Below are 72,089 nucleotides of genomic sequence, written 5' to 3'. Positions count from 1 at the left end.
AATATACCCGTGCGAAGCCGGGTCCTCCCTCTAGTATATTATATATCTCTCTATATTATAAAAATGAATTTCTGTCTGTCTGTCTGTTCTCTAATGCGAACCAAACGGCTGGACCGATCTTCACCAAATTTGGTACAGAGATACTTCAGGTATCCAGGAAGGTTTAAGACGAGACTCCAACTCATTCGGACGTACCGTTGCTGAGATACAGCATTCCAAACACAATGCCCCCCCTTAGCTAATACAAACCTGCAAGTCTTTCACTTATATTTCAACTGCAATACACACGGTTACTCCACATGAACAATACAACATGTATCAGAGGATTAGATACACAGATCAGCACACAGTATCACACGCCAGAAGATTAGATACACGCGTCTGCACACAGTCCCACAAATCAGGGGATTAAATACGCGCTTCTGCACACAGTTCCACACACTGAAGGATTTGATACTTGCGTCTGCACACAGTTCCACACACTGAAGGATTTGATACGTGCGTCTGCACACAGTTCCACATGCCGAAGGATTAGATAGACGCGTCTTCCCAAAGTACCACACGCTGGGGGATTGGATACACGCGTCTGCACACAGTACCACATGCCAAAGGATTGGATACATGCATCTTCACACAGTACCACACCCTGGGGAATTGGATACATGCGTCTGCAAACAGTACCACATGCCAAAGGATTGGATACATGCATCGGCACACAGTTCCACACACAGAGCATAAGATATGCACGTCTGCACACAGTACCACATGCTGTCGGATTAAATACATGCGTCTGCACACAGTTCCACACTCCAGAGGATTAAATACGCGCTTCTGCACACAGTTCCACACACTGAAGGATTAGATACGTGTGTCTGCACACGGTTCCACATGCCGAAGGATTAGATACACACGTCTGCACACAGTACCACACGCTGGGGGATTGGATAAATGCGTCTGCACACAGTACCACATGCCAAAGGATTGCATACACGCATCTGCACACAGTACCACACACCAGAGCATAAGATATGCACGTATGCACTTAGTACCACACGCCGTAGGATTAGATACGCGCCTCTTCACACAATACCACACAGGGGAGGATTAGATACACGTGTCTTCACACAGTTGTACACGCCATAGGATTAGATACACGCGTCTGCACACGGTACCACATGCCGTAGGATTAGATACGCGCATCTGCACACAGTACCACCCGCCAGAGTCATTAGATACGCGCGTCTGCACACAGTTTCAATTACTGGAGGATTAGTTACACGCCTCTTCACACAATACCACACGGGGAGGATTAGATATGTGCATCTGCACAAAGTACCACACCAACAAGGATTGGATACTTGCATCTAAACACAGTACTACACGGGGAAGGATTAGATACAGATTTACTCCAGGTATTCATAACAACTGATCACAGGTTTTTCACTGACATTCAAAATGAGATACACATAATCACATGACACTTATGGACATACACACAAACAACATACAAAATACACCAGTGCAAAACTGGACAATTCTTATGGGGCTACTACACAAACATAAAATGTAATATACCCGTGCGAAGCCGGGTCCTCCCTCTAGTCTCCCTATCTTATAAAAATGAATTCTTGTCTGTCCGTCTGTCTGTCTGTCTGTGCTCTAATGCGAACCAAACGACTGGACCGATCTTCACCAAATTTGGTACAGAGATACTTCAGGTATCCGGGAAGGTTTAAGACGAGACTCCAACTCGCTCGGATGTACCGTTGCTGAGATGCAGCATTCCAAACACAGTGCCCCCCCCCTTAGCTAATACAAACCTGCAAGTCTTTCACTCATATTCCAACTGCAATACACACGGTCACTCCACATGCACAATACAACACTGATATCCAAACTGAGATACACAGATCAGCACACAGTATCACACGCCACAGGATTAGATACACGGGTCTGCACACAGTCCCACACACCAGAGGATTAAATACGCATTTCTGCACACAGTTCCACACACTGAAGGATTTGATACGTGCATTTGCATACGGTTTCACATGCCAAAGGATTAGATACAGGCATCTACACACAGTTCCACACTCCAGAGGATTAGATACGTGCGTCTGCACACATTTGTACACGCCATAGGATTAGATACACGCGTCTGCACACAGTTCCACATTCCAGAGGATTAGATACGCGCATCTGCACACAGCTGTACATGCCATAGGATTAGATACACGTGTCTGCACACAGTACCACATGCAGTAGGATTAGATATGCGCGTCTACACATAGTTCCACACGCCAAAGGATTAGATATGCACGTCTGCACACAGTACCACACTGGGGAGGATTAGATACACGCGTCTACACACAGTACCACATGCCATAGGATTAGATACGCGCATCTGCACACAGTACCACATGCCGGGGGATTGGATACGCGCGTCTACACACAGTTCCACACGCCGTAGGATTAGATACGCGCCTCTTCACACAATACCATACAGGGGAGGATTAGATACACGTGTCTTCACACAGTTGTACACGCCATAGGATTAGATACACGGGTCTGCACACAGTCCCACACACCAGAGGATTAAATACGCATTTCTGCACACAGTACCACATGCCATAGGATTAGATATGTGCGCCTGCACACGGTTCCACATGCCGAAGCATTAGATACAGGCGTCTACACACAGTTCCACACTCCAGAGGATTAGATACACAGATCAGCACACAGTATCACACGCCAGAGGATTAGATACACGGGTCTCCACACAGTCCCACACACCAGAGGATTAAATACGCATTTCTGCACACAGTTCCACACACTGAAGGATTTGATACAAGCGTCTGCACACGGTTCCACATGCCGAAGGATTAGATACAGGCGTCTACACACAGTTCCACACTCCAGAGCATTAGATACGTGCGTCTGCACACATTTGTACACGCCATAGGATTAGATACACACGTCTGCACAGAGTACCACATGCCGTAGGATTAGATACACGCGTCTACACACAGTTCCACATTCCAGAGGATTAGATACGCGCGTCTGCACACAGTTGTACACGCCATAGGATTAGATACACGCGTCTGCAGACAGCACCACATGCAGTAGGATTAGATACGCGCGTCTACACATAGTTCCACACGCCAAAGGATTAGATACGCGCCTCTTCACACAATACCACACGTTGGAGGATTAGATACGTGTCTCTGCACACAGTACCACAAGCCAGAGAATTAGATACGCGTCTCAGCAAACAGTACCACACGGGGGAGTATTATATACGCGTTTCTGCACACAGTACTACATGCCGTAGGATTAGATACGTGCGTCTACACACAGCTCCACATGCCGTAGGATTAGATACATGCCTCTTCACACAATACCACACAGGGGAGGATTAGATATGTGTGTATGCACACAGTACCACACAGGGGAGGATTAGATACATGCTTCTGCACACAGTACCACAAACCAGAGAATTAGATACGCATCTCAGCACACAGTACCTCACGGGGAGGATTAGATACGTGCGTCTGCACACAGTACCACATACCGTAGGATTAGATACGCGCGTCTACACACAGTTCCACATGCTGTAAAATTAGATACGAGCCTCTTCACACAATACCACATAGGGGAGGATTAGATATGTGCATCTGCACACAGTACCACACGACCAAGGGTTAGATATGTGCGTCTGCACACAGTTCCACACGCTAAAGGATTAGATACATTTGTCTGCACAAAGTACCACACGGGGGAGGATTAGATATGCACCTTTTCACACAATACCACACAGGGGAGGATTAGATACGCACATCTGCACACAGTTCAACACGCTGGAGGATTATATATGCATGTTTTCACATAGCACCACCGCCAGAGGATTAGATACGCGCATCTACACACAATACCACACGGGGAGGATTAGATACGCGAAACTGCACACAGTACCACATGCCAGAGGATTGGATATGCACGTCTGCACACAGTTCCATACGCCAGAGGATTAGAAACGCACGTCTGCACACAGTACCACATGCCGTAGGATTAGATACGTGCGTCTGCATACAGTATCGCATGCTGTAGGATTAGATACGCGCGTCTACACACAGTTCCACATGCCGTAGGATTAGATACGTGCTTGTTCACACAATACCACACAGGGGAGGATTAGATACATGCGTCTGAACACAGTACCACATGCCAAAAGATTAGATACACGCGTCTGCACACAGTACCACACGCCGTTTTTCACTGATATCCAAAATGAGATACACATAATCACATGACGCTTATGGACATACACACAAACCACATACAAAATACGCCAGTGCAAAACTGGACAATTCTTATGGGGCCTCTACACAAACATAAAATATAATATAACCGTGCGAAGCCGGGTCCTCCCTCTAGTACCTTATCAAATGAAAATGAGACTCCCTACACAAAAAGAAGAGGTCAAAATCCCATATATCAGAAAATACAACCTCAGCTCTGCTCTGGGGTCTTTGTTAGCTTAGGAGTCTGGTTTGAGATCTAAATTAATTTTTCACAGTTTCAATTTTTTTTTTCTAAATCTTACAATGAGTGTAAATAGTGACATATCCGACTGTATGACACAAAATTGCATCGGACTAAGCTCAAACTGTGGAGGAAAGTGGAAGGGAACTAGGTATACTGAGGGGGCAATTGAATGGTAACAGGATATACTGAGGATGACAAGAGACTGCAGAAATTTAGCGGGACTATGTATGAACTGTTGGGGTAACTGTAAGGACAATATATACTGAGGGGGACAAGAAACTGGATAGTAGACAGTATATACTGTGGGGACAACTGTAAGGGCATTATAATTATGGGGCCACTAAGGAGGCATTGTACTATATGAGGGCCACTGAGGGGGCTTTATAATTTGGGCGGTCAGCTCTTCCATCCCTTGAGCAGTTGCCTTCCTCTAACTTTGTCGTCCTCCTGTCTCAAATATGGTCAACTTCTAGCTTTCCTTTGAAAATCCTTCCTGATCCCATTGCTTTCCTCTAGTCCAACAGATCTGGAAAGTGCCCTCTTGAACTCCTACGTGCGCAGTCTCTGTACTCTGTGGTTTCCTCCTTAGGGCAGTGATGCTGGGTAGCCTTTCTTACACCAGTTCAGATAAGAATCTCTAGCTGCGACTCTTCCCTGCTGACTGGGATAGGTCTTATTTGCCAACAAGCTCCTGCAGTGCGCAAGAGAAGACCTTTAAGATTCTGACCCAATGGTATCATTGTCCTGTTCTCCGCCACAGATTATACCCTGGCATTTCTGATCGGTGTTTGCACTGTGGTTCTGACAAGGAAACACTCTTTCATGTTTGGTGGGATTTAGGACTGATTAAACCCTTTTTGGAATTAGTGTTTGATATATATGCTAAGGTCAGTGGCCGCTCCCTTACACCTTCCCCTCAGTTGGCTCTTTTCTGTTATGCCTGACAAGATCTCGGCGGTGAAGAAGGACCTTTTGCTACACTTCCTCATGGCTTCCAGAACTGTTATATAACAGTTATAACTGTTGTTCATGTTATTTGATGTTACACCAAGTCACCTTGTACACTTTATAGGTACAGGTACACTACTTATTTGTCGCTGCATATGTATTTCACGAGCAGCCATGTTTTGGTAGTCTTTTTTTGTATCATTTCAATACACTTTTGGACTCGCGCATGCGCAGTTGGGTATACTTTTATATAGATCCTTTCAGCCCTGGAGTTACGCGAGTTTGCAATATCCTGCGCATGCGCGCTATTAGAGAATGCGCAGCGATATATTCGCTTTATGTAGTATTGTTACAATGATATTCCGGCCGTCTTTTGGGGTTTTGGATCTGTTTTAACGTATGTGGTGTCTACTTCACCGCCTAGTATTGTATATGGGTTACATCTCATACAAATCTGCAATTTTTCTCCTGATTCTGGGATTGTCTCTAAGGCTGCTTTCACACGGAGTAACGCTCCGCTCATTCTGACATGTAAACACGTGTTAGAGTGAGCGCGGTAAAACAAAATCCCATTGACTTCAATGGGTGCCGTCTACACATTGAAATCAATGGATTAAAAAGCCTCCCATTGATTTCAATGGGTAGCGCGTGTAAGACGGCCCCCATTGAAGTCAATGGGATTAAGTTTTACAGCGCTAACTCTGACACGTGTTTACGTGTTAGAATGAGCGGAGCGTTACTCCGTGTGAAAGCAGCCTAAGACTCCGCTCCAGGATATCTACTCACTGAAGACGCAGTGCCCTTCCCGCTCATCTGCCCTTGTGTCCTCACCTTTTGTGTCTCCAACTCCTTTGTTCTATGGCTACTTGTTCCACTGTTACCCCCTCTGATTTGTCAGTGTTAGTAGTTTTTCTGTCTAAGTTGTGATGATATAGGGGAAGGAGGCTACTTATGGAAACTTGGCACAGGGCCCGCCATTGTGTTAAAACAGCCCTGGTTGGAGTGCCCTTGATCTTGGTGCAAGTTTGAGGAATCAGGAGACACATAAACAATGCAAAAATACGGGGCTGAGGCTTCTACACGGTTCTCCTGGAGTTTGGTCATTGTCTCTCTCTAGTTTTAGACAGTCTTCGCAAAAAGTGTGGTCTTTTCTCTTCCATAAAATCACATACCTACTATTACCCAAGGTGGAGGGTAAAGATTGTTCATCTGTCCTGGTTGTAGCTGTGATTTACAGACAAAAATTCTCTTCATAGCAAAATGGCTCCTCTCCTTCATGATTGTGGTATTGACGCTAGTCCTGATTTGTCCTGAATCTAGTCCTGACTTGTAACTGCCAGGCTGGATCTGTTTCATACCTCCACTCTCTAGCTGGAAAGGTAAGGAACTGAAGACTGACGAGTTCTTCCTCCAGACTAGAATAATCTAAGGTCTGGAGATGAACCGTCTACCTAGCATCAGCCACGTTGGTTTAATCCACTAAAAGTTACATCAGATAAAAACAGCATAATACATGTCCTTTGGTGATGTTCACACTGGGACTCTACAATACTGTATGGTCTGGATGGAAACACGAGATTATAATCTGGGACCTATGTAGTCAGCACTGTCATTAGTTATTTATTATCTCTGGTCCTTCATCACTCTTATATATATTATAGATATTCAGTGGGACATACACTATATATATTATATAAGTATATATCACTAAAGCTTCATTGGTTAATAAAATATCTATTATTTTTGTTTGAAGACAATCTTGTATCTTTTTGCAGGTGAAAATGGGATGAGAGGCTCCGGTGGACATCTCCATTTATCTCCCTACCATGAAGTAGAAGATAACAATATCACACAAGATAATTCAGTAATTCCTAATGTACCCCCAGTCCTTCAGAGCAGCGCTCCATCCACTGATACTGCTGGTCACAAGAAACCTTCATCCAATCAATTCAGGACTGGCAAAGCAAGAACTGGACATAAGCTGGGGGAAATAGTCCGGAAGCATTCTGATAAGACATATGAGAAGATTCAGGGAGATGAGAATTCATTTTCATGTTCAGAATGTGGGAAACATTTCAGGAAAAAATCTAAATTTCTGAAGCATTTGAGAACTCACACAAGAGAGAAGCCATTTTCATGTTCAGAATGTGATAAATGTTTTAATTGCAAATCACAACTTATGCGTCACCTAAGAATTCACACAGGAGAGAAGCCATTCTCATGTTCAGAATGTGAGAAATGTTTTTCTAGCAAACCAGGTCTTGAGGACCATCTAAGAATTCACACAGGAGAGAAGCCATTCTCATGTCCTGAATGTGAGCAATGTTTTGCTTGGAAATCAGGACTTGAGAGGCATCTGATCAGTCACACAGGGAAGAAGCCATATTCATGTTCTGAATGTGAGAAATGTTTTAATCAAAAATCGGAACTTGTGAGGCATCAGCGAAATCACACAGGAGAGAAGCCATTCTCATGTCCTGAATGTGATAAATGTTTTACTTGGGAAACACAACTTGTGAGGCATCTGAGAAGTCACACAGGAGAGAAGCCATATTCATGTTCAGAATGTGACAAACATTTTAGTTTGCAAAATGATCTTGTCAATCATCAGAGAATTCACAGAGGAGAGAAGCCATTTTCATGTCCTGAATGTGCGAAATGTTATTTTACCAAATCAGGTCTTGAGGACCATATAAGAATTCACACTGGGGAGAAGATATATCCGTGTCCTGAATGTGATAAAAGTTTTAATTGGAAATCAGTTCTTGTGAGGCATCTAAGAAGTCACACAGGAGAGAAGCCATATTCATGTCCTGAATGCGAGATATGTTTTAATCGAAAATCGGGACTTGTGAGGCATCAGCGAATTCACACAGGAGAGAAGCCATTTTCATGTCCTGAATGTGAGAAATGTTTTAATCGGAAATCATATCTTGTGCATCACCAGAGAATTCACACAGGAGAGAAGCCATTCTCATGTTCTGAATGTGATAAATGTTTTGCTTGGAAATCAGAACTTGTGAGGCATCTGAACAGTCACACAGGAGAGAAGCCATATTCATGTTCTGAATGTGAGAAATGTTTTAATCGGAAATCACATCTTGTGCATCACCAGAGAACTCACACAGGGGTGAAGCCATTTGCATGCCCTGAATGTGAGAAATGTTTTAGTTGGAAAAAGGATCTTTTGGATCATCAGAGAATTCACACAGGAGAGAAGCCATTCTCATGTTCTGAATGTGATAAATGTTTTGCTTGGAAATCACATCTTGTGCATCACCAGAGAATTCACACAGGAGAGAAGCCATTCTCATGTTCAGAATGTAACAAATGTTTTAATTGTAAATCACGTCTTAGGTGTCACCTAAGAATTCACACAGGAGAGAAGCAATTTTCATGTCCTGAATGTGAGAAATGTTTTAATCAGAAATCACATCTTGTGCAGCACCAGAGAATTCACACAGGAGAGAAGCCATTCTCATGTCCTGAATGTGAGAAATGTTTTGATTGGAAGTCAAACCTTGTGAAACATCTAAGAGATCACACAGGGGAGAAGCCATATTCATGTTCAGAATGTGACCAATGTTTCAGTCAGAGAGAAAATCTTATGAAGCATCTAAAAAGTCACACAGGAGAGAAGCCATTGTAACACTGAAGCGTACTTACACATTTGGACAACTTTTTTTCTATCTTAATTTTTATTAAAATTTTATATTAAACTCTACAAAGAACAATATACCGTATATACTCGAGTATAAGCTGACCCGAGTATAAGCCGACCCCCCTAATTTTACCACAAAAAACTGGGAAAACTTATTGACTCGAGTATAAGCCTAAGGGGGGAATGCAGCAGCTACTGGAAAATTTAAAAAATTAAAATGGTCGGAGTTTTTGGGTGCAGTAGTTGCTGGGTGATGGGGAATGGGAGGGGGGTGTTTTGGTTGTCTGTCTGCCCCTTCCCTGAGCTTGAGGACTGTTTTTTCCCCCCCCACTTGGAATTCAGTCTGGCTGAATATAGGGTATATGCAGTGCTCCTATTAACCCCTTCCCGACAGAACAGAAGTACTGCAGATACCCTATATTCAGTAGACCGGGCACTTTCAGACACAGGGATACCTAATGTGTATGCGTTTCTGTAATGACCAACCGTTAGCTCGGAGTACAGTTGCAGCAGCCTCATTCATGGATAACATCAGTGGGACGTCTATGTAAACTAAGGAGGGTTAAAAGCAATGTACCATGGGATATTATGCAAATTTGAAGGGATCTGTTGTCATCATGTTCCAAAAGTCTGTGCTGGTCTCTTTTCCATTCTATAGAGTGGGGGAGGAGTACATGGCGACTTTATTCGCAACTCCCATTGTATGATCAAAACTTGGTATACCGCCCTGTGACTCCTTTACTAATATAAGTGAATGGAATCACATTGTGACCACAAAACTGTTGCAACTTCTAGTCTCCAAAAATTTGTCAGGGCTCTACTTTTTGCAGCCAGAAGTTGAAGTACCCCTGGAGTGGCAATGTGGCCCCATTCACTTACAGTAGTCACAAGGTGGCCCAAACCTTATATTACCACAGCTATGAACAGTCTCTTTACCACGGGGATTTATGAGCCGTTGTCACAACCCCTCCCATTTATTAGGGCCTTATTCACACTCCCTGTTCTTAGCAGCTGTTATATACTGTATCTGCCGGACATGTGCACCTTGTACGTCTCTTTTTGATGGCCGATTGTTATCTCTAATACCTCTGATACCTCTAATGAATTCTCCTTATATTTCCCCCTCTTGACAACCCATTATTCTAATAAAACCATACGGCTGCTTACTGTCCCCTGACAACTGAGCCCACTGATCTAGTCCACCCTGCACTGTACAATGGACAAACTATTGGGGCCTTCAGCATACATGGTGAAACAATAGAAGTGGGCGTGGTTAAGTCCCTGTTCCATAGTGTGATTATAGGGAGAGATGTTCCTCTATTTTGGGATATGTGGAAAAAGCAGAGTTTACCGTGTCCTAAAACTATGAATGTTGGTAATATCTTGCCTAAGGTTTATCCTGATCCTTTTGATCCTGGCAGGGAAACACCAGCTGTAGGGGTGACCCAAGATGGTAATGATTTTCCCCTGTCTGTGTTATCTGGTGATGCTGAAGGTCAGGAGGGAGTTCCCGAGATGCCGAAGCTCGACGTGTCCCGTGACAATTTTAGGACTGCTCAAATGAGAGATCCTAATCTTGCTCGTGCCAGAGGAAACGTAAATGTAATAAATGGTGAACCCCAGTATCCAGATGCTGATAAGGAGTTTCTGTTTGTCCATGAATCAGGAACTACTGTATAGGGTGAACTAAATACGGGAAGAAATTGTTGAACAATTCCGTTCCTTAGTTATCCCGGTTTTCGTCCATATGCTAATTTGACGTCTACACCTCTTCTTTCCTGCTCGGCCATAGTAAAATGGGCGACTGCGCCTGCTACGCATGTCCTTTGGCCATTTTCCTGTGGTCTCTCACGTTCGGCCCTGGAAAAATGGTGATGGACATGTGCAGTCGGAGTTTTTTTAAGAAAATGTGATGGGACAAAGCAGAAGAAGCAGAGGAGGTGAACAAGAAGAAGGCGGCACTGGATAGTTTTCTCACAGCACAGGGATGCCTCCAATGCTGTTCTAAGGAACGGTGGCGCAGAGAAGACATCGAAAGGCAGGGGAAGAATAGCCTTTTTTAAGGCTATTCCGATGTGGGTTTGGCTTAAAACTGGATTCCAATGATAGAATCTCTTTAAACACCTGCGACCCTCTGTATATCACCCCCAGACAGATGGCCTAGAGGAGAGGTTCAATAAAACCCTTAAGGGCATGTTAAAGAGGGTGGTTAGCAAGGACGGCAAAGACTGGGTTTGCTTACTACCCTATTTAATGTTTGCAAATCGGGAGGTAACCTAGGTGTTTCCCCATTTCAGTTGGTGTATGGTAGACACCCATTTGGTCTCCTAGACATAGCTAAGGAAACCTGGGAACAAGAGCAAATTCCTTACAGGAATGTAATTGAACATATTACCCTGATGCAGGACAGAATTGCAGCAGTCATGCCCATTGTAAAGGAACATATGGAACAGGCCCAAATGTCCCAGAGCTGTGTCTATAACAGAACGGCTAAACTTAGAACCTTTAGTCCAGGTGATCGGGTGTTGGTATTGGTTCCAACAGCAGAAAGAAAATGGCAAGGGCCATATGAAATTATTGAAAGAGTCGGGGAAGTAAATTATAAGGTCCACCAGCAGGGCAAGAGAAAGCCCAAAAAAATATACCATATAAATTTACTAAAACCCTGGAAAAACAGGGAAGTGTTGGCATCAGTAGGTACCCCTAGCAAGGTTACTACTGAAGGGCATATAAAAAAGATGAGAAAAAGGGGGGCACTCACCAGGGCGTATGTTTCATAAAAACAGATTGCACAAAATTGTCCACATAAGGCTTGAAGAAGTGCACATAGCATGAAATGGTCGTTGCCTGGCTAATGTTGTGCAATCTCTCTCTCTCCCCAAACACTGTCAGTTGTTTTATTTGAAGATGGAATAAAGGACTGTTTTTACACAAAAATATGCCCTGGTGAGTTCCCCCCTTTTCTCATCTTTTTTATATGCTATTTATTGTCTTTATACGGGGTGTTGTGCACCACTATAGGGGGCAGTTTCATATTTGCCATGCTCCTGTTTTTGATTGACTAGTTATATGATCGGCAGTATGTCCTATAGGTCCTAGCTGTGCCACCTATCACTTTTCTTTGTTTTACTACTGAAGGGGTAAATACTCCTGGCAAGGCTTCACCCAAGGAGCACATAGCAAAGACCCTGTCTAAGGCACAGAAACAGGAGTCAAAAGAGTTGGTACAGAAAAATAATGATGTGTTTTCTGAGTTGCTTGGGCGCACCCATCTGATAGAACATGACATTGTTACCGAGCCGCAGATATGGGGTAATCTAAAACCGTACCAGGTACCTGAAGCTCATAGACAAGCCATATCTGAGGAGGTCAAAGATACGTTGGCACTTGGGGTAATTGAGGAGTCCAAGAGTGACTGGTCGAATCCCATTGTTTTGATTCGTAAGCCAGATGGTTCCATAAGATTCCAATAATTTCCATAAGCTGAATGAAGTTTCAAAATTTGATGCCTACCCAATATCCAGAGTCGATGAGTTAATCGAGAGGTTGGGACATGCCAGGTATTTCTCCACCCTCGACTTAACCAAAGGGTAGTGGCAGGTGCCGCTCACTAAGAAGCCAGATTAAAAACTGCATTTGTCACCCCAGATGGTTTATTTCAATATGTGACTATGCCGTTTGGGTTACATGGGGCTCCAGCAACCTTCCAGAGATTGATGGACAGAGTCCTTAAGCCCCATCAAAGGCACGCTTCAGCTCATTTAGATGACATTGTCATCTTTAGTTCAGACTTGGAAAGTCACTTAAAAAAAGTTCAAGCTGTACTAAATTCTCTCCAGGCAGCCGGATTAACAGCAAACCCACAAAAGTGTGCTTTGGGTCTTGGAGAGGCGCGATACTTGAGGTATGTAATAGGAAGAGGGGTAATAAAACCCCAGGTTAACAAATTTATTTAAAATTGGCCCTGGCCTTTAAATAAAAAACAAGTGTGAGGGGTTAATTCCAGTTCCTAAAACTGTAACTTAGAAAAATAGAGAAAAATAAGCTAACCCTGAGCGTATAGCCAGAAGTAACAGATAAGATGCTTCCCCAGTAACCCTGAGGCTTATATTTTGACTAAATGTGCTGATCTTTGTGTCTTTGTGCGTATTAGAATATATCTAGTTAAAACCACTGCCCCTCCGTACTACATGCTGGCGGATGCAAGTTACCATATTTGTACATCGTAATACTTGATGGCCATAACAAGACGCATAAAGTTCACAAGCTATGAAGTCAGTTCTAATCTCTTGTTTTGTCTGTTATCCACTAGCATGAAACTTGGAAAGTCATGGCATCCATTTCATCAGACTGTGCTAACATAATTACACACTAAAATGGATGACACGGACAACCATGTGTTAACTCATGTATTGTTTATATACGTATTCATAGTTTGTAAACGCCCATTTTGTACTTTGACCAATGATAATTCATATTTCTATATGATGTAGTTTGTTATGCCTAATTTAGCATACAGCCATTATTTCTCTATAAAAGCTAAGTAATATGTAATAAACTTTGGAATATTCTGATTACGATACTTGAGTGTCTATCTGTTCTACGAGCGCTCTTGATTAAGACATCAATTTGGACTACGACAACATATCCAGGGTTGATTGACCCTAACATTTGTGGCGCCCAAACCGTGGGGCACTTGGATGTCCGGTGTGCAACCGATAGATGACCATCCCCCCACCGACCGTTTCAGGACCATCCGCTGAGGGACCCCAGACGAACAAAACAGCACTGTAGGGTAAGCTTGTCTTGCCACTTTATCTTCTGGGTTCCCCTAGTGGTGAGTCTGCTGTGTCGATGGGAGGTTAGTTGCTGCATGCTTTTTTTTTTTTTATGACACCTTGTGCCTTGTACTATTGTACGTAGTCGGAAGAACCCGAGAAAGAGGGTTGTCTGTAGAAGTTGAGCTCCTCCTCACAGGCATCTGCATGGTTTTATTAGTACTGTTCCTGGCTTACATTTGTGTGAGAATTTATAGAGTATCTCCCGATCCATGGTCTCCCTCGAATACAGGCTCAGTGCTGGCTCAGTGCCATAGTAGAAGGCTCAGTGCCCTAGAGAAAAAGTGAGGTCTTAGTGATCTCCCCCCATAAGCTTTAATTTAGGTGTCTCTGTGACTTACTAAGCTACAGGTGCCGGCTGCGTAGCTAAAAGCCGAGATGAGATGGGGCAAGGACCAAAGAAGATATGGTTCGCCCAAGAAGAGGAGGGCAAGGGCGTGGCAAGCTCTGGTTCCTGAGCAAGCTCTGCACTGCTGGTAGCCCGATCCCACAGCTGAAAAACTTTTAAGATGGTCCTGGTGCTTGCTGGTCTTTCTTGGGCGCCCTGGAGCCTTTTTGCCAACAATGGTACCTCTCTCCTTGAAGTTCTTGATGATGCGATAGATTGTTGACTGAGGTGCAATCTTTCTAGCTGCGATACTCTTCCCTGTTAGGCCATTTTTGTGCAGTGCAATGATGACTGCACGTGTTTCTTTAGAGATAACCATGGTTAACAGAAGAGAAACAATGATGCCAAGCACCAGCCTCCTTTTAAAGTGTCCAGTGGTGTCATTCTTACTTAATCATGACAGATTGATCTCCAGCTCTGTCCTCATCAACACCCACACCTGTGTTAATGGAGCAATCACTGAAACGATGTTAGCTGGTCCTTTTAAGGCAGGGCTGCAATGATGTTGAAATGTGTTTTGGGGGATAAAGTTCATTTTCTAGGCAAATATTGACTTTGCAAGTAATTGCTGTTAAGCTGATCACTCTTTATAACATTCTGGAGTATATGCAAATTGCCATTAGAAAAACTGAAGCAGTAGACTTTGTAAAAATTAATATTTGTATCATTCTCAAAACCTTTGGCCATGACTGTAGTGTAAGTAAGATCCCCGAGACCATCAAAGTGATAATGGAACTTACCATACAGGTAATAAGGAAAATGTATACTATGGGGATATAATAAGTGTATCTTAACCCCCATGCTGTTCCCAAGGTATTGAAAAGTCTTTATAACTTGACACTTGTATTTGTATTTTCTGTAAGGTATATTCTTGATAGGAGAAATTAGCCTTAGCCCTAGATTTGGATTGTATTGTTCATAATTGTTCCAGATGTAGTCTGATGTGCTGACGACTATGTGATAAATCATCAAAAGCATATGATTAATGTATATTTTCAGTTTCTCCTTCCTTTCAGTTTCTGAGTTAATGGAAGTAACTTATAAGCTATAACCCAAAGATTGGATGGTGATAAGAGACACATGAGATACAATGGTCACTTCCAGTTCCTTTTGATAACCAATACAGCTGTGAGATTATAAGGAAAGTCTTGTTATACTGATAGAGGACATGGATCCTGAGACGGAAACCTAAAGGACTATTGGACTGTTGGATCAATTGGACTATATCACTGCGGCCAAGGAGGGTTGTGTTAGATTTTTGGGACATTGACCCTGATGAAAATTTATAATGTGAATCGTGATGATAATATTGTATTTCTTTTACTTGTTCAAATTATTATTTTGTTTGAAAATGCCTGAACTAACATGAACACATACAGTCCTGACACCTGTTCAGAAACAGAACAAGGGTACGTTTGTACTAAGAGGAGTATTTTACTAGAACCATGTCTCCTACACTTTAATGGAAATATTTGTAAATTGACTAGACTACCTACCACTGCAGGCCATATTATGGTAGAGGTGGGTCCAAAGTTTATTTGTATAGTCACAGATGATGAACAAACACTGTCGCCCCTGAACCTTCCAGCGCCATTTGCTGGGGGCCTTAGAAACGTCTCTATTCTTGTTTGGAAAAATGAGACATTTGTGCTAGATGTGAGCTTGAACTATACTGAACCACAGAAATTCATGTAGATGTATCTAACACTAGTGATTTTATAGTTGACATGGGTAAATTACAAAACTAAATCAGTCAGCTATTATTAAAAAGCATATTAATGAATGTAATCACACCTTGCAAAATAACTAAGAGCAGTCTTATCGAAAAAAAATGTTATGCATTTAGCCTCTGATATTCAAGAACTAACAGCGTATCATTGGTATGATATATTCACAGGATGGTCACCCACGACTGTGAAGTTATTTTACTGGATGAAAAATCCGATTATTATACTCGCTTTATTGTTTTTCCTTATGACTTGTTTTAACCTTTATGTATTCTGTAAAATGAAGCGGAACTGGAATAACCTGGACAAATATATCAGGTAAACATGATGATGAACTCCATTTAGGGACTCCAGCAGGCCTGGCACTCACGTTTGGGTAAATGTACCTGATTGAGGGATTCATCATATGTCCAAAATGGGGGAAACTGTGAGGGGTTAATTCCAGTTCCTAAACTTAGAAAAATAGAGAAAAATAAGCTAACCACTAACCCTGAGCATATAGCCAGAAGTAACAGATAAGATGCTTCCCAGTAACCCTGAGGCTTATGTTTTTGGCTAAATGTGCTGATCTTCGTGTCTCAGTTCTAATCTCTTGTTTTGTCTGTCAACCATTAGCATGAACCCTGGAAGGTCATGGCATCCATTGTATCAGACTGTGCTAACATAATTACACACTAAAATGGATGACACGGACAACCATGTGTTAACTCATGTATTGTTTATATACGTATTCATAGTTTGTAAATGCCCATTTTGTACTTTGACCAATGGTAATTCATATTTCTATATGATGTAGTTTGTTATGCCTAAATTAGCATACAGCCATTATTCCTCTATAAAAGCTAAGTAATATGTAATAAACTTTGGAACATCCTGATCACGATACTTGTGTGTCTGACTGTGTGTTCTCCGAGCAATTGCTGTGACGCCGTCTCCATCTTCTTCAGGAATGGCCTCTTCACGCGTTTTCTTCTGGCGGAGGCTTCAAACCTCTAGGCCTTGGGTCTAGGGCAAAGCCGACTGCACATGCCCGCCATCCACAAGAAAATGGCCACTTACGCAGCATTGTAACCGGTCATTCTTCTTGTGGCCGGCAGGCATGCACAGTCGGCTGCCCAAGGCCTAGAAGTTTGAAGCCAGCGCCAGAAGAAGATGCGTGAAGAGGCCGTTCCTGAAGAAGATGGAGGCGGCGCTGGAGAGGTCTCTCACAGCATTAGGGACGCCCCCAGTGCTGTTTGAGCACTGGGGCCCACCCCCAGTGCTGTGAGAGAACTCATTTGCATACTGGCGAAAACTGGGCTTTATTTCGAACAGCGGCCCGGAGAAGACATCTAAAGGTAGGAGACAAATAGCCTTTCTTAAGGCTATTCCTATGTGTTAGGGACAAAAAATTGAGTTTTAATCATAGAATCCCTTTAACCCCCATCACTTTCTATTAACATAAGGATGCAAGTGTTTAGCCCTGCCCCTTCCTGCTAATCTAAGAAGAGAAGAGTTTTTAACCCTCCCTTTCCCTTACTGATAATCTTAGCATGGAAGAATGTTTAACCACATCCCTTCTTGTTAATCTAAGGTTATGTTCACATAGAGTTTTTGCAGGCAGATTTTGATGCGGAATCCGGATTTTGACTTCAATGGCCCTAAAATGTAATAGTAAAAATGTAAAAGTAATTGTAAAAAATAGAAACAAAAAGTCTGGATGTGTTTTATTTTTGAAACTGTGGTTAATCATTACTATGAAGAGGATGTTTCTTAAGAAGATTGAGGTGGCGCTGGAGATTTCTCTCACAGCATTGGGGACGCCCCCAGTGCTGCGAGAGAAGTCATTTACATACCGACAAAAACTGGAATTCCTACGGAACAGCGGCGCAGAGAACACAACGAAAGGTAGGAGAAGAATAGCCTTTCTTAAGGCTATTCCTACGTGTACTCAGAAAAAAATGTCTTTGAAAGATAGGATCCCTTTAATGTCTGGTGCTCTCCTGTTAGCTGTTATGTGACAGTCTTACACTTCCCACAGAAAGCAACTGTGCAAAAGAAAGAGCAATCTATTCACACAGGTCTGAGTATGGAGAGAAGGTGGAGACAGAAGAGCTTCACAGGGAACACCCACTGAGCTCTGAACCTGCAGCCCCACAAGCAGAAGGATCTCAGACTCAGTGGCGCAATTAGGAAGTTCTTTTCGGACCCCAGAGTATAATAATCGGAGACCCAGGGAAGGATACAAACATAAAAATCACTCCCTGCTGATGTCGGTCATCTTCAATGATGGATGGATCAGACGTCACTTGAGCCAGGCTTGCGTCGCGACACATTAAGACGCCGGTCCAGCCCATGGGACATCACCAAGAAGTCCCGAAACCTTCCAGAGTGTAGAAGAGGTAAGTAACAGAAGTTTTTATGTTCACTCACCTCTGCTTGCCCTCTGATCATTATACTCGGGGGTATGAAAAGACCTCCTCCCTCCCCCCCCCCCCCCTCAATATAATGATAGTGTTTTTTGTGGGGTTTGCGGGCTCATAGCCTTACTCATCGATCCCAGCTCATGCTCACAGCCTCTGCAGAATGGGAAGCACCGGAGGCCATGAGCAGGAACCAGGATCGGTAAATAAATAGGGCCCATTACCTGCTGGAGTTACTCAGAGTTACTCCAGCAGGTAATGGCTTATTAAAAAAGAAACAAAAAAAAAAAAACCCATCAGGGGCCCGCTGGGCTTCCTAATGTCCTGGGTCCTGTGGCAACCACTACCATGGAAGTTACACGCCTGCTCAGACTTCTCAGTTTGGAAATGTAGAAAAGCATCAAATTAAGTTATATATCAGATTTACAAGGTTTTCTATACATGTATATAGGATAGCCCCGCCCTCTTTTGGTAATCTATAGTGTAGGTGTTAGCTCCGCCCCTTCCTGTTTATGTAAATCCATGTGCCTCTCTTGTATCCTCCTGACTTGTTTGCTCTTCTGGATCATTATATATGAAGGGCATTTGCTGATTCTTCTACATGTCTGATCTGTTATCTGGAGGGAAATTTCTGTTCTGTGATGATTCCTCCTGTCAGATAATAAATCTGTGTTGTGTGTCGTCTCCCTGATATTGGTGATGATCGGAGGAGGGGAGGACGCAGGAGACGCGCCATGTGACCAAGGTTTGTAGCTCTTTTGCTATTTGTTTAAAAGCTTTTTGGTAAATGCTGAAAAGTCCTAAAATGTTTGTGAAAAATAGAAGGAAATTTATGTTTATATTACAATATAATGTAATTATAAAGTTGATATTTTTGGTGTAACGCTAGGTTCACACCTGCGTTCTGGTCTCCGTTCTATGGTTTCCGTCTTCTGCATGCCATAAGACGGAAACCATAGACCGGGTCCGGCACTGCGCGGCAGTGAGCGTTTTAGGCTCTCCGCCGCAAAACCGGATTTTTTTATCCGGACACAGAGTACTGCATGTCCGACTCTGTGTACGGATTATAAAACCCGGTTTCGCGGCGGAGAGCGCAAAACGCTCACTGCCGCGCACGGCCGGACAGCTTTCTCACCCATTCAAATGAATGGGTGAGAAAGTCTCCTGCAGGTTTCCGTCTCCTGCCTCTGTTTTAGGCAGGAAACGGAGACCTAAAGTACGGAGACCGGGCGCAGATGTGAACGAGCCCTTATTAGTAGAATTTGTATTTTGTCTGGATTTTTAGTGATGTCAGTGTATGTTATTGCATTTGTATGAATGAGGCTGATTGGTAGTCCATGGAGTTTGCAGGTTCACAAATACTACTTTATATACGACCATAATAAAATAAGTCTCCTCATCAATCCAGCGAGGAGAGAAGTTCTAACCGAATATCATCCAATAGGTCAGTTAGCCCCGCCCTCTCCAGGTACAGTACAGAGAATAGGTGTTAGCTCCGCCCCTTCCTGTTTATGTAAATCCGTGTGTCTCTCTTGTATCCTCCTGACTTGTTTTCTCTTCTGGATCATTATATATGAAGGGCATTTGCTGATTCTTCTACATGTCTCATCTGTTATCTGGAGGGAAATTTCTGTTCTGTGATAATTCCTCCTGTCAGATAATAAATCTGTGTTGTGTGTCGTCTCCCTGATATTGGTGATGATCGGAGGAGGGGAGGTCGCAGGAGACGCGCCATGTGACCAAGGTTTGTAGCTCTTTTGCTATTTGTTTAAAAGCTTTTTGGTAAATGCTGAAAAGTCTTAAAATATTTGTGAAAAATAGAAGGAAATTTGTATTTGTTTTTTTTCTATAATAGAGTTTATATTTTTGGTATTTTTAGACTTCATACTTTGGATTTTTACTGATTTCTGTGTATGTTATTGCATTTGTATGAATGAGGCTGGTCAGTTGTTCATGGAGTTTGCAGGTTCACAAATACTACTTTATATACGACCATAATAAAAGAATTATTATTTTCATAGCACATGGACAGGACGTCCGCCATGTTATATTACATTCCATATGGTCTTGTTCTCGGCCTTCTCAGAAGATTAAGCAGGATACTTAGTTTATCAGCGTCCTGGATCGATCCCTGCCTCCTATTGAAATCAATGGGAAGCTGAATCAACATGTGAACAAGCACCTAGGGATCCAGGACTCGGGTGCAGCAATGAGTGCTATTGGGCACAAGTCATGTTTCAGGACCTAAGATCGCTGTGATGTCATATAAGTAAAAGGCATCACCTCTGAGACCTGAGGGTGCTGCGAATCGCAAAAAAAAATAAATATTAGAAACGTTCTCAATTCTTTTTCAATAACAAGTCGTGGTCGCAATATCGCCTTTATCCATTCACTGTCATTAGTAAGGTGATCCTTGGTCATGTGACAGGAGTGTGCGGCCATAGCTTAACCCTTAAGTACTATCATGGTGTCTCTCATGCACCACTACCATAGACATATCATTATGATAGAAGGTTTAATTGACTGTTGGATGATGCGTTTGGGTCTTGGGGTGTTGGAAGATTATGGCACCCAAGTTCTGCTATGTCCAACATCAAGGGCATGTGAACGTCTGGAGCTATGGTGGAAATATCTGAGACGGCTCCTGCTGGGATCGGCGTCAACTCTCTCACTGCGGCCTCAGGCATTTTATATCAAAATTTATTAATTAGGAGAGGGGTGGAAGGAAGGGGAGAAAAACGGGACCATTTCGTGAAGGCCTATGGGGCAGTCCAGAACGGGATACAGCCCAGGTAGGAGGCTCAATCGTAAGGCAAAACGTGGGACCGTCAACCCTCACCTTTGCCCAAGAGCATCACCGAGCGGGGAATACGGTGGCACTTGTCATTACAAATAAACTGAAAAATCGACTTTTGAATGGCACGCAAATCCGAGCGAGGAACGGCCACCGGGAGTGTTTCAAAAAAGTAGAGAAGCTTCAGGAGGAGGGTCATCTTGACAGCGGTCTGACTACACATTTATTCCTTATCGTCTCTGGTGACATGGAGCGGTGTCCTGTCTGGAGATGATGGACTTATGGATGGTAAGTCCTCAGTGTTGGATGTTCTCCTGCAGGCCAGAGGGTCTGTCGTCTCTGCACCGCTCTCCTATGGAGATGAAACAGATAAATGGATAAATGTCTGCTATGTATACGGTGTGTTGTATGAAGTGGTTACTGGTGTACTGTACCTTTAAGGTAAGACCATTGGTCATGCTGAAGCTGAAGGTAACCATGGATGGGGTTGTCTTATTGAAGTTCTGCTGGACAGGAGGGAGATGGAAAGTCCTCAGTGGTGTCTCTTCTACTTCAAACAAAGCCAGACGTTTCCGGAGCATCTGCTGGACCCGGAGCACTGCAGAGAGAGGGGTCATATAGAGAGAGCTGCCCCCTGTATATGGAGCGCTGCAGAGAGAGGGGTCATATAGAGAGAGCTGCCCCCTGTATATGGAGAGCTGCAGAGAGAGGGGTCATATAGAGAGAGCTGCGCCCTGTATATGGAACGCTGCAGAGAGAGGGGTCATATAGAGAGAGCTGCGCCCTGTATATGGAACGCTGCAGAGAGAGGGGTCATATAGAGAGAGCTGCCCCCTGTATATGGAGAGCTGCAGAGAGAGGGGTCATATAGAGAGAGCTGCGCCCTGTATATGGAACGCTGCAGAGAGAGGGGTCATATAGAGAGAGCTGCCCCCTGTATATGGAGAGCTGCAGAGAGAGGGGTCATATAGAGAGAGCTGCGCCCTGTATATGGAACGCTGCAGAGAGAGGGGTCATATAGAGAGAGCTGCGCCCTGTATATGGAACGCTGCAGAGAGAGGGGTCATATAGAGAGAGCTGCCCCCTGTATATGGAGCGCTGCAGAGAGAGGGGTCATATAGAGAGAGCTGCCCCCTGTATATGGAGCGCTGCAGAGAGAGGGGTCATATAGAGAGAGCTGCCCCCTGTATATGGAGCGCTGCAGAGAGAGGGGTCATATAGAGAGAGCTGCGCCCTGTATATGGAGCGCTGCAGAGAGAGGGGTCATATAGAGAGAGCTGCCCCCTGTATATGGAGCGCTGCAGAGAGAGGGGTCATATAGAGAGAGCTGCCCCCTGTATATGGAGCGCTGCAGAGAGAGGGGTCATATAGAGAGAGCTGCCCCCTGTATATGGAGCGCTGCAGAGAGAGGGGTCATATAGAGAGAGCTGCCCCCTGTATATGGAGAGCTGCAGAGAGAGGGGTCATATAGAGAGAGCTGCGCCCTGTATATGGAACGCTGCAGAGGGAGGGATCACATAGAGAGAGCTGCCCCCTGTATATGGAGCGCTGCAGAGAGGGTTACTATAGAGAGACCTGTCCCCTATATAAAGAGCACTGCAGAGAGGGTTACTATATAGAGAGACCTGCCCCAGTATATTGAGAGCTGCAGAGAGAGGAGTCATATAGAGAGAGCTGTGCCCTGTATATGGAACGCTGCAGAGAGAGGGATCCTATAGAAAGAGCTGCAGAGAGGGTTACTATAGAGAGCTGCCCCCTGTATATGGAGCTCTGCGGAGAGGGGTCCTATGGTGAGCACTGCTGACCTTAATGATCTATCCTAAATTTGGGCTCTCCTTTTGGACCTTTCCTAGTATTTTTCTTACATATTTGAGGTCCGTCCTAATCCTACTGGTTCCACCACCTTGGCCTTGTCCCTCTGTGGTAAGAATTGGGTCACTAACATGGGCGAGGTTTGAGCGATTTACATGGAACTCTTATTACACTACAAACCATTTATGGGATTTCCGTACCCAGGACATTCCCTACTTGTTTGGAGGGGCCCCGACGATAAGACTATTAATGAAGGTTCCTGAAGTTGAGACCTTTAAGACCAGCACGTTATTAGTCTGTTACGCCGTTACGGTGTCACGCTGCACTTACATGGGACTCTCTGAGCACTGGCTGGGGAGCGGGCCGCCCATGCTTTCCGAAATCCAGCCCAGAACGGCAGTAAAGAGTCAGAGAGCCGGTCGTGGAGATGGTCGAATAGTGAGATAGAGGGCAGGTCGCTGTGGGCTGCCTCCGCCGTCTCCGTGTCTCGCAGCGCGGCCTCCATGTGTTCTGGGGACAGCTGACCACAAGAAAATTCACAAGCTAATACATCACACATCTAGGGTAATGATGAGGGTTGTAGTCTACACCAACCTAATATGAAGTGTTCACTATGTAGACGAGCTCTGTGCCTACCTTATGACGGTCTCCAGCCAGTGGCATCATGTTTGACCTCCTTATCCTTACACAACAACTAAAAACTGTGACTGTGGGAACCCCAATATCTCCCTCCTCAATGACACATGTGCCGGAAGCTGAGTTACACGGAGGTGTCTGTAGAGCAACTCCTGTCCTGACCATCATATGGTAACAATGCAAGTGACCTGCACATATGTTGTAGTACGTAGTGCAGCCATGTGTTCTGGGGGCACTGTGACTTCTCACTCATGTTCTGTAGTATATGTGGCCACCATGTCCGGGGCACTGCAAGCCTTGTAGCAGCAGCATTACAGACACTGTTCTGGGGCAACCTACATGTGATGTTATGTGGACTCATGGAGGAGATCATGGTATGTAGAAACAATAATGTCCCTGTGGTAGGTAATATGGTGTCTGTTACCTGCAGGCCGGGATTCTCACGTAATAAGAGAAATCTCTCCTTAATCACGTGAACCTTCTTCTTCAGGAGGCCGCGGTCGGGCATGGCATGATGGGCATTTTTATACTTCCTCAGTTCCAGACAACACAGCAAGTTGTTCTCCAGCAGAGGGAGCCCTTCCGGAGGACCATGTGTCTGGAGGTACTTCAGGAAATGCAGGACTTCTGGAGTGGGCCACCCTTGAGCTGCCATCTCAAGGGCCTGGTGGAAGGAGTCTCCATCGTCTACACCAGGCAAAAGCTGTGCAGGATGATACGTATCATTCCTCCGGCCATGAAGACGCTTCATGACCATTTTTGTGCTTATTGCTAGAAGAATTGGCTCTAGTCTTGTCCAACCTCCATTTTCTGACTGCTCTACTCCATATTCTTTCAATCGGTTAGACATCTCCCCCCAAAATCTATTAAAGGAGACTGCCAGAAGCATGCCAAGGAATCTGGTGACCTGTTCGATGGATGAACTTTTAATCGCACCCTTGGAGATTTCACTGGTCAGATGTTTCCTTAGCCCTTGCAGTTGTGGGTTCTGAATAGCGTCCAACTCTAGAACCTTCTGGATCAAACCCAACACCTTATGATCTTCCTTATTGCACTGTAAAGCATGAAACATCTCCAGAATCATCATGGTCTGGGGCTCCTCAGTCTCCTGGATCAGTTTCTTGTAGGCCTTGTAAATTGCTTTGTGTTGAAGCATCTCCAGAGGGATGTTGGGATCTTGATCTAGGTGGCCGGGCCCCGTAGTAAAGCCGGGAACCATCAAAGGGTCTTTTCTTTTCTTGACCTTCTTACTTCCCCCAAAGTGTAGACCCTTCTCTCTGTTTTCCTTGTATAACCTAAGTAGGACATGAAAATAACACCAGACATATTTTTAACCCTTTGATTCTACCCTGGACAAAGCTGACTTGACAATATAGGTTGTCTTGTGCAAAATGTTTTCTTGACCCAAAGCATTGACATTGATGCACTTGTGTCCATCATGGAAGGTGGGTTTGGTTATGTGGTCCCTGCAAACAACAACACTACATCACTCCTAGTTGTCCACCATGCTCTTGACGCGTGTCTAGCAGTAAATAAGGTCAGTAGGCTGTCTGTAAAGGCGTCATGGAACTCAAGATGCTTCATTAACTTTAATGGCTGGACTCAATGGTCAATGGGGGGGGGGGAATAATGAGGTCCACTATAAGTCTCCAGGACAGTGGGGTGGGAGGGCATCTTGTAGCTGTCAGTGGTATCAGATACCAAGTAGTCTGGGAATATGATGGTCATTGACATCAGGAACATCTCAGTCCAGCACAACAGCAGCAAATTGGGCCTATCACGAAGGTCAACAATAACAACTACACTCATTGAGAAATACGCTCCTGTCCCAGATAGAAATGTTGGATTGCTGTAAACCTGGCCCTGCAGCTATGTAAATGATTCCAGGTGTGATCTGATCAGATATTGGGTCTTACCAAAAGAGGGCGGTAAAGTGTTTCCCCTGCTGCCCTATATAAAGCTATCTGGCTACTTTTGGGTAGTGTACCTCTTATGGGAGAGATCATTGACTATCATCATTAAACAGAGAAGTAGGAGGGTCAATTGAATGAATTGTCACCATATAAACACTTCCGACCTCACTGTTAGATGTTGGAGCAGCGGTGACATGAGGACACACACGGTGAACAGCCCAGACCAGACAGATCACCAGGAGAGGATTGTTTAATCCCCTGACAAGCATGAACAGCCCCATAGCTTCCTTGTCCACCATCATTGCACCCTCTGTCTCTACTCGCCCAATTTAATACAAGGCTAATTGCACATGACTTTTTTTTTATTATTTTTTTTAACATAGATTGTGAGCCTTTCCATATGTCTTTGTAGAATGGGAGGAAATCCACAAAAACACAGGGAGAACATACAAACTCCTTGCAGATGCTGTTCCTGGTGGGATTCAAACCCAGTACTCCAGCACTGCAAGGCTGCAGTGCTAACCACTGGGCCACCGTGTTGCCCCAAATTGCACATGACTTTGTGCAGGACGCCGGCTGTTATTATTATGCACTTGCCATGCTATCATGGCCCCATACATTCAATGAATAGGGGTCGTGGAAGCAAAGTCACAAAACCAGGCACAAATAGCACCTGTCCCGAGTTATGCAACTCAGACTGTTGGCCCGCTCATGGAACCGTGTAATACATAGTCGTGTGTGTGGGCCGGCAGGAATGAACGGGTCAGTGTGCTATTCGGGAAAAACCTGGACATCACACTGATCTAGCACACGTTCGTGTACAAGGGGCCCAATTCTGTACAGCACCATGAAATTAATAATACCGTACACCATGGCATATAATAAATATGAAAATCATGGAATTAATATAATACTAAATAATATGGAATTAATAGAAATAATACTGAGCACAATGAAATTAATAAAGACTGTGGAATTAACCCTTACATGCACCAGGACATTCAGTTACATCCTGGTGCGTGCGAATAAACATGGCGGCTGCTCTAGCTGCTGGGTCTGTGCTGCTTCATACAGCAGGGGCCTGTCAGCATTACCCGTGATCAGATTATTGCCTGGCAATGAAAGTGTTAACAGTCTGCTCTGCAGAATCACTGACTGAACCTGTCCTATGTCTTTCTATGCAGGGGCGTAACTACCGGAGAGGCAGCGGAGGCGGCTGCCACAGGGCCCAGGCCATTAGGGGGCCCAGTGACAGCCGCTACCGCTGCGTTTTTTTGGGTTTTTTTAATAGGCTGTTACGGGCCCTATTCACTTGTCGATCCTGGCTGGGCCGGGATCGGCAAGTGACACCGCGGGCCCCACAAATACTATCATTATACTCGGGGGTCTTTGCAGTATAATGATCGGAGGCCTGGGAGAGGTAAGGGAACATAACAAACACTGTTACTTACCTCTCCGCGATCCTGCCAGGCCTCCTTACTGACGTCTCTGACATCACATGAACACGGCCTGCGTCCAGGGTCATGTGACGTCTGACGTCATTTCAGAAGGACGGCAGAGGAGAAGACAGCGAAGGAGCTGGGGACAGGTAAGAAACAGTAATTTTTAATGTTTTTATTCCCGCGGGTCTCCGATTATTATACTTTGGGGTCTGAAAAGACCCCAGAGTATAATATGGGTGTCCACTATGGGGTATAATACTGTGTGCAGGAACCACTATGGGACATAATACTGTGTGCAGGGGCCAGTATTGGACATAATACTGTGTGCAGGGGCCACTATGGGGCATAATACTGTGTGCAGGGGCCACTATGGGGGATATTACTGTGTGCAGGGGCCACTATGGGGCATAATATTGTGTGCAGGGACCACTATGGGGGATAATACTGTGTGAAGGAGCCACTAAGGGGCATAATAGAGTGCGGAGGAGGGGACCGGTCGAGGTCTTCGACGTCGGTTGGGGGTGGGGGGCATGTCAAAAGTTCGCCACGGGGCCCTGCCATTCCTAGTTACGCCACTGTTTCTATGTCTATATATTCTAGAGTGCACAAGTTTATATAGTTTATGACATCATCACTGTAAGTCTATTGGCTGAGACTGTCAGATGTTGTGATGATGTGATGTGCGAGTCACTGCACACATGACATTGTCCGCTATGTATTTCCTGGTCTAACGCGTGGTAGCAGCCATTTTCCCGTATAACGATAATTTTTGTTCATCCGAAGCAAATTATCAAAAACCAAAAAACTAGGAATACTCAGGAAAATCCCCGCTCATTAATAACCAACTGACCCATCTCCGTACAGAACCTATATACCTCTATGTCCAACCGTATCTCATCATGTAGCCAAGCTAGAGGTGCCAGCAGGGTCCTAGAGCCTGCACCCAACGGCCCATGTTCCCAATCACCTTCTCCCTTGGCTGTAAGAAGGGTTTTCGTCGATGAGTGTACGTCGCTATTCCCGGCCCCTCAGACCTCACACCAGTAGGTCGGCCTCATTCAATGTGCTGCTGGTTTTACCTTTTTGGTTTTGGTTTTCTCTCCTCATATCCTGTGGATCCCAACTCCTGGGACTTGTTGTGCGATAGTGGAACACAATACCTGCAAGTATAAATGATCACCAATTATTTCAGTGCTCACACTGCTGATGGTTTGTCACAGTGTACCAGTGTAGAGGTATCAGCCTGGAGTATGAGTGTGATGTTTAGATTACAGAGTATTTTCTACGCTGATACAATGTAACAAACGTTCTGCTGTAATCTCAGGACATAGGTCTGGATTCACTGACAGCAAGCAGAGATCTTCATAGAATAAAAACAGAAAATCTATGAGAAAATGAGAGAACTTTCCATTAGATCCAGAACAAGTTTGTCATCACTTGGCGCCCAGATCGTGGTCTTTGGCGCCAACACCATGGACAATGTCCAGTTCTCCCATCTATAGTATGGGAATAGGAGCAATGGCGGATGAGCAGGAAATGGCCAGATACCCCGGCATGTTACACCACCAGAGCGCATGGAAGTCATAGTCCATGTGCCGTTATATTCTGTCCTTACCCCCATGTCACCCTCCTGATGTTGAGGTTTGTGGGTGCTGCCCCCTGGCCCTGTAGGGATGACATATCCCAGGGTGATGCGACTGCTCGGAGCTGATAGTTCTGCCAAGTGTTCAGTTCGGAGGTTGAGTAACCGTCTGTAATCTCACCCAACATCTCAAGTGTCCCGAGTGTTACATCAGCGGATTAACCCTCCCGTCCCCAGGGCCTGGTCGTCAGGATAGAATATAGCTAAACGGAAAATGCAGATACAGGGGGTGGGGAGACACATATACAGGTGTAGTGCTAGATCTGTGGGGATGAGGGGGGGGGGTTATTTTCCTTTTTGTCCCATTTTATTATTATTTTTTGCATATTACACCTTGCTCATTTTTTTTCAGGATTAGGCATTTTGTTTTATATTTTATTAGGATTTTACATTTATGATTTAGGATAAAATTCAATTGTGGTCTTTGTATTTTTTTTTAGATTTCAGGTTTATTTGTATCTTTTTATATTATTTTTGTGTTTATTTGATTGGTAAAGTTTTTTTTGTCTGTGTTTTATTGTCAGGGGGTTTAATTTTTGTGTTTTTTTAAAAAAAATTCAGGGTAAATTGTATTTTTTGTTTCATTTTTAAATTTTTTTATGTTTTTTTTTTAAATATACTGTATAATTGATGAAGTTAAGAATTGGTCATACATGAAGGAGTTTTTGGTTAGCACGGGTGTCCTGGGTTTGAATCCAGTCTGTGTGTAGTTTGTATGTTCTCCCCGTGTTTGGTGGTTTCCTCCCTCACGCCATAGACATCCTGATAGGGAGCTTAGATCCTGAGCCCTATATGGGGCAGTGACCACAAGGTCTGTAAATCGGGGCTGGATTTCTGTTCCTGAGTTTCAACTTGATAATTAGAGATGATCGAACACTGTTCGGATCAGCCGTTCCGAACAGCACGCACCCATAGAAATGAATGGAAGCACCTGGCACGGGGACCGGCCGCCGGCAAAGTGTACGTGCCAGGTGCTTCCATTCATTTCTATGGGAGCATGCTGTTCGGAACGGCTGATCCGAACATTGTTCGCTCATCTCTAATGATAATATATTGAGTCCGGTAACAATGTAGCAGGGGATTATTCAGAACGCCAATCCCTACAGTGACCCCCGAACTAGAGCTCCCTCTCCCCCCCATCCATGCTTTATCACTTACCTCAAGAACATGGCAATATCATACTTCAGGAATCGGATCCAGGGTTCCCGCAGAGCAGCCAGCGCCAGGTGGTACGTAGACCCCAAATCTGCCACCTGTATCCCTTCTGATAAGTCTGAGCGCCCCATGACTGGGTCCCCATTTCCACAATGTAAACAGCTTTCACCTAGAAGATGACACGGTCCTCAGCTGAGTGACTTCAGGTGTCTGCGGCCTTTGTGTTGAGATATTCCCATATCCTCTCACACGGATTTGAATAAGTCTTCACACCCTTATCTGCCCCTTACACATTGTAACAAGCTCCTCCTACCTGCACGTGTAACGGAGGACTGTGGATACACAGCAGGGCCTTGGCACTGACAGGGGGCGCTGTCGTTCTGCCCTGGCCCCCATTCACCGTATTCATTTAGTTCTTGCCACAGAAGGAAAATCTGAGTCGTCTTCGGTGTCTCAAACCTGTTGGTGAATTATATATGATAAGAATCATCGGCAGCTCCGAACAAGTCCTTACCGGATTATTCTACTGCCATATCTGACTCATGAATAGAATTCTAGAGGTAGCATAAACACTGACACAGGTAGCAAGAATGGAAAGAAGTAATTGATGATGTAGCTTTATATAAAAGAAAGGTCAGAAAACGATCTGTATTGACATTGTAAAGGGCCCCGCCTCTAGCGCCACCCAGTATATGAGGTTACGTATATGAGTCGCCTCGCGATTCGGCCTGAAGTAACTCCCTCCTCCGGACTAGGCCCATTCATTGGGCCTAATCGGGAGCGGAGTGCTTTGCTGGATGCCGGTGCTGTGCACAGCTTTCAGTCGCGGCTACCTGGTTTTTGGGTCGGAACCTAAGGCGCCCTCCGCCTCAGGTTCCGATCCAAAAAACCTCATGTGAACTTATCCTCAATATTCAGATATTGTGAATTCAGGGTGTGGCGTCTCGGGATCCTCACCTGTTCAGATAGTGCAGGAATGTCCCCCCGGCCTGTGCGTCGTTCTTCAGAGCTGAAATCATTCTGCCTGAGAGGGAGGAGCTGGGACCCTCCTGATCGACCAGAGGCCTGAATATCTGCAACAGACAGACATCGCGCTGTGATTCCCGCTCTGATAATAGATCAAGCATCGATCAGATCAGTTCTCTGAGCTCGGAGGACTTTACCGTATCGCCCTCTATCATCCTTGGGGTCACCGATCCGTCACCTATAGCAGGATCCGTAATAAGTGATGGATGAGACGTGGAATCCGACTTCACCCCCGTGTGGTCCGTAAGGCTAAAATACATGGATCATTATTAACCCTTCAATGTACGGAGAGGCTGATCATAAAGAGTAGACATGACCAATATATCCCTGGACGTATCCCATCCGTATAGACAGACATTAATAATCAATGTCTGCACATAAGGAGTTGTCATGACCTAACAATCCTTGTACAGAGCCAGTCTTTATAGAGTAGACATGAGCAATCAACCCCTATACAGATCCAGTCCATATACAGTAGACATGACCAATCAATCCCTGCACAGATCCAGTCCATATACAGTAGACATGACCAATCAATCCATGCACAGATCCAGTCCATATAGAGTAGACATGACCAATCAATCCCTGTACAGATCCAGTCCATATAGAGTAGACATGACCAATCAATCCCTGTACAGATCCAGTCCATATAGAGTAGACATGACCAATCAATCCCTGTACAGATCAGTCCATATAGAGTAGACATAAGCAATCAACCCCTGTACAGATCCAGTCCATATAGAGTAGACATGACCAATCAATCCCTGTACAGATCCAGTCCATATACAGTAGACATGACCAATCAATCCCTGTACAGATCCAGTCCATATACAGTAGACATGACCAATCAATCCCTGTACAGATCCAGTCCATATACAGTAGACATGACCAATCAACCCCTTTACAGATCCTGTCCATATAGAGTAGACATAGCCAATCAATCCCTGTACAGATCCAGTCCATATAGAGTAGACATAGCCAATCAATTCCTGTACAGATCCACTCCATTTACAGTAGACAAGACCGATCAATCAATCCCTGCACAGGTCCATATAGAGTAGACATGGCCAATCAATCCCTGCACGGATCCAGTCCATATAGAGTAGACGTGACCAATCAATCCCTACACAGATCCAGTCCATATAGAGTAGACATGGCCAATCAATCCCTGTACAGATCCCATTTGTATAGACAGGCATGACAAATCAATCCCTGGACATTTCTTAGGCCTCCAGAGCAGACAGTAGATAACGTGTTCTCTGTATGACATGTGCACTATATGGCGGTTATCTACATATAATAGTAGTAGTTATGATGGCTACTTCCCCAGATAGAGATCATACATCATTCCCTGGATCCTTGTCATACATCACTTCATAAGTTCTGCCATGTTTTCTCCACCACGCCCTCTTGTGGCCTCTTACTGCAGAGAATCCTTCCCTGTCTTGAGCCGACTTTCCTCTATACAAACATCTCCTTTACTCCATAAATACAGGGCGAGGGGAGTTATCTGGGAAGATCTGCTTGTAACTCCTGTCACCTCCAGAGCTGCATTCTGCCCATTGGTGCACCCTGAGCAGAGGAGATCCCACAATGACCCCAATACACACACGGCAGAAGTCTTACAGTCATTACTCGGGTTCTTTCTGCGGATTGTATTTCGAAGAGGCGTCTAGTGTGAATAAAGCAATAAGGATTATTACCGCAGCTTTGGAGGTGACTGGAGCATAAGGCATAGTATAGCTCTGCTTCAGCACCAGTGATACACACCTGACCGGGGAACGCTTCTGCTGGTGAATGAGGAATCTCGGGATCCAGTAGGAGCGCAGGCGTCTTAGGGCATCGTACTGGGATCTCCTGAGGGCGTGATAGGAGGGGCCGCGACTCTGCTGACACAGACGGATCTGCTCCTGTAAATGAATGGCTGGCAGTAACATGGCCGCTCCCAGTTCTGTATTTCTGAACTTGGCAGACTTCTCACAGCAGAGGGTTTGTTACAGTTGTGTCCAGCTGAGGTAATACTCTGAGGTAAACAGTCAGGACTATGGACTGATAGATTGTAATAGACTCAGTGATTACATCTCCTGCCTGCCTGTGTGTCAGACTTCACTGCAGTTCTAGGATTACAGTCGACTCTCGATTTAACGTATCGGTATATAACGTATATAGGCTATAACGTATATTTTCTCAGGTCCCGACTATTCTACATGTATTTTTATCCCGTTATAACGTAATATGGTTTGCATATAACGTACTCTTTTTTGGACCCCCGCAGCCAATTGCAAGCCATATATAATGTAGAACGTTGTGTACAGGAGGGTCCCACCCAGCCAATCGCATGCATTTTCTGCCGCGTATAACGTAGTACGTTATACGTGCGAGCCTCTGACGAGTCTCTCACCACAGTGCCCTCTGGGTAGATTAGTTCACCGGAAGGAAGTCGTACGTGTCTCGTGTCGTGTGAAGTTCCGGTTTTGGTTGTTTATTGGTGCCAGAATGCCTCCCAAAAAGAGGACTAAGCTTACTGTGAAGAAGGTAAGCGTGACATGGAGTTGCACACTGGTAAAGATGGTTTTGTGTTGATTGCATCGCGATTTCATTACTGTACGTGTCTATTCTCATCGATCAGGTTGAAATCATACGGGAGTTGGAAGGCAACTCTAGCCTCAGACAGACAGATCTCGCAAATCGCTACAATATGCCTCTGACGACGGTCAATACCATTGTGAGAAACAAAAAGCATATCCTAGAGCAGAGCGAGAAACTCGGGAAGATGTCAGGAAAACGTTCCAAATTCCGCAAAGCAAAGCATGAGGAATTGGAAAACATTTTGATGAAGTGGATTAACCAAGCACGAGCTGCCGGAATTAATATTGATGGTTCGGTTGTCAGGGAAAAGGCAAACACTTTAGCAGCAAAAATGAATGTGAAAGACTTTGTTGCTTCCAGTGGCTGGTTCACGAGATTTAAGGAACGAAACAGTCTTTCGTATTGTGTTGCTGCTGGCGAAAGTGGGGCTGTAGATGTGGCTACTGTTGAAACTTGGACAACGGAGCAACTGCCGAAGATTTTAGAGAAATACGACCTAAAAGATGTCTTCAACACTGATGAGACTGGCGTATTTTTTAATTTGATGCCGAATCGCACTATCGCTGTAAAGGGGGAGAAATGCCACGGGGGCAAAATGAGCAAGGAGAGGATCACCGTACTCGTTACCACCAATGCGGACGGCTCAGAGAAGATTCCTATACTGGTGATAGGCAAGTAAACTAAAATTACAGTACAGTACTGTATAAACGAGTTTCACTAAATTTAATTTAAATGTTGAATTACTGTAAATTTGCCTTGCAGGCAAGTACAAGAAGCCACGTTGTTTCAAGAACGTACGCACACTGCCGTGTGAGTACAAAAACAACACCAAAGCTTGGATGACGGGCGATTTTTTCGTGCAATTTTTGAGAGCCTTTGACGCAAAGATGGGTACACGTAACAGGAAAGTGGCCATCTTCCTGGATTGTTGCCCCGCACACCCACAAGAAGTGGAGGGTTTACGCAACGTAGACCTCTATTTTTTCCCGCCTAATTGCACAAGTAAATTGCAGCCACTCGATTTGGGTGTAATTAAGTCCCTCAAGTACAATTACAGGCGTTTGCTCGTGCAGCGGGCACTTGCGCTGATGGAGCGCAACCAATTGGATCAGTTAAAACCGGACCTGCTCCAGGCCATGCACTTCCTGGTAGCTTCGTGGAACAAAGTGACCCCCGCTTGCATCAAGAATTGTTTCCAGAAAGCAGGGTTTGAAAGTGCTGGAAACCACACTCAACCTTCGGAGCTAGAAGCAGCTGGAGCAGCAGTGATTTTGTATCAAAATGAGGAAGAAGAAATGGAGCAAGCAGAAATCCCAGGTGACGCCGAAGAAGTTATTGATACACCAAGCTGGGAACTCATCGCAGGGTCTGGTTTAGATTTCGAAACGTACGCAACCATGGACGATGAGGTGATTACATCAGAAGTGCTTTCTGTTGAGGAAATATACGAAAACGAGCAGGAGGAGGAGTGTATTCTTGAGGAACCAAATTCTGATTCTGAAAGCAGCAATTCCGTTTCCGAAACAATCGTGCCAAAATATTCTGATGTTCTCGATTCATTTCAGAAGGTGAAGACTTTCATTAGCGCTTTTGATGTCGGTGAACATATCATTAATCAGGTAGCAAACGTCGAGAGTGTGCTGTATGGGTTGCGCACCAAAGCTGTGCAAAAACAAACCCGTATTGAGGACTTCTTCTGTCCTAAAAAGTGAATGATATGGACACACACACACGGACATACAGTACTGTATAAATAAATGTAAATAGTTTTAATTTGGCTTCTGCGTTCTGACATTCTTACATTCGGCGTTATGTGCATGACACGCGCATGTACGTACAGTATTTTATAGGGCCGAAAAAGGTGCTATCGTGAATAACGTAGTCGGGGTCCGGCACAGTGAAATACGTTATATATGTATAACGTATTCGCCTTATAACGTATTTTTTTTCCCAGTCCCAGCAATACGTTATATCGAGAGTCGACTGTATATTCAGAAATCTAAAACCTTCAGGGCACGGTCTGGTAGAATAGAGGGAGGAGGGGCTTGTAGGAGGGCAGATATACGGGGAGCATACAAGGGGCAATAACATGGTGACTTACCTGGCACTCCGGACTCAGGTGATGCTGATACTTATTCTGGATGTCCCTATCAAAACAAAATCAACTTTATTTCTAGATTATTCCGACGCATCTGAGATTCCTCTGCATGGATGAGGGGGGTGGGGGGAAGTGAGTGCAGGGGGTAAGTGACCAACCGTCCCATTAGCAGGCTGTACCTGAACAGGTGGACACACAGGTGCCGGGCATCCTCGGGGCTATGATTGACTTCCAGATCTACAGACTGTTCCTTGAAGGCTTCGCAGTCCATCCAGAAGCGAAACATGTGAATCCCCTGCGTGTCCTGGAGGAAGTGCAAGAATCTCCCCAGACCTGCTCTCTGTGAGGAAAAGGGGCAACAGATCAGAGCAAACATCACCCTGACACCAGCAGGGGCAGCAGTGAGAGCTTAGCAGGTGTATGAATGCAGCTCTGGATGTGACTGGAGGACAAGCCATGATGTGACTTAGCACAAGTGCAGTAAAGGTGCTGTTGGTCCCCGTGGTCAGTAGGTGGCCTCACCGAGCTCAGTGCCTCCTCCTTCAGCTGCTGCAGAGTGGACATGGTCAGATTGTGCTGCTTCACAAAGTTCTCCTCCTCCTCGGTTAGGTTATCTTCTGTGTCCGTTCCCCGATCCCCGTTACTCCAAACCACATCCGTGGGATCTCTGTGAAGAAATCGCCAGGATTATAATGGGTTAAATATATACCATTCCCCTAGTGTTCAGGACCTCGGTGGACCATACCTGGTGTCCCTCTGGTCTTCAGCCCAGGCTGTGGCCTCAATGCGGAGCTGTAAATCTGGAGACTCTGGAAACCTGGGGACTAGTTATGAGAGAAATAAAGTAAATGGGGAGAAGGGAGATGCAGCTGCAGCTTCTCTGACTGCATGCTGTGAGAGGGGAGAAGGAGCAACAGGTGGAGATATCTGACATCACACCAAGAAGACCCGCCCACTGAACAAGCATAGACAGGCAGAGGGTTTAAAAATACCTAAATCTACAGGTGAACTCTCTGCCTCGCCGCCTTCCCCAAAACCCCTCAGATCCAGCGTCCCCTCCTATAACTGTCCCCTGAGATGTCTAATAATGGCAGTCACTTCTTCTTGTTGGTTCTTACCAGTGATCTCGCTGTGAGTGATGGCTGCATAGAGGTCGTCATCTACCACCTGAGGGTCCGGAGGTTGGCAGAGTCTCATAATGGTGTCCCCATACTGCTGCAGGAGTGACAGTCTGTAGGGGTCAGAGTCATACCCTGCGGGGAGAAAACACCTCCAGGTCACGCTGCTCGGGGGCTGTCATGTCTCAGACTGCGTAATGTTCCTCCCCCTCAGTTTATTGGGGCGGGGCCTCATCAGTGTCAGTTCATGAACCAATTACAACCAATCATTGTTACAATGTAGCAAGTGGGTGACGATTAACCCCTGTGACCCATCTGACCTGGAGCAGCAGGGGTGCTGTGAACACGACTAGGGAATCTTCCTGCAGTCACCGGCAGCTCCTCTGGCCAAACACTGGGGGCGCTGAATTGCTGGGGGCCAGTAGAGCCATGGCTGGTGGACAAGGCGACACTGTTGGTCTGGCGGCTGTACCCACGGATGCCATACCGGCTGGCCGGCTGCGGATCCTCCAGGGGGCGCACTAACAGCTTGGTCAATTTATATTCTATATACAGCAGAGACCTAAGTCACGAGGAAGAGAAAGATTGAACATTTACATAAAATAATCACATGGCTGAAGTATGGGTGTGGCTTCACAGAGCGGGAGGGGTTTGTAGTGTAAAGGATCGGTCCAGACATTGTGTTTTATATTCTAATCACCTTCTTGTTGTCAGTGAACGGAACCAACTCATCCAACCTAGTCCTGCTCACACAGCTGAGGGTTTGTTACAATATATCAGTATATAGTAGATATGAGCTGCTATTACATTGTAACAACAAGTAGCTGTGCGAACAGGACTAGATAAGGACAGGTTTATAGCTTCTTATTGTTGACAGCGAGCAGGGGTGGAGGAGACATTACAGAGAGGGGTGTACGCAGCTCTCCTCAGTATAGTCTATGGGGTGAGTGATAGAGTGCCCCTTTAATGTCCTCTACTCACTTCCTGAACAGTGGGAGTCTCTCTTGTCGCAGCCAGAAGAGCGTTGTCTCCCTCTGCAGGTCACTGGCTCCATACACATCGGGATCATCCTGTGATATCCCATCCAGATCACAAACGTTACCAGTCAGACGGTCATAAAATATTCTCACTGGAAAGGCCTGGAAAGATACAATGATGGGGCCCGTGGGGCAAATTTATGATGAACTACTAACCCAGAACCCCCAAGAGATAACGATAGAGGAGCCAGAGAGAAGAGAAAAAATCTGCCTCCCCTAGAGGGAGCTCCGAATTACAGATTATACAGTCACCACTAGGGGGAGCTCACTACATACAGATTATACAGTCACCACTAGAGGGAGCTCACTACATACAGATTATACAGTCACCACTAGAGGGAGCTCACTACATACAGATTATACAGTCACCACTAGGGGGAGCTAACTACATACAGATTATATAGTCACCAGTAGGAGGAGCTCACTACATACAGGTTATACAGTCACCACTAGGAGGAGCTAACTACATACAGATTATAGAGTCACCACTAGGGGGAGCTCACTACATACAGATTATATAGTCACCAGTAGGAGGAGCTCACTACATACAGATTATACAGTCACCACTAGGGGGAGCTAACAACATACAGATTATATAGTCACCACCAGGGGGAGCTCACTACATACAGATTATATAGTCACCAGTAGGAGGAGCTCACTACATACAGATTATACAGTCACCACTAGGAGGAACTCACTACATACAGATTATATAGTCACCAGTAGGAGGAGCTCACTACATACAGATTATACAGTCACCACTAGGGGAAGCTCACTACATACAGAATATACAGCCACCACTAGAGTCACCATTTATTAACCCTTAGACGTCTTTCCAGACTACTACAGACTAACAGTAACCCCATATGAATGTTGAGTATTTCAGGGGAGGGGCTTATTCTGATACATTTGTAAAGCCTCATACAGACTCTGCTTCATCCTTGTGTCCACAGTGCTGTCTGTTTAACCCATTATATGCTGGTGTCAAGCAACATTAATCATTCTTTGTTTTATGACTAGACAGACTTGTCATTCAGGAGTCTGAGAGAGCTGGATGACAATTCTAGTTAGATGACTGATGTGACTGAGAGTCGGCTGTGCCCGCTGTTTGTGGGCAGGGTTGGGGTTGTCATGGCTCATGATCTGGGTCTTGCCATGCTGCTGATTTATCCGAGTCTATTGTATCATTATAGAGATTCGTCTGAAGTGTCTGATTATTGTAGTAAACCCATGTACAGGGCGACATGGGTCACCACACCCGGCCTGAGCCTAATCCCCAACTGCCTGCCGCACAGTAAACAATCATCATCCTCTATTTACTCACTGTATACTCAACTTAAAGAGACAGTGCACCAGCAGATCTGTCTAATCTCCAAGTGGTTTGCACATAGATTCAATCTATTACTATCTGCTATCAGCCATGTCAGGAGAGGAGAGGCCGACTGTAGGACAGGTGAATACAATCTATTACTATCTGTTATCAGCCATGTCAGAAGAGGAGAGGCCGACTGTAGGACAGGTGAATGCAATCTATTACTATCCAGCCATGAGGAGATGTACCAAGGACCATATAGAAGGACTGCTCTTCACCCGTCAGAGTTAACTTTAACTTCACATAGTTTATTAAGGTTCACACACACAACACGTTTCGAATCCAAAGACTCTTTTTCAAGTGTAAAAGAAGCATCCATCCAACAGGAAGTAGTTCTGTTACACTTGAAAAAGAGTCTTTGGACTCGAAACGCGTTGTGTGTGTGAGCCTTAATAAACTATACGAAGTTAAAGCTAACGGTGACAGGTGAAGCGCAGTCCTTCTATATGGTCCCTGGTACATGTCCTCACACTACTGGTGATTAGGCACTGCAGCTTGGAATCCACCCAGGGAGGAACCCCCAAGCAAACAGTTCCAAAACTCTAACGATAGTTGTGATCCCTCACAACCCATTCGGGTGAGAGCAGTCTACACATTGGGATTGTCCCTCACTATTTTAACCTACTACACTATATACAGCGCGGTGCTGTCTACCTCTTGTTTTTGCATATATCCAGCCATGAGGGGAGAGGAGAGGCCGACTGTACTACACGGTGCGGTGGTTATTAGTGTTTCAGTAACTCACTGGAAGGGCCAGAAAAGCATTGAAATACTCCAAGAAGAGGTCATCGTATATAAGAAGCTCCTCCAGTTCTGTCTCGTGGACGTCCAGCGCTGTGGAGAGATGGGACATGAGACAGGTCATATACACAGAACCTATAGGGCTCCTACAGCTGAGATGGTGAGGATGGATATTACAGACATGTGCAGGTAATAATGCCAAGGTGCAGAGTCTCTCCAGGTATACGCGGGGTTAATACATCCTCCTTATAATAAAATGTAATACTGAATGAGAAGAGCCTGACAACAATGCTACTGTTACATCATGTCTTATACTATAGTCACATCCAGAGCTGCAGTCACACTTCTGAGTTACATTATGTCTTATATTCCCAACACACAATCACTAAGTAACACTACCATATAGTATCCAGATTATACCTCCATACGGTAACTAAATAACACTGCTATACACTGCCCAAATAATACCACTATACAGTGCGCATATAATACCACCATACAGTGCCCCTATATAATACCACCATACAGTGCCCCTATATAATACCACTATACAGTGCGCATATAATACCACCATAAAGTGTCCCTATATAATACCACTATACAGTGCGCATATAATACCACCATAAAGTGTCCCTATATAATACCACTATACAGTGCGCATATAATACCACCATACAGTGCCCCTATATAATACCACTATACAGTGCGCATATAATACCACCATAAAGTGTCCCTATATAATACCACTATACAGTGCGCATATAATACCACCATACAGTGCCCCTATATAATACCACTATACAGTGCACATATAATACCACCATACAGTGCCCCTATATAATACCACTATACAGTGCACATATACCACCATACAGTGCCCCTACATAATACCACTATACAGTGCACATATAATACCACCATACAGTGCCCCTATATAATACCCCTATACAGTGCCCATATAATACCACCATACAGTGCCCCTATATAATACCACTATACAGTGCCCATATAATACCACCATACAGTGCCCCTATATAATACCACTATACACTGCCCATATAATACCACCATACAGTGCCCGTATATAATACCACTATACAGTGCCCATATAATACCACCATACAGTGCCCCTATATAATACCACTATACACTGCCCATATAATACCACCATACAGTGCCCATATATAATACCACTATACAGTGCACATATAATACCACCATACAGTGCCCCTATATAATACCACTATACAGTGCACATATAATGCCCCCATACAGTGACCCTATATAATACCACTATACAGTGCCCATATAATACCACCATACAGTGCCCGTATATAATACCACTATACAGTGCCCATATAATACCACCATACAGTGCCCGTATATAATACCACTATACAGTGCCCATATAATACCACCATACAGTGCCCCTATATAATACCACTATACACTGCCCATATAATACCACCATACAGTGCCCCTATATAATACCACTATACAGTGCCCATATAATACCACCATACAGTGCCCCTATATAATACCACTATACACTGCCCATATAATACCACCATACAGTGCCCGTATATAATACCACTATACAGTGCCCATATAATACCACCATACAGTGCCCCTATATAATACCACTATACACTGCCCATATAATACCACCATACAGTGCCCATATATAATACCACTATACAGTGCCCATATAATACCACCATACAGTGCCCCTATATAATACCACTATACACTGCCCATATAATACCACCATACAGTGCCCCTATATAATACCACTATACACTGCCCATATAATACCACCATACAGTGCCCGTATATAATACCACTATACATTGCCTACATAATACGACCATGCATTGCCCCTATATATTACCACTAGTCAGTGCCACCATATAATACCACCATCTATATCTAGTGCATGTATCATCAATGCTCCACGTTCTCTCTCCTGTATCGTATATTGCACGCTGGTTGCCCCCAAAGCTTCGTCCTCTGGGGAGCGTAGACTTATTTCTCAGTAAGAGACATATGTACCGCAATGTGCTATAATCAGATCACTACGAGAAAGGTCGGAGCTACCGATATCTGACCAGAACAACAAGCCATGAATGGAGAACATGAGCGGGCACACAATGGGGGCACCGAGGAGCGGGGTGACCCCTCACATCTGGAGAACACTTACCCACTGCCTAACACCTCATCTATAACACTTAACCACCTAATGAGGGCGCTGCAGGCATCTTTCTACATAGGACTTTGCAAAAGTTTGTGCACCCTGATGTAAAATGCATGCAAGGAAAGCCGGACTACTACATATGGGATAAGGTCAACAGACTGGAGTACATAAAACATCAGACGAGTCCAGTGCAAAAGTTTACAGTGGATTTGAGATGCATGTCCGCAACCCCGAACATCAGTGTCAAGTCCCCGAGGATCAGAACAATAGACTGTTATTTGACCCAGTGATGGAAACTTGTGCAACTGAATACAGGACTGTTCACACTGCCTGCAAAGTGCAGAAATACTAAGCAATGACTGAGACTCATGACAAATACACTGAGGCAGGATATAGCAGGACTGAGAGTGATGTGCCATTCAGGAGTCAGGAAAAGCTGGGTCACTTCCCCTGAGGAGCAGAGAGGAGGCTCATAGAATGGGATGCAGAGGTGGGGTTCAGGGGTAGAGGGGCTCACAGACCTGTCATGGCCTCTGCTGCCTACCAGGGACCCCGGAGCAGGATGTGAGCATCTCGCTGTTATCAGCCACAGCCTCAGCGCCGGGTTTCTGTGTGCACTACAAACATACTGCACTAGTTACTGGCTGCCAGGGCGAGGCTGAACAACGCACACTCCGATGTCAGCCCTGCCCTGCAGATAAATCACCCCGACTGATAACGTTACCTGTGCTGACACATTGTAACACGCCGGACAGGAGAGAGGTTTGTGCTGCTGATGTAGAGCTCACAGAGGATTGTCTGCACTGATACACTGTAACAAAATATCCAGACAGTATAGAGGTGCTGCTGAATTGTATAGCTCACAGAGGAATGTCTGCACTGATACACTGTAACAAACTGGACAGGAGAGAGGTTTGTGCTGCTGATGTAGAGCTCACAGAGGATTGTCTGCACTGATACACAGTAACAAACTATCCAGACAGTAAAGAGGTTTGTGCTGCTGAAGTCTGTAGCTCACAGTTTATTGTCTGCACTGATACACTGTAACGGAAAGAACAACATATAGGTTTGTGCTGCTGATGTGGGTGGCTTACAGAGGATTGTCTCCATAGGGGTACATATATAGCAACCATTGAACTCAATAATTCATTTTAATGCACTGAGTGCCCCCTGGTAGTAGCAGAAAGAACTTTGCCCCATGTCAGTGGTGGTGCCCCATTCAAAAGGCCAACGTCAGCACCTGGTAAACCCAGGCAAGTTCTGGGGACCCAAGCTCGCGAGGGGGCCCACTGGGCTGTCATGTGCTTATGCGTTTTTTTAATGCCACCACTAATACAACTTTTAATTTTAAATAGATTGGTGTCTGCAGACACCGATCTAGTTAAAAGGCTTCCAGCAACTTGTAAACTGCAAGTCACATTAGGCAGAATGTACACAGAGGAAAGCTCTCTAAACTTTCTGTGCAAAGCGCTGTGGGATGAAATGCGATGCGTCATGGCCGCAGTGCCTTTTTGCTGTAAGATGCCACGTGGGGCCCCGAATTTAAGGAGTTTTCCAGCTCATTTTCATTGATAATCTCTGCTCAGAATAGATCATCAATAAGAGATAAGTGACCCACTGACCAGTTGTATGAAGGGTCTATGGCCCCTGTCTCTATCACACACTGTCTGTCTATAGCAGACCTGGGCAAAGTCCGGCCCCCGGGCCATATCCGGCCCTCTGACTGATGTTGTACTAGGGCAGAGATGGCAGATGGAGGGGGGGACATGAAACTGATAAAACTGGGTGAGAGATGGAGGGGGGGGGACATGAAATGGAGTTATATTATATATTTTATAATTGGGGTAGCAGCAGGGTGGGTGTGCAGGTGAGGACAATGTGGTCAGGTGCCTAGAAAAGTGAGGAACCAAAGATGTCTGTGCTGCAAACTTTACAGAGACTGGAAGAAGTGGCCATGACAGTCCAGATGGAAGAGACAGGAGAACGATTAATCAGAGATGTCACCTGTAAGTCACTAAATGTTACTGCCCTGTATTCTCCGAGCCCTGTATAGAGCAGATACCTACCAATATACGGTCACCACATAGTGATAATATCGGTATACCTAAGTTGGGGGCCCACTTGGATATGTGCTGAACCCCTAGCTACACCTTTGGCCAGGTGGTTTGGGTCAGGCCACTATGGGACTTTACGCCGTGCGCAGTGGCCACTGTGGGGCACTATAGTGTATGCTATGGGGTTGAGTCTTTGCTAGTTAAGTCCCTGTATATATATTATACCCTGTCTGTATATATATGTATATGTATCTGTGGGGCCAGCTCAGTCTCTGCATTGAGCACTTCCATTAATACAGACGAAAACGTTCATTGCACAGTTAACAGAATTAGACCCTGTTCACATGGTGGAATCTGGCGCTGATTTTGCAGCGGATTTCACACCCAAATCGGTGGCAGATTCTTCCCTCGTTCTGACTCTCATTGAAAACAATTAGTGCAGGACACTGAAAAAAAAGATTCTGCAGCTGATTCGGAGGCCGCAGCTTGAGACCATTTATTTGGGCCTAATCAGCAGTGGAATCTGTATGGGCTCTGTATACCCTGTATCCACCACCAGGGGGCAGAAAATAAAGAGGAATCCGAAGAAGATGACTGACTAAAATTCCTCTTTAAAGTCTGATGTCTGAACAGGTTCTATCTACTGGTATGGAATGGACTGTATTACGGGTCACTCCAGTAGGTCCGCCTCAGCAAAAAAAACCCACCCAATTGCACATGGGTTGCTTCAAAAGGGTCCCACTGAGCCTCTGTCACCCAGAGACCCACAAGAACCTAGAGCCAGCAGTGACTGCACCAGCAGAATAGTGAGCGCAGCTCTGGAGTATAATACAGGATGTAACTCAGGATCAGTACAGGATAAGTAATGTAATGTATGTACACAGTGACTGTACCAGCAGAATAGTGAGTGCAGCTCTGGAGTATAATACAGGATGTAACTCAGGGTCAGTACAGGATAAGTAATGTAATGTATGTACACAGTGACTGTACCAGCAGAATAGTGAGTGCAGCTCTGGAGTATAATACAGGATGTAACTCAGGGTCAGTACAGGATAAGTAATGTAATGTATGTACACAGTGACTGTACCAGCAGAATAGTGAGTGCAGCTCTGGAGTATAATACAGGATGTAACTCAGGATAAGTAATGTAATGTATGTACACAGTGACTGCACCAGCAGAATAGTGAGTGCAGCTCTGGAGTATAATACAGGATGTAACTCAGGATAAGTAATGTAATGTATGTACACAGTGACTGCACCAGCAGAATAGTGAGTGCAGCTCTGGAGTATAGTATGTGCAGACCCTCTTTCTGCCCCCTATAATCTTGTGTCTCCAGTTTAGAGGCTAGTTAGTAGAGGCTCCTGGGCCCTGTTACAAAATCTGTAGGGCTCCATTTGCCACTTATAATACTGGAGTCGTCTTATACTATATCTCTGCCCCAGAAACTTTACATCCATATAGGAGACTGCCATTAGCTTCTTATAAGGGTCAGTTCACACCTGAAAACCGCCTAGCTTATTTGTGCGAGGTAAAAAACCGCGGCGAGTTTTTTCGATGCGTTTTTTTGCATCCCGCGCGGTTTTTTGACGCAGTTTTTCAAAAAACTGTGTCGCGGTTTTCTCTAGCGGTTTTTTCCTATTAAAAAAATATGTCCTATAAAAACCGTGTGGTGAAAACCACGCGTTTTTTTTGCAAAAAACCGCGCGGTTTTGTGTGCAAAAAAACGCAAGTTTTTTTACCGCGCGGTTTTCGCCTCCCATTCACTTCTATGGATTTCTTCAGGCGTTTTCCGCCTGAAGAAAGGTTATGTCGCTTCTTTTTTCCGCTAGCGGCGATAAACCGCTAGGAGGGAAAAAAAAGCTAGCGGTCTACATAGACCACCATTGTAAAGGGGCGGTTTTTGAAGCGAATTCCACTGTCAAAATCCGCCCCTTTGCCACCGTCTGAACTAGCCCTAACACTGCTGACACATTCAGGGTTACTGGCCCTTTAAGACATTGGCAGTTAAATCTGTTGACTATCACTGTGCACTTTAGCAGGAGATTACATAAGAGATTGTTCACACCCGAAGAGGCGGAGGAAGAGGCGGAGGAAGAGGCGCTCCCTAACCCAAAAACCCAGCAGAAAGTGCCCCAACAAGAGCAGGAGACATGTGGAGACAAGTGCTGGAACACGGCAGGTGAGGGGGCGCCCTGACACCCCACAATGTATCCAGGGAAGTCGCAGCATTGTGTTTATGGAGTGGAGCAAATCAATCCTCCACCTCCTGCCTATAATCTAGTGCAATAGTCTGCAGAGTATATACCTATATGTCAGTGACATTCTGCAGAGAGGTTAGTGGTGTAATAATCTGCAGGATATATCACTATGTATATGTCAGGAGGTAGAGAGGACAGAGCAATGTTCTGCAGAGAGGTCAGTGGTGCAATAATCTGCAGAATATATCACTATGTATCTGTCAGGAGGTAGATAGGACAGAGCAATGTTCTGCAGAGAGGTCAGTGGTGTAATAATCTGCAGGTATATATCACTCAGTCACGTATATCTAGTGTTGGACATCTCTTATATTTTGGATCTCTCTTCCCCACAGGTCGGCGTTTAATGACCATTGGCCGCACAGTGCTCTGGTTCCAGTCGGGGTCGGGGGCGCTGTACTTTGCTGGTTGTTATGTGGACGCAGAAAGAGAACCATAGAGATGGGGGATGGGTGGTGGGGGACAGGGGTGAAACCCCAGAAGAACGAGGACACCAGTGTGAGACCTTTCCATATTGAGGTGTCTGAGGAGGATATTAAGGTATGGGGGTAGGGGGGAGAGCTGTGGGGTCAGGGGTCAGTATCATTTCCCTTAGCCATATTGAGGGGGGGGGGGCACATACTTAGTACAACCCTACAGAGAGAACTAGAAAACCGAACTAGTATAAAGATAAGAGGACCCGGCCTATGAGGAAGTAAAGGGGATGAAGACGGCAGAGGACGCTCATATGGTAGTGCAGTGTGAGGAGAGAGGAGGGTTAGAGGAGTAGTGGTGGTGGTGGAAAATGAGCCACAAGATGGCAATTGGACTCCTGTCATTGAGGTTGTGTAGGCCCCAGAAATGAGGTCCTTCTGAGGATCATCAGTGAAGGAGAGGTACTAAAAGTCACGGGACTCAATGAGGTAATGAATGACTAGGTCAAGGAGGAGGAGCACAGAGTAATGTAGAAGGAGGAGGAGCACAAAGTAATGTAGAAGGAGGAGGAGGACAGGTCAAGGAGGAGGAGGACAGAGTAATGTAGAAGGAGGAGGACAGGTCAAGGAGGAGGAGCACAGAGTAATGTAGAAGGAGGAGGACAGGTCAAGGAGGAGGAGGACAGAGTAATGTAGAAGGAGGAGGACAGGTCTAGGAGGAGGAGCACAGAGTAAGGAGGACAGGTCAAGGAGGAGGAGCACAGAGTAATATAGAAGGTGGAGGACAGGTCTAGGAGGAGGAGCACAGAGTAATGTAGAAGGAGGAGGAGCACAGAGTAAGGAGGACAGGTCAAGGAGGAGGAGCACAGAGTAATATAGAAGGAGGAGGACAGGTCTAGGAGGAGGAGCACAGAGTAATGTAGAAGGAGGAGGAGCACAAAGTAATGTAGGAGGAGGACAGGTCAAGGAGGAGGAGCACAGAGTAATGTAGAAGGAGGAGGAGCACAAAGTAATGTAGAAGGAGGAGGAGGACAGGTCAAGGAGGAGGAGCACAGAGTAAGGAGGACAGGTCAAGGAGGAGGAGCACAGTGTAATGTAGAAGGAGGAGGACAGGTCTAGGAGGAGGAGCACAGAGTAATGTAGAAGGAGGAGGACAGGTCTAGGAGGAGGAGCACAAAGTTATGTAGAAGGAGGAGGACAGGTCAAGGAGGAGGAGCACAGAGTAATGTAGAAGGAGGAGGACAGGTCAAGGAGGAGGAGCACAGAGTAATGTAGAAGGAGGAGGACAGGTCTAGGAGGAGCACAGAGTAATGTAGAAGGAGGAGGACAGGTCTAGGAGGAGCACAGAGTAATGTAGAAGGAGGAGGACAGGTCTAGGAGGAGCACAGAGTAATGTAGAAGGAGGAGGACAGGTCTAGGAGAAGGAGCACAAAGTAATGTAGAAGGAGGAGGACAGGTCTAGGAGAAGGAGCACAAAGTAATGTAGAAGGAGGAGGACAGGTCTAGGAGGAGGAGCACTGTGTTCTACCCCTATTCTCCCTGTAGTACCTGCCCCTGCTCTGAAGTATTCTCCTGTCACATAACTTATTGAGCTGACACTTGTGTGGTCTCCAGGATCTCCAGGCACGTCTGGATCAGACACGTTACGTCACCCCACTGGAGGATGCACAATTCCATTATGGCTTCCCAGGGACCGAGCTCCAGAAGGTTGTCTCCTACTGGAGGGACAGCTTTGACTGGGGCAAACAGGTGGAGATCATCAATAGATACCCGCACTACAAGACCAACATAGAAGGTGACAATAAGTGTTAGGAAATTATATTACAGCTCTATTAGATCATAGCGTATAACTTATATTACACTATATTATTATATATGATATGACATATTCTATCATATAGTACATACAATTACTCCATTATATAATTATATAGTATATTACATACATTGCCATACAATATATCAGATCACACATATATATACATATTGCATATGTATCACACAGTATATTGCACAATGTATGACACTATATATTACAAGTAGTACATTATATTACATATATATCATACACTACCTTAAGCAATATACTGTATGATATGTAATACAATATATTTTACAAGGTATGACATATATTACATGTAGTATTTCATACAGTATCATATTATATCATATAAACTACCGTATATACTCGACTATGAGCCGAATTTTTCAGCACAGTTTTTGTGCTGAAAAATTCCCCCTCGGCTTATACTCGAGTCAAGCAAAAAAAAGTAATGTATAGAATCTCCCATAAAATAGTTAAAAAAGAAAAAAAAAAGCTAAAAAAATGAAGTAAATAAAAGTTGTAAATCCCTCCTTTCCCTAGAATACATATAAAAGTAGGAAATTACTGTGACACATACACATTAGGTCTCCCTGTGTCTGACAGTGCCCGGTCTACTGAATATAGGGGCTCTGCAGTGCTCCTGTTCCGTCGGGAAGGGGTTAATAGGAGCACTGCAGATACTCTATATACAGCCAGACTGAATTCCAAGTGGGATGAAAAACCCCAGTCCTCAACTCAGGGAAGGGGCAGACAGACAACCAAAACAACCTCTCCCCTTCCCCAGCAACTACTGCACCCAAAAACTCCGACCATTTTAATTTCTGAAATTTTCCAGTAGCCGCTGCATTTCCCCCCCTCGGTTTATACTCAAGTCAATAAGTTTTCCCCGTTTTTTGTGGTAAAATTAGGGGCCTCAGCTTATATTCGGGTCGGCTTATACTCGAGTATATACGGTATATTATATGACTTTTATGCTGTAATAAATATAGTACATTATATAAAATTCTCTTATTTTACATATAACATTATAAAATGTATGATGTATGTTATATAGGACATTATATCATATTACATACATTATAGCCTATATTTTACATGTAGCGTTTCATACAGTAGATTATTATATTATTACTATTATTATATTACATTGCATTATATTATAAATTTGGTTCCTTCAGGTCTGGACATTCATTTCCTTCATGTGAAGCCCCCGCAACTTCAGCCCGGACAGAAGGCCATCCCCCTCCTCATGGTTCATGGCTGGCCCGGATCTTTCTATGAATTCTACCGTATACTTCCAATGCTGACCGAACCTGGGAAGCACGGACTGGACCCTAATGTCACATTTGAGATAATCTGTCCCTCTATCCCAGGATATGGATTCTCCGAAGCATCGCACAAGCAAGGTAAGCGGGGGAGGGGCACCTTAGAGGAGTGTCGGAGGGCGGAGTCTGATCTGGGCCCTAGTGCTCGTCATCCCCTCTGTCGGAAAAAAATGACCTGGGAGCTCCAGCTGTTCCTAAAAAAAGAAGGATCCAATGTATATGCATAACCGTCTGCAAGTGCACTGGGGGTGGGGCCTTATTTGTAGATTTAATCAAGGTGGCTACAATTGTTCAAGACCTCCTCTATAGTCACCACTTGATGTCTGCTTCATTAGTGGTTGGGGGGACATTTTGGACCTGAAACTCCCTTTAACAATGATATATCTGGTAAAGCTTACTGGCCCCGCCTTCCGCAGTTGGCCCTGCCCACTTTTCCTGCCACTTCTGTCCATATACTTCTATATGTTGTGATATCGCCCTCAGGATTCAACGCCTTGGCGGCCGCTCGTATCTTCTACAAACTGATGCTGAGACTGGGATTTAGTGAGTTCTACCTGCAAGGAGGAGACTGGGGAAGTCTGATCACGACTACAATATCACAGATGAAGCCTGAGTAAGTCTCCAGAGCTGACCTGGGATAGCGCCTCCTCTGTACCACTTATATACTGCACTGTATCATGGTGAATATTGGCCAATGGGAGTTGTAGTACCTTCACCTTCAGTCTGTTAGGCTCAGTTCATACTATGCGGCCTATCTATCAGGTGCCGTCCCTGCTTGTTCAGTGTCTACACATGGCATGTCCTGCTGTAGCGTACGCTGAGAGACGTAGACTTGCCATTACTAGAGATTGTATCAGGTAAGGTCGCCGCCATTGATGACGCCCCTTAGTTGAGTCTTCCATCTTTTGGGTGTTTCATTCTTTCTCCTTCTCTTCAGGGCGGTGAAGGGCCTCCACCTCAATGTGGTTTTTATAAGTAATGGTGGACTCAAGATGCTTCTGTGTATCCTTCTTGGCCGCTATTTGCCTTGGCTGGTCGGCTTCACCAGAGAAGACGTCAAACGTTTCTTCCCCTTCACTGAGAAGTCGGTGTACGCCGTGTTGCGGGAGTCGGGGTACCTCCATATACAGGGTACCAAACCGGATACTGTCGGTAAAGAGACTTTATTGACTATGTAAAATTACGGGAGTGTCCTCCATGTCCAGTCTCATCAGGGCGACTCAGGACCTGTCCTGGTCATACAGCTGAGGGCTGGTTACAATGTATCCTAACATATACTGATACCTTGTAACAAACCCTCAGCTGTGTGAGCAGGATTAGGTCAGGACTTCTGATGTACATAATATATGCTGCTATTGTGTAGGGGACCCTGTACGACTGCAGAAGCTTCATTTAAGGTAAGTTAGCCCCTAAATTGTCCATGCCTGCTGGGAGTTGTAGTTTTGCTAATAGGCGGTATCTATGAGGAGGCCACTTGTCTGCCACGTGACCAGCTGATGTTCTCCTCCATCTCCAGGCTCCGCTCTGAATGACTCTCCGGTTGGTCTCGCTGCCTACATTTTGGAGAAGTTCTCTACATGGACAGATCCAGAATTCAGACGACTTGAGGACGGCGGCTTGCAGAGGTCAGGACAAAGGGATCTACATCCATATTAAAATTCAATGTTGCAGTTTTCATATTGGCCACTAGATGTCACAACTGAACACCTCTAGAAAGTAGCCTCACTTTACAGCCTGCTGAAAGACTGAATGTGATGAAAGAACAATTCATGTGTTGTGTGGCATCTATATATATAAATAGGGGCAGAAGTCCGACCACTATATTGTTTGTCTCACAGGAAATTCTCTATGGATGATCTTCTCACTAATGTGATGATCTACTGGGTGACGGGATCCATTACGTCTTCTATGAGGTTCTATAAGGAGAATTTCACTCGAGATTTCCAGACTTCTCCAGCAGCGAGGTAAATGATCACAATGGATGGATGAAGATTATATTATAGAGGAGGTGTATGTTATATAAGAGTATTATATATGACTAGATTATCTATGAATACTATATTATATAGGGGGTTTATATTATATATGAAGATTATATTATATAGGAGGTTTACGCTTATACAGTATATGAAGACTATTACATATGAGGTTTATACTGTATATAAGGACTTATATATGAAGACTATATTATATATTGTATGACTATTATATAGGAGGTTTATATTATGAGGGTTATACTGTATATAATGACTTGTATATTATGTCTATATGCTGTAGGAGGTTTACTTTATATTCTATACCAGGTTTATATTGTATAGGTTTTCTATCTCATGCCTGTCTGTATTCTAGGACCCCCGTATATGTTCCCACTGGCATCGCTGCTTTTCCTTGTGAGCTTCTTCACTCCCCCAGGGTATTGGCTAAAGACAAATACAAGAACATCGTCACTTACACCTACATGCCACGTGGAGGACACTTTGCCGCGTTCGAGGAGCCGGAAATTCTTGCCCGCGACATCCAGAACTTTGTGTCCAAAGTGGAAAAAAAATAAAGTGCCCCCATATCCCAGGGCCAGGATACATTGATGTTTGTGTGTTCTCCTTTTAATAAACCTGCCTTCATTTATGAGCGATTTGTCTGATTTTTGGAGTGACCTGGAGCTCTGGACCCCGGGCCCACCTACCATAGAGGCCTTCTGTGCCAGAGGGGCTGCAGATTTCCTAGTGGCTTCCAAGCTGCCACATACTAGTAATCCTACAAATTTCCAGTATCTTCCAGGGCATAATCTCCAAAATAAATGATACTCTACTTGTGTCCCTCAAACCCATAAACACAAAGACCAGAAACATATTTGTAGATGATACTAAACTGTAAAGTGATCAGAACTGAGGCTGATGGTAGAATATTACAGGGGAGCGGGAAGCATAGACTGAGACAAGCGGATGTCCTCTCCACCTAAACCAGTAACAAGGGGACGTCCTCTACACCTAGACCGGTGACAAGGGGACGTCCTCTACACCAGTGACAATGACAAGGGGACATCCTCTACACCTAGGCCAGTGACAAGGGGACATCCTCTACACCTAGACCGGTGACAAGGGGACGTCTTCTACACCTAGGCCTGTTACAGTAAGGGGATGCCCTCTACACCTAGATCGGGGGCAGTGACAAGGGGACGTCCTCTTCCCATTCTTTTGGGATATCATACTTCTTTTTGGGAATCTTCTGGATATGCCCAGAAAGTTGGTAAATACATGCATCCATTACAATACCATACTGCCATACAATGCCTAAATACTATCTTACAGTGCCCAAATAGCATTGCCAAATAATGACTTCACTACATCACATGTGCAGTTCCAATCCACCGACAGCAGAGGGCGGTACAGGCAATAAAGGTAGCATTATATTATGAGGGAAGAATAATCGGGGGCCATTATATTGTGTGATGACCAGTCAGGGGACATTATACTGTGTGGGAAGGTCTTTAAGGGGCATTATCATGTGTAGGAAACTAAGGAGGCTTCACCACATGTTAAGAATAGGTTGCAATTACTCTAAGGGACTGGGTGACATTAAGTGAGGTTAAAGGGGTATAAGGCAAGATTGGGGGGGGGGGGTTAAGTCGTGAATTTGCTTTGTTCCTTTTTCCCTCTTATGGTCTCCCACCTGGCCTTGGCCTCCAAATTTTCCATTTACACTTGGATGACTCTGACAGGAGGAGCAGAGGGCGGCCGGTCGGCTCTATCTCTACATGTGACAGGACAAAGGGCAGCCAGAGCTGGGAGACGGCACAGCAGAGCCCATAATGTGGAGGAAGCTCCTGGAGGATGGCAGGTGAGGGGTGGGGGCAGCAGGTGCACCCTGTATGACGGTTCCTCTGTAGGACCCCAGGGTATTCCTAGATGTAATGGTTCCCTTCTTACCTAGTTACAGGAGATCTCCTCATCCATACAGGGATAAAGCTGCAGCCCCAACATAGTAAAAGTTTACAAGTTGTCAGGTAACCCCCAGACCAATAATTCCAGCATTGGGGGCACATGAGCTGAGACCCCCCACCCCCATCATCCCCACCTCAGGTTAAACTTGTACTTTACTAAACTTGTGAAGATCCTGATCTGAATCATGCAGTAGTTGCAACCAGAGCTGCATTTACAATTATATTGCAGTAAAGTGCTGCATGTAAACAGGCTGGATGTACGCAGTACTGTATGTACAATCACCCATAGATTCCCAATGTATATATCAGGGGTGATTTTGTGGTGTTCATTAACATTTTACTATCCTCTGTCCCAATTATTATTATTATTATTATTATTATTATTTAATTTTATTACATTTATTTTTTTCATTTTTATTTTATTATTAGATAAGTTATATGTAATCAGCCCTTCTGGTCGTGTTCACATGATGAAGTTATATTGCAGTTCTCTCCATCAGAATCATACAATAAAATGTGACGAGACTAACCAGGAGTTCCTGAGCTAAAGTACCAAAGACAAACCGTCAGAATAAGATCCACTAAGAGCAGCTTGCTGACTGTTTCCAGGCCACAATATAATGCAGTTTTGTAATTGAGATTATATATAGCAGTGTAGTGCAGACATGGCCGCACCGTGCAGGGCCTCGCACCGCCACCTCCTGCCTGACATTGAGCTGTCAGATCCCTGGTACATGTTCAGACCACGCAGTGATCATCACCATGGTCAAGGGTCTTCTGTCTGGTAGAAATGTCAATATTTAACATGGGGGAGGTGCTGACCGCAACTTCATAGAAAACACAGAAATTAGAGGTAAAGGTCTCGATATCCACTTAACCCCTTCATGACTGGATCCATCAGGTTGAGGCGTAGATGGCGGCTCTACTACAAATCTACACAACGGGTTGAACACTTTACTTACCTTGTACTCCAATCACATCGAGAGCTGCATTCCCAAGTCTTATACTCTAGTCTCAAATCTTCTGACCCTTCTCTCTTGACCACCGAGCCCCCGACTATCAGACCCCAGTGGTTGGTATTTAATGGATTTATGTCCTATTGATGTCACATAGTGCAGCTTTGATAAACCCTTTAGGACGTCCATCTTGCTCTAATCCCCTCTAGAGCTGCCCCCTGACTTCTGTTTTTTTACAGGTCGGCCTTCAATGACCACTGGCCTCAAAGCCTGCTGATCCCCGCCACAGTTGGTTTGGGGGGCGCTCTTCTGTGTTGGAAGCTGCATGGACGGAAAATAAAGACTCTTGAGCTGGGAGAAGGCTGGTGGGGTCCGGGGGAGAAGCCTCACACCCACGGAGAGGACACGCGTGTGCGCTCCTTTGTAATTGAAGCCTCGGAGTCCGATATTGAGGTATGGATTTCTATGTGTAGGATCTGAAGTGTATGTAGGGATCCAGGACCCAAAAAACTTGTTCATAGCTGAGATCATGGGGGTAAGTATAGGGGGCCCTGGATCCTTGGATGTCTTGAGAATCTACAAGACCTTCGCCAAAGCCCCCAAATACTCAACAGACACCAGTAGGACTACGCAGCTATCAAAAGATGGAAAGAGGGATGAATAAGATGGATTTAGGGATCTGTAGGGATCAGATGAAGGGAGAGAAGAACTTTTAGTGTCAATGACTGGAGACTCCATCACTGAGAATGTATTGTGTTTGTTTCTCAAGGATCTTCACAGACGCTTGGATGGTACCAGGTTCTTCTCACCTCTAGAAGACTCCAGATTCCACTATGGGTTTAATTCTGCACATCTGAGGACAGTGATTTCTTACTGGAGGAACAAATATGACTGGAAGAAGCAAGTCAAGATCCTCAATAAATATTCGCACTTCAAGACGACCATAGAAGGTAGAGGAGGTGTCAGATGGTCGAACCTCTGGGCCATTGGAGTCCATATGTTCCTGGGTGTCACATTTGTCATATGTTGCTCTTTATCCCATAGGACTGGATGTGCATTTTATCCATGTGAAGCCATCACATCTGAACCCTGGACAGAAGGTCTATCCTATCCTTATGGTCCATGGTTGGCCTGGATCCTTTTATGAGTTCTATCGTATTCTCCCACTCCTGACAGATCCTGGAAATCATGGTCTCAATCCAAACATTGCCTTTGAGGTCATCTGCCCATCTATTCCAGGATATGGTTTTTCGGAGGCCTCATCTAAGATGGGTAAGTATGGATTCTATAACGAAAAGTGGTCCTGACCAAGAAATAATTGTTTCAGATCATAAATAGAGTCCATGGAGACTTCATATAGAGTAGATTCCTAGGTGGAGTCAGATCAACAGACCTCAGATATTTTTAAAGTTTTTGTATTTTCTGCTGCATTGACCTTGTCCTCTCCTTGTATATAGGATTCACCGCCTTTGCAGCTGCCCGAATCTTCTACAAGTTAATGCTAAGACTTGGATTCAATGAATTTTACGTACAGGGTGGAGACTGGGGCAGTAGAATCACCTGCCTCTTATCTCAGATGAAGCCGGAGTAAGTCTTTGGTCTCATTCATGGTGCCCAGTAGGATGAAGGCATCTGCCACACTTCACATTACATAGATGTGTCTTATTTGGGTTGTGCTCCATTCATGGTCATGTCTTGCCCGTCTCACAGGTCAGTAAAAGGACTCCATCTCAACTTTGTGATGCTTCCAAATGGAGGACTAGGAAGACTGAAGTCTCTTCTTATTGGTCGATATGCTCCATGGTTGGTGGGATTGACAAGAGAAGATGTCAAACGTATTTACCCCTATATGGAGAAGAATGTGTTCAGAATCCTACTAGAGACTGGATACCTGCACATACAGGCCACCAAACCTGACACCGTAGGTGAGAAGCCCGAGCACTGGGTTGGCTATCCATAATCACGGTGGACCTCCTATAGCTATGGAGGACCCAGTGTTTGGATGGCTTGGAGACCGACTTAGTGTGGCGTTTGCTCACGCAAGGAAAGGACAGGTAGAGAAACCAGAATTGCTTTACATTGCACAGGATCACATACAGGCAAAGTATATGGTCATGGTGGGTGGTGTTCATTGATAGGTATCAGGGTGTGTAGATCAACTACAAGGTCGGGAGACACAAGTGCTTCCAAACTTTTGCAAATGACAGAATCACAATAAAGATTTTTTTTCATCACGCTTTGGTGTCCTGAGTGAGAATATATATAGAAGGAGGGCCACATAATGCTGAGAGACAAGTGTTCCATTATTTTGTATACTGGCCCTTTAAATCTAAGCCTGCGCTCTCTAGTTATCTCGTGGCTATTGTGGTTTTCTGGTGAGTGCAGAGAATCTGAGTGGTTACAGTCAGTGTAATATCTGGGTATGGGGTAAGATCTCTCGCTCGATATTATTGTATATTACTCAGCTTATATTTCCATGTACCAATGGATTCTAAAACCTGTAAAACCACCCAATGCCCAAGGTGAGACCTCAAAACCAAGGCTTTGCCCTCTCTCTCGTAGGTTCAGCTCTGAACGACTCTCCTGCTGGTCTCGCTGCCTACATCCTAGAGAAGTTCTCAACATGGACGGACACCTCGTTCCGGGAGCAGGAGGACGGCGGCCTGGACAGGTGAGAAGCTATGATGGTCCAGTCTGAAGCCACGGATACACAGGATGAAGCGATGTTCCACCTACATATTGCCGTTGACTGATCTCAAGCTTATTTTCTCTTCAGGAAATTCTCTCTTGATGATCTCTTAACCAACGTCATGATCTACTGGGTTACTGGATCCATCTCTTCTTCCATGAGGTTCTACAAGGAGAACTTCACGCGCAACTACAATCGCACGCCAGACACCAAGTAAGTCTGGAGATGGGGGACGTTGGGGGATTTCTGATGATTTGGATGGGTGTTGGTTAGGGATTGGTGATGTCATTGCAGCTGGCACAGTGATGTCACAGCTAACTGATAGACTAAAGCCTCAGCCAGGAGTAAACTATGGGCATTCACCACTGGGCTATATGACTTGCTTGGGCCAGGAAGGGGTGTATGGGAACTTTATGCTGTTTGAGAGGTCCTGTTATTAGGAGCCTCTCAGATCCACTTCATTTTGCTATGTACACATTTAATGGGGTAGCCCAGGATTGGTTCTTCCAGACACAGCACCAAACCTGTCCGTGGGTACGTCAAGAACGATTTCTATCTCTGCATAACTTGTGCGGACACCGCGTGGAAAACACACAGACCCCATTATAGTCTATGGGGTGCGGGTGCTTTCATTGCTCACCCCTTTTTAATGCATTCGGTATTCCGTTCGGGGGGTCCCCAAGCGGACATCTCAAATGGAATACCGAACAAAGATGTGAACCGACCCTCAGGATACAGGCTCAGCGGTGCTGTGGGGGGGCGCTATTACAAAATGCAGACCCCAGGGCCCCCTCCTATGATACTATTAATGGGCTGATTCTTGTTTCAGGATTGGGGTCTCTGTTCCCACTGGCATCGCGGCGTTCCCCTGTGAGTTGGCGCATGCACCCCAGGTGTGGGCCAAGCAGAAGTTCTACAATATTGTCTCCTACACCTACATGCCACGTGGGGGACATTTTGCGGCCTTTGAGGAACCAGAACTTCTCGCCCGAGACATCCAGAAGTTTGTGTCTAAAGTTGAGAAGATCTGAAGGAGGAAGAAAAAGCGGATCATGTGACCATCTTATCAACACAGAAAATACATGTGTCCGTCCATGTCATATAGTGAGACCCCTCCCCACAGAAGCAGACCCAGAACATCCTAAACTTTCCAGTCTATGAATTGAATACCAGGATAGTAAAGACTGACAGTCATCTTTACTGGTCATCAATCACATCTCATCGGTGTTGTCGTGTCAGTCCCATCTCATCATTTAACCCATAATAAAAGTTATTACAAATGAAATATTTTGTAAAGAGATGAATAAAAGAAATAAAAGTGTTCTGGTGTCAGACATGTCCGCGAATATGGAGAGAGTTACCAGAACTGATAGGAAAATATAGTTATTAAAAAACAAGCATCAAGAACTTACAGGACGTCTCGTGCTCTGTGAATATAAGATGTGGAGACATAAGGGGGCGCTCTGACTCTATCGCCCCAGAAACTGCAGACACCCTAAGGGGCAATAAATAACATAACAAGGGCCTTTAGCAGTAAAGATGTGACGGGTTGGCGTCAGGACGTGGGGGTGACGAAGTAATGACACAATGAGGTGACATGGTGGCTCAGTGGTTAGCACTGCAGTGCTGGAGAGGACAGGGCTATGGAAGTCTCTGCCCCAGGAAGTGGTGATGGGGGATTCATTGAACAAGTTCTAAGAGGGCCTGGAACAATATAACAGAACAATATTATGGGTTGTAGATTTTAAGGACACGTTGATCCAGGGTTTTATACAGACTGCCAGATTGGAGTCGGGAAGGAATTTTTTCCCCTGACATTTGGGTTATTGGCACGAGCCACATGGGGTTTTTTTTTTTGCCTTTTTCCGGATCAACACTGTAGGGTTATAGGTTGGACTTGATGGACTGACGTCTTCATCCAACCTCATCTACTATGTGACTTCTGAAGACAATTGTGCGCACTGGATTGTATTTAGGGGTATCAAAGTACAAGGGGCTGAAAACTTTTGCACTCTTGTCAGATTTTGATTGGGTTACCATGTTGATTTGTGTTCTCAAGAAAATCTCAAGAAAATACATTTAAGGGCGGGTTCACACCAGCGCCCGATCTCCGTTTTGCAGGTGTCCATTTTCTGTGGGCAGAAATCCAGCATTGAGTGTCTGCCAGCGAGCGCCCGTGAGCGTCTTCTGCTCTCCACGGCGAAACCGTTTTTTTTTTTAACCGGTCACAAAGTCCTGCATGTCCGACTTTGTGTCCAGTTATAAAACGGTTTCGCCGCAGAGGGCAGAAGACTCTCACGGGCGGACACTTTGCAAACTGCCTGCCGGTTTCCATCTCTTGTCCAGTCTCTCGGGCAGGAAACAGAAACCTGTAAAACGGCGATCGGACGCAGGTGTGAACCCGCACTTAGTTTGTGATTAGGCTAAAATGTGAAAAAGTTCAAGGGGGTGTGAAGACTTTTGCAAGCAACGTATATGTGTCAGTAAGTGGTTACCTTAGATTTATCAGTAACTGGTTTCCTATAGTATATATGTTCAACATATATACTATACACCTGATATCGGGAGGAGCAGAGGGCGGACAGTCGGCTTTATCTCTACATGTGACAGGACAAAGGGCAGCCAGAGCTGGGAGACGGCACAGCAGAGCCCATAATGTGGAGGCAGCTCCTGGAGGATGGCAGGTGAGGGGTGGGGGCAGCAGGTGGACCCCGTATGTCAGCTCATCATTAGGACCCCAGAGTATTCAGAGATGCAAACTGTACAGCTCTCTGCATCCTGGTCCATATTCAGACAGTGCAGAGCAGATGACCTGGTGCTGAGGCTCCTCTGTATGAGGACAAGCGCTGGCCACAACATTGAGTCAGATCACGTCTTGTTCTCCAATCACATCCAGATCTGTATTTTCGAATTTTACATCCCAGTCTTCTTCAGAACTACATTCAAAAGCCTTATAGAGGTCACAAATCTGCTGACCCTTCTCTCTTGACCACTGAGCCCCCGATTATCAGACCCCAATGGTTGGTATTTTATGGATTTATGTCCTATTGATGTCACATAATGCAGCTTTGATAAACCCTTTAGGACGTCCATCTTGCTCTAATCCCCTCTACAGCTGCCCCCTGACTTTTGGTTTTTTACAGGTCGGCCTTCAATGACCACTGGCCTCACAGCCTGCTGATCCCCGCCACAGTTGGTTTGGGGGGCGCTCTTCTGTGTTGGAAGCTGAATGGAAGGAACATAAAGACTCTTGAGCTGGGAGAAGGCTGGTGGGGTCCGGGGGAGAAGCCTCACACCCATGGAGAGGACACGCGTGTGCGCCCCTTTGTAGTTGAAGCCTCGGAGTCTGATATTGAGGTATGGATTTCTATGTGTAGGATCTGAAGCGTATGTAGGGATCCAGGACCCGAAAAACATGTTCATAGCTGAGATCAAGGGGGTAAGTATAGAGGGCCCTGGAGCCTAAAAGGACCATTTGAGAAGACCAGTACTACATAATACACAGGAAAGTCGGGGCCCCAAAAAATGCAGTCTCGTCCACTGCTGGTCCCCAGGATAACTTAAATGACCAGATATCATGAGATTGTGATCTACAAGACCCTCACCAAAGCCCCCAAATACTGAACAGACACCAGTAGGACTACGCAGCTATTGTAAGATGGTAATAGAGATGCATGAGATGGATTTAGGGATCTGTAGGGATCTGATGGAGGGAGAGAAGAACTTTTAGTGTCAATGACTGGAGACTCCATCACTGAGAATGTATTGTGTTTGTCTCTCCAGGATCTTCACAGACGTTTGGATGGTACTAGGTTCTTCTCACCTCTAGAAGACTCCAGATTCCACTATGGGTTTAATTCTGCACATCTGAGGACGCTGATCTCTTACTGGAGGAACAAATATGACTGGAAGAAGCAAGTCAAGATCCTCAATAAATATCCGCACTTCAAGACGACCATAGAAGGTAGAGGAGGTGTCAGGTGGTGGAACCTCTGGGCCATTGGAGTCCATATGTTCCTGGGTGTCACATTTGTCATATGTTGCTTGTTATCCCATAGGACTGGATGTGCATTTTATCCATGTGAAGCCAACACATCTGAACCCTGGGCAGAAGGTCTATCCTCTCCTTATGGTCCATGGTTGGCCGGGCTCCTTCTACGAGTTCTATCACATTCTCCCACTCCTGACAGATCCTGGGAATCATGGTCTCAATCCAAACATTGCCTTTGAGGTCATCTGCCCATCTATTCCAGGATATGGCTTTTCAGAGGCCCCATCTAAGACAGGTGAGTAGAGGCTCCATAGGTGATGAGTGGTCCTGACCAAGACGCCATAACCTCAGATCATAAATATAGTCTAAGGAGACTTCATATGACTTCTGGAGAGTAGGTTTCTAGGTGGAGCTTGGTCACTGGTCCTCGTACATTTATTTACAACTTTTGTTTTTTTTGCTGCTGCATTGACATTGTCCTCTCCTTGTATATAGGATTCACCGCCTTTGCTGCTGCCCGGATCTTCTACAAGTTAATGCTAAGACTTGGATTTAATGAATTTTACCTCCAGGGTGGAGACTGGGGCAGTAGAATCACCTGCCTCTTATCTCAGATGAAGTCGGAGTAAGTGCTTGGTCTCATTCATGGTGCCCAGTAGGATGAAGGCATCTGCCACACTTCACATTACATATATATGTCTTATTTGGGTTGTGCTCCATCCATGGTCATGTGTCGCCTGTCTCACAGGTCAGTAAAAGGACTCCATCTCAACTTTGTGATGCAAATGCCCGGAGGACTTGGATGGATGATGTCTCTGCTTATTGGTCGATATGCCCCATGGTTGGTGGGGCTGACAAGAGAGGATGTCAAACGTATTTACCCCTTTATGGAGAAGAATGTGTTCACAACTCTACGTGAGACTGGATACCTGCACCTACAGGCCACCAAACCTGACACCATAGGTGAGAAGCCCGAGCACTGGGTTGGTTATCCATAATCATAGCGGCAACCTAAATCCTAAGTGTCAATGTTGGGTTTGGCTGGGTGGTAACGTGGCACAGTGTGATATTTGCCTACAGCAATAGGAGGGCAGGTAGAGATCACATGGAGATGTGCTGGGGTAAATAGGTTCATTTACAGTTGGATATCAGGGCGGACAGAGGTCAACGACAAGGTCGGGAAACACAAAATAAAAAAAAATGGAAATGGAACAAGTGGAAATCCTGTATTTCAGACAGTGACGTCCTGAGCGAGGCTATGCCGATTTGCAAGTTCAGGATTGTCTTACTCCGGTTCAGCTCCAGAAGGGGAGGCCCTAACTGCTAGAATATTCTCTCATATCCAGGATCACTGCACCCCCAGCTCACAGTTCTGTGCCCACTTCTAATGAACCAGCGGGCAGTTCACCCCCCTGCTCTGTATAATACAGACCCCAGTAAGACTGAGACCTCCAGTTACTGTCAGTTATCGGTTTTCCAGTGAGTGCAGAGTCTCTGAGTAGTCACAGTCAGTATAATATCCAGGTATGGGGTGAGGAGGAGACATTGCTCTATAATGCTGTATACCGTATGATTTATTACATGTGATTGATACAATATAGAACATACAGAGCAAGACTGACTGATACTCTGAGCTCCCCGATCCCTCTGTTCCTCGTAGGTTCGGCTCTGAATGACTCTCCCGCTGGACTCGCTGCCTACATCCTCGAGAAGTTCTCAACAGCCACAGACATGTCCTTCCAGGACCTAGAAGATGGCGGCCTGGACAGGTATTAAGTATGACCATTGATTTTCACTGTCTGGAGCCATGGCTAAGGTTTGGTTCACACGTTTAGTCACATTACTCTGAGGACCTCATACCGTGAAATCTGCAGCAAACCCACAATTCAGGATGACGATGCTTTACAGCAAGGCTCGATGTTTAGACTTCACTTGTCTAGTACTGATCCTGACTCAGAGATGAGCGAGTACTGTTCGGATCAGCCGATCCGAACAGCACGCTCGCATAGAAATGAATGGGCGTAGCCGGCACGCGGGGGGTTAAGCGGCCGGCCGCCGTCAAAGCGGAAGTACCAGGTGCATCCATTCATTTCTATGGAGCGTGCTATTCGGATCGGCTGATCCCAACAGTACTCGCTCATCTCTAGTCCTGATACTTCCAGAGCTGTATTCATAATTCTGTTGGTAGAACAAATGATAAGCTGATCTAGATCTTATGTCTTTTCTTTTGCTCAGGAAATTCTCTCTTGATGATCTTTTAACCAACGTCATGATCTACTGGATTACTGGAGCCATCTCTTCCTCCGTGAGGTTCTACAAGGAGAACTTCACACGTAACTTCAATAACACTCCAGACATCAAGTAAGGCTCAAGTAATCTCTGCCCAGATTGAGGGAGCACTTATGTTTATACCCAGATCCTGAGAACTAGAGAAGGACAAACCTCATAACAGGAAGGGCTATTATTATACTCCGGGGTCTCTCCAGAGTGATAATAAACTGTTATACTCACCCCACCCCCACTCCCACAGATGTGGGCTACAACACCATGGGACAGGACTAAGACCTGCAGTGCTGTGGGGAGGGGGCTCCTCTGTGTCACCCTGATACTATTAATGGGCTGATTCTAATTTCAGGATGGCGATCTCTGTACCCACTGGCATCGCGGCGTTCCCCTGTGAGATGGCACACGCACCCCCGGTGTGGGCCAAGCAGAAGTTCCACAATATTGTCTCCTACACCTACATGCCACGTGGAGGACATTTTGCAGCCTTTGAGGAACCAGAACTTCTCGCCCAAGACATCCAGAATTTTGTGTCTAAAGTTGAGAAGATATGAAGGAGGAGGAAAAAGCAGATCATGTGACCATCTTATCAACAGGGAAAATACATGTGTGTCCATCTATGTCATATAGTGAGACCCCTCCCATATTCTTTGCACATAATGACAGCAAAATATGGCGTATTCTTCTGCGTCAGGCCACATTTATACACTTATACTTCAGTCTGTGAAATGACAAGATTGTATGCTAAATAAAGTTATGTCTTGGTACTCCGACACCCGCGCCACATCATCTGCCAATAAGAATGTAGGGGGCGGCGGGGCACCAGCTGTCCATTGCCCTCCATAAAAGTATTAAAGCAGAGGAGGCAGAAGACATTGCAGATGGTTCATCACACCAGGTCGATGCTTCTTCTGACAGTGACACCATGACTGAGAGCCAAGGTTCAGCAAATTCTTCCTTGTCACTGACCTCCAGTGGGCTAACGAAGATATTCAAGATGGCGTTTCTACTGATGACTTGTATAAGACCCATCAGTGTCCAGAGTGTGAGGAGGAGGAGTCGGAGGACATGAGGACTAAAATGCCTAGCTGGGTTGGTGATGGTATAAGTAAATGGTAGAGAGCAGTGATACATGTAGGTGGGCAACCAAGGGAGTGACTACGACACTTCTCCATAGCCTACAGAATGGCTGTAACTCCCTTTCTTCACAATAGAAGTTCAGCTCTTGAGCATAAACTGCTGCTACGAAACTGAGTAGACGAAATGAAGAGGAACATGAAAAAAAAATGATAGAACTGCTGCAATATCCGGAATGTCCACTGTGTGTCACTGCTGCTCCATGGATCTCTGCAGGTGTTACATATAGTGTTATATAGCTATAGGCAGGGGCAGCACTTGGATAACACCTCTGGGTAGCCCACAGCCTCTGATGCCAGGGGAGCACAAGGACATGACAACCAATCCTTACATAACTCTTCAGCTTTATTAAAGACTTTAATTCGTTCTTCACCAGTTTCAAGATTTCTGAAAGGAGACAGCAGAGGTGCAGCCTGTCCTGGTCCAGCACATCTCACTGCTGAGGGACTGTCACAGTGTATCAGTGCAGACAATCCTCTGTGAGCTGCACAAATGTCTCCTGTCCTGGACTTCAGACAGATAATACAATTGTAACAAACCCCCAGCTGTGAGAAGTATCAGGTCTGTACAGTATTGGTCTCCTGGTCAGTCTGAAGTCTATGGAAGGGGGGGTGAATACTTTTTCACAGCGCAGTCACTGGACATGATTATTATAAGTCGCCGCGCTCGCCTGTTTCTTATCATAACTGTAATAAAACGCCCAAATCTGTTCTTGGTCCAGAACATATGACATGGTGTCTTCTACTCCAGTCACATCCAGAGCTGCATACACAACTCTGAGTGCTGCCATTGGTTCTTTCCTGTATAACTGTCTAACACTGGTCACAGCTAGAGCTGCATTCTCAAATCTACTAGTTAGAAGGTAAATGACGTGACAGGAGAAATGAGACTGCAGCTCTGAATGTGAATGGAGCAGACATGATGTCATAGTAGAATATGACTGCAGCTCTGGATAGGACTGGAGCATAATCCCTTATGTTGTGGCAGATTTGTGTCTTGAAATGGATTACAAGATGTGATCGGACAGTACAATTGTGAGAGCCGTTCTGGATGTGACTGGGGTATAAGATGTAATAGTAGAATTGTGCCTGCAGCTGTGGATGTGACTGGAGTAGAGGACATGATGCCCCTGGTTTTATATTGGGCTGATATATTATCCTCTGTATACACACTAGTATACAGCGGAGGCCCCGATGTGAGTGTATGCCATACTAAGTAGTCACAGATTTCCTGGTGTAGGTCACTGGCAGGCTGCATGGAAAAATCTGCTCAGACCCGGCATGGCGGCGGCGGCGGCGGAGCACCTGTCACGGGTCTCATGGCTTCCATGTGTCGCCGCACAAAGTTGTTTCATTCAATAATTTGATGTCATTTTGGTTTCAATTTAGGAGCCGGTAATGAGATCACCATGTCATCTACTGAAGGGTCTCCAGCCACGCCACAACCCCCGGGAGCTGGCCTTAAAGGGGAACTCCATATGAGGAGCACAAAACTGCAATCCACCAGATAAATGAGGAATCTGAGATATAGCACGCTCCAATCACACACAAAGCTGCATTCAAAATGTTTTTGGTTGATTTTGAAAACAGACTGAGGTTTAGTCCATTTCATAGTCCGACCCCTCTGCCCATCGGAGACTTCTATTGGCTTTCTGTCTCGTGTTCTAAGTTACCGTCATGTTACCTGGGAAGTCTGGAGAACTGTGAATGCAGCCCTGGATGTGACTGGAGTATAAATGCAAAGCAGTGCATAAGCCAAGTAGTAGCTAAGTAAATGTTACCCCAAAAACATGTGCCTCTCGCTCCCGATATCCTTTCAGAGGAGCACCATGAACATATTTTTCCCCACCATCGGTGCCGTGCACAAGTTTGAATTCCAAACACAAAAACATAATGTGGAAAATTAGGCCCAAAATACAAAAGCTCTGCACTTTTACCCATCTCCTGGGGCCCCATGGTGAAGGGAACTGAAGGTCAGTTTGTCCCGGGAAGACGTCCCCTGACCTACAGGAGATCTTCATGGACTTCACTGTCACGTCACCCACCTAGTGGAGAACATCCTTGTTCCCAGCAGACGGTGACCTCCACTTGGGGACAATGAAATGCGTCAGCACAGCTCAGATAGTGAGGAATGGATGAGAGTGTTGTAATAGAGACACATGGCTGCCTAGCTCTGAGTGACTTGTCTTCTAACCCATAGACATTATGGCTCTGCATTCCTTCTTCACAGGCCCCAAAACTGGAGAGGGAACCTGTCTAAGGGCCATGACTACCGTCTTGGGCTAGTAAGCTGCAGACCACAAAAACGAAAGCGGAATTGTGGCGTGTTGGTGGAGGAAAAACACTACTGGATGGGGCTGGAAACACAAGGTGAGGGCAAAATCAGGTCACCTGACCAGCTTATTGATGCCACTCTTGTAAGGCTGACCCCAATGGACCAATTCAACGCGTTTTGCAGAAAACACTCTCTCCGTGATGATGGAGATAGCTTGTCACTCCACATGGACAGGACCTTGAGACATGGGGCACGCAGTTGTACTTCCATAGAGAGTGAATTGGATGTAGTGAGTGTGACCGTCACCAGGGGGCACAGCTATATAGAGAGACCCCCCACGCACTTGAGGCTGGGCAATTGGGCTGCCCAAAGGAAGTGGTAGGAAAATACAGTGAACTCCTCAGAAGACCACCCCTATAAGCAGACCCCATCTTCAAGACTGTAAGCTGCCTCCTGGTCAACCAATTTTTTGAATAATTTTTTTTTCACGGTAACCCTTTTACAGGGAGCAGGAGACTTGTAAGGAACATTAGGAGAGAGAAGTCGCCATCACTGCGCCGTGTCAATAGAGGAAAAGGGAGCCTGTCAGCCCACGCCATGCCGCACCAAAGAACACGTGCACATGCTCTACAAGGGGGATAGCAGACTGACATTGAGGTGAAAGCAGACAAACCACCAAGTGCCAGAACAAGGCCGGAAAATGGGCTGCAATAGGGTTGAGACTTTGCCTGGGGGCAATGCCAGCTGCATCGGGCAACACTTAAATGTCCCATGTTTGGCCAATGAAATAGTATGTCAGGGTTAACAATGAATGGGGCATACTGGGAACCAGGAGCAAGACGGAGGCCAGGAACCAGGACAAGCAGGAGGCCGACATGGATTACCCTACAGCTAATGATAAGTCCGCCGGGTACAGATACAGCTAAATACAACGTCAGCTACCTGGTCCACCTAATACCCTGTGACCCCGGCCCTGTATTGGAGTCTGCAGCTGTTTGAGGGTCCACCTGGGCATGAAGGAGTGCGGCGGCTCCTGCTGGTTACACAACACGGGGTTACTCGGAGTCAGGGATCGCGCCTGTTTTCCTTCCCTGTGTTTTATATTTTTTGGTTATTGCTTTTTTACTTGTGGCCAAATCCCATCCGCTCAGTCCCAGCGTGAAACTCAATTACTGAGGAGTCTTCTGGCTGAAAACAGAGAATCCCGCTCCAGATCCTTCCAGTGTAGTGAGCGGCCCGGAGGTGGAGGCGCAGCCACGACTGGACATCTATTATTCTGCCTCATTGTGTAAGAAGTCGCATCAAAGATCTGCGCCATTTGTATATGTACCCCAGACCTGGCAGCACTTGTATATACACCCCCCCAAAACAAACCCTCCCTGTATATACAGACCCTAAGACTTCTCCTATATAAACCTCCAGTGCATAAAGACCACACCTTCCCTATATACATTCCCCAGCTATATAAAGACTGTACCTTCCCTATATACATACCCCAGACCACTGCTATATAAAGACCAAACCTTCACTATATACATACCCCAGACCCCTGCTATAAAGACCACACCTTCCCTATATACATACCCCAGACCCCTGCTGTATAAAGACCAAACCTTCACTATATACATACCCCAGACCACTGCTATATAAAGACCACACCTTCCCTATATACATACCCCAGACCCCTGCTATATAAAGACCACACCTTCCCTATATACATACCCTAGACCCCTGCTATATAAAGACCGCACCTTCCCTATATACATACCCCAGACCCCTGCTATATAAAGACCACACCTTCCCTATATACATACCCCAGACCCCTGCTATATAAAGACCGCACCTTCCCTATATACATACCCCAGACCCCTGCTGTATAAAGACAACACCTTCCCTATATACATACCACAGACCCCTGCTATACAGTCCTATGAAAAAGTTTGGGCACCCCTATTAATCTTAATCATTTTTAGTTCTAAATATTTTGGTGTTTGCAGCAGCCATTTCAGTTTGATATATCTAATAACTGATGGACACAGTAATATTTCAGGATTGAAATGAGGTTTATTGTACTAACAGAAAATGTGCAATATGCATTAAACCAAAATTTGACCGGTGCAAAAATATGGGCACCTCAACAGAAAAGTGACATTAATATTTAGTAGATCCTCCTTTTGCAAAGATAACAGCCTCTAGTCGCTTCCTGTAGCTTTTAATCAGTTCCTGGATTCTGGATAAAGGTATTTTGGACAAACAATTCAAGTTCAGTTAAGTTAGATGGTCGCCGAGCATGGACAGCCCGCTTCAAATCATCCCACAGATGTTCAATGATATTCAGGTCTGGGGACTGGGATGGCCATTCCAGAACATTGTAATTGTTCCTCTGCATGAATGCCTGAGGATTTGGAGCGGTGTTTTGGATCATTGTCTTGCTGAAATATCCATCCTCGGCGTAACTTCAACTTCGTCACTGATTCTTGAACATTATTCTCAAGAATCTGCTGATACTGAGTGGAATCCATGCGACCCTCAACTTTAACAAGATTCCCGATGCCGGCATTGGCCACACAGCCCCAAAGCATGATGGAACCTCCACCAAATTTTACAGTGGGTAGCATGTGTTTTTCTTGGAATGCTGTTTCTTTTTGGACGCCATGCATAACGCCTTTTTTTTATAACCAAACAACTCAATTTTTGTTTCCAAAATGAAGCTGCCTTGTCCAAATGTGCTTTTTCATACCTCAGGCAACTCTATTTGTGGCGTACGTGCAGAAACGGCTTCTTTCTCATCACTCTCCCATACAGCTTCTATTTGTGCAAAGTGCGCTGTATTGCTGACTGATGCACAGTGACACCATCTGCAGCAAGATGATGCTGCAGCTCTTTGGAGGTGGTCTGTGGATTGTCCTTGACTGTTCTCACCATTCTTCTTCTCTGCCTTTCTGATATTTTTCTTGGCCTGCCACTTCTGGGCTTAACAAGAACTGTCCCTGTGGTCTTCCATTTCCTTACTATGTTCCTCACAGTGGAAACTGACAGGTTAAATCTCTGAGACAACGTTTTGTATCCTTCCCCTGAACAACTATGTTGAACAATCTTTGTTTTCAGATCATTTGAGAGCGGGCTGTCCATGTTCGGCGACCATCTATCTTAACTGAACTTGAATTGTTTTGTAGAAAGAAATGGTCCAAAATCCCTTCATCCAGGATCCAGGAACTGATTAAAAGCTGCAGGAAGCGACTAGAGGCTGTTATCTTTGCAAAAGGAGAATGTACTAAATATTAATGTCACTTTTCTGTTGAGGTGCCCATATCTTTGCACCGGTCAAATTTTGGTTTAATGCATATTGCGCATTTTCTGTTAGTACAATAAACCTCATTTCAATCCTGAAATATTACTGTGTCCATCAGTTATTAGATATATCAAACTGAAATGGCTGTTGCAAACACCAAAATATTTAGAACTAAAAATGATTAAGATTAATAGGGGTGCCCAAACTTTTTCATAGGACTGTATAAAGACTGCACCTTCCCTATATACATACCCCAGACCCCTGCTATATAAAGACCGCACCTTCCCTATATACATACCCCAGACCCCTGCTATATACAAACCGCACCTTCCCTATATACATACCCCAGACCCCTGCTATATAAAGACCGCACCTTCCCTATATACATACCCCAGACCCCTGCTATATACAAACCGCACCTTCCCTATATACATACCCCAGACCCCTGCTGTATAAAGACCGCACCTTCCCTATATAAATACCCCAGACCCCTGCTATATAAAGACCGCACCTTCCCTATATAAATACCCCAGACCCCTGCTGTATAAAGACCGCACCTTCCCTATATACATACCCCAGACCCCTGCTATATAAATACCACACCTTCCCTACATACCCCAGACCCCTGCTGTATAAAGACCGCACCTTCCCTATATACATACCCCAGACCCCTGCTATATAAAGACCACACCTTCCCTACATACCCCAGACCCCTGCTGTATAAAGACCGCACCTTCACTATATACATACCCCAGACCCCAGCTATATAAAGACCACACCTTCCCTATATACATACCCCAGACCCCTGCTATATAAAGACCACACCTTCCCTACATACCCCAGACCCCTGCTGTATAAAGACCGCACCTTCCCTATATACATACCCCAGACCCCTGCTATATAAAGACCACACCTTCCCTACATACCCCAGCTGTATAAAGACCGCACCTTCCCTATATACGTATCCCAGACCCCTGCTATATAAAGACCGCACCTTCACTATATACATACCCCAGACCCCAGCTATATAAAGACCACACCTTCCCTATATACATACCCCAGACCCCAGCTATATAAAGACCACACCTTCCCTATATACGTACCCCAGACCCCTGCTGTATAAAGACCCCAGGTCAGCTTATTGACTGTGACCACATCATCTGTTTTTGGCTCTCGATGCACCCGCTGCACAGCCCCTGCACCTCATTCACACTGATACCCCTGGAGATGGCACACTGACCGCTTGCAAGTGTCTCAGTCGCAGTAAAGCAGGTAAAACCAAAGATGTAGTAAAAACATAACAATATAATAAAATAATAACCCCCGTCGCACCCGAAATGTCAGCCTCTACCATGTATGTGATGGGCCCTCTCCGATCCAGCACAGGCGGCGCCTCCACACATGCTAGCACTTACACAGCAGCCGCCCGCGCCAGCGCTGACTCTTATAATCTTATAAACCTTCCGCTTTCTGGATTTTCACTTTTTGTGAGGATGTAATTAAAAATGTTCTTTCCCGGAGGAGGCCGAAGACACGTGAGAGAAACTTAGGCAGGCAGCGAAAAAAATCCTAAAAA

The 72,089-nt window shown here is 45.2% G+C and overlaps 4 protein-coding genes across 4 annotated transcripts in view; all 4 read left to right on the top strand.

Annotated features, from left to right (window-relative positions):
- Positions 1-13,672, top strand: part of LOC142197205 (uncharacterized) — a 25,004-nt gene extending 11,332 nt beyond the window's left edge. The window contains exon 3 of the mRNA XM_075267344.1: positions 7,269-13,672. Coding sequence (XP_075123445.1) covers positions 7,269-9,142 — 1,874 coding nt within the window. The 3' untranslated portion in view covers positions 9,143-13,672. The remainder of the gene's footprint in view (positions 1-7,268) is intronic.
- Positions 13,673-46,211: 32,539 nt separating this feature from the next.
- Positions 46,212-52,576, top strand: LOC142197211 (epoxide hydrolase 1-like). The gene is made up of 9 exons (XM_075267354.1): positions 46,212-46,312; positions 46,724-46,928; positions 48,416-48,596; positions 49,805-50,032; positions 50,435-50,564; positions 50,889-51,103; positions 51,468-51,576; positions 51,790-51,915; positions 52,301-52,576. Exons 1-9 carry the CDS (start codon positions 46,284-46,286, stop codon positions 52,500-52,502), a joined length of 1,425 nt encoding a protein of 474 aa, XP_075123455.1. The 5' UTR covers positions 46,212-46,283; the 3' UTR covers positions 52,503-52,576.
- A 1,158-nt stretch (positions 52,577-53,734) lies between these two features.
- LOC142196563 (epoxide hydrolase 1-like) lies at positions 53,735-58,833 on the top strand. The gene is made up of 9 exons (XM_075266533.1): positions 53,735-53,788; positions 55,087-55,300; positions 55,617-55,797; positions 55,892-56,119; positions 56,305-56,434; positions 56,558-56,772; positions 57,410-57,518; positions 57,624-57,749; positions 58,366-58,833. The coding sequence occupies exons 1-9, from the start codon at positions 53,760-53,762 to the stop codon at positions 58,565-58,567; spliced, it is 1,434 nt and encodes a 477-aa protein (XP_075122634.1). The 5' UTR covers positions 53,735-53,759; the 3' UTR covers positions 58,568-58,833.
- A 1,358-nt stretch (positions 58,834-60,191) lies between these two features.
- LOC142196562 (epoxide hydrolase 1-like) lies at positions 60,192-64,364 on the top strand. Its single transcript, XM_075266532.1, has 9 exons — positions 60,192-60,220; positions 60,680-60,893; positions 61,320-61,500; positions 61,595-61,822; positions 62,023-62,152; positions 62,276-62,490; positions 63,188-63,296; positions 63,763-63,888; positions 64,163-64,364. Exons 1-9 carry the CDS (start codon positions 60,192-60,194, stop codon positions 64,362-64,364), a joined length of 1,434 nt encoding a protein of 477 aa, XP_075122633.1.
- The last annotated feature ends 7,725 nt before the right edge of the window (positions 64,365-72,089 follow it).

This window comes from Leptodactylus fuscus, chromosome 3 (genome assembly GCF_031893055.1).
Source record: "Leptodactylus fuscus isolate aLepFus1 chromosome 3, aLepFus1.hap2, whole genome shotgun sequence".
Lineage (NCBI taxonomy): Eukaryota > Metazoa > Chordata > Amphibia > Anura > Leptodactylidae > Leptodactylus > Leptodactylus fuscus.
Note: the sequence above shows the minus strand (reverse complement) of the source record. Positions and strands in the feature narration are given on the sequence as shown.

Bases quoted from the DNA above. Each gene is read 5' to 3' on its own strand.
- LOC142197211 (XM_075267354.1), top strand. From the start codon at position 46,284: ATGTGGAGACAAGTGCTGGAACACGGCAG. The intron at 50,565-50,888 runs GTAAGTCTCCAG...CCTTCTCTTCAG, and splicing joins ATATCACAGATGAAGCCTGA to GGCGGTGAAGGGCCTCCACC. The intron at 51,104-51,467 runs GTAAAGAGACTT...CTCCATCTCCAG, and splicing joins TACCAAACCGGATACTGTCG to GCTCCGCTCTGAATGACTCT.
- LOC142196562 (XM_075266532.1), top strand. From the start codon at position 60,192: ATGTGGAGGCAGCTCCTGGAGGATGGCAG. The intron at 60,221-60,679 runs GTGAGGGGTGGG...GGTTTTTTACAG, and splicing joins CAGCTCCTGGAGGATGGCAG to GTCGGCCTTCAATGACCACT. The intron at 63,297-63,762 runs GTATTAAGTATG...TCTTTTGCTCAG, and splicing joins GAAGATGGCGGCCTGGACAG to GAAATTCTCTCTTGATGATC.
- LOC142196563 (XM_075266533.1), top strand. From the start codon at position 53,760: ATGTGGAGGAAGCTCCTGGAGGATGGCAG. The intron at 55,798-55,891 runs GTAGAGGAGGTG...TTTATCCCATAG, and splicing joins CTTCAAGACGACCATAGAAG to GACTGGATGTGCATTTTATC. The intron at 57,519-57,623 runs GTGAGAAGCTAT...TTTTCTCTTCAG, and splicing joins GAGGACGGCGGCCTGGACAG to GAAATTCTCTCTTGATGATC.